This window comes from Rhopilema esculentum, chromosome 16 (genome assembly GCF_057945365.1).
Source record: "Rhopilema esculentum isolate cy_ngs chromosome 16, ASM5794536v1, whole genome shotgun sequence".
NCBI classification, from domain to species: domain Eukaryota; kingdom Metazoa; phylum Cnidaria; class Scyphozoa; order Rhizostomeae; family Rhizostomatidae; genus Rhopilema; species Rhopilema esculentum.
The window spans coordinates 173,769-233,924 of record NC_142830.1 but is presented as its reverse complement, the minus strand read 5'-3'; the positions used below and the strand labels follow the sequence as shown (position 1 = coordinate 233,924).

Genomic DNA, 60,156 nt, shown 5'->3' with positions numbered 1-60,156 from the left:
TTACCCTTACCCTAACCCTAACCCTAAACCTAGCCCTAACCCTTACCCTAACCCTAACCCTAACCCTTACCCTTACCCTTACCCTTACCCTAACCCTAACCCTAACCCTTTACTTGAAATAATTAATCACACTAATTTATGACTATTAATCATCAAGGCCGCGGAGAGAATTTATGGGCCTCGGGTCAGGACAAAAATTAAATTATAAGGCATGCCTAAGGCAGACGTTTCTAGGAGGTATGGGGAATGCTCCCCAGAAATTTTTGAAAATTATGGTTGCTTAAACTGCTAGGGTGGCTATTTTGGTTGCTAAGATTGCCATGGTGGCTAAACTGCACCGGTGGCAATGGTGTAAATAGAGGGGGTCAGAGGGAGCAAAAACACCACCGTAGAGCTAAACTGCCATTTTGTCGGAAAACCTCTGCTCTTTTCAAAAATTTAACATGGTTGTCTATGTTTATCTAAATGCTATGTTTTGTTTGAAAAAATTTGAATCTAAATAAGCATAAGAATATTCAATATATCAAAAGATCTTTTTTTCAGTTCTGATGTCGTTATGTTATGTTGAAATTTATGAGAAAGATATAGAAGCTTGTTAGATTTTTGTCGGAAAATCCATGGTTCTCGCCCCTTCTGTGAATTAGAAAGAAAAAGAAAATAACAGTTACAAGATGATACGTTTAAATAACTGAGAATAAAAAACAAGTGGGTTAGGCACAAGATTTAGGGATATTCAATGGAAGAGATATAATCACAAGTACATTTAATACTTTAGGCAACTGTTTATTCTGTTTCCTTCCCTATCGCACTGCTTCATTCAACCTCGCACTTCTTAAAGGAGAACTGACACGCAAAAATAAGTTTGGCTAAAACGGTAGTTTGTGACAAGCAAATTCCAGGATCGAAAAAATTTTTTAAATCACAGTTACCGTTTTTGAAATACAGGCGTTTTAAGTTGAGAAACGACAATTGTTCCGACAACTTGAGACTCGAGGCGAAAATCGTCACGAGTGGACGATCATCTTTGACGTCACAAGTGACATGTTCTCAGCACGTATTGTGTTTCTCTATAGAAACCTGTAACAAAATGCTGCGGACAAATGTTTATTTTGTGCATGTGAAAGGAGCTAATTTTGCATTTTTGACACATAATTGACTTTTTCAATGGTTTGGGACTCTGAATCGGAGTTTTATTACACTGATTTCGAAACAAATGGAGAGTTTCAGCCGTCTGAGTTTTTGCTACCAACCAGCGCTGCCGCTTGGGCAGACAGTCGTCCCATGGCTCAACAGTGACGATATTATAAACAATGAACAGACTGGAAGTACAAACTGATATGGAATTTCTATTAAAAACAATGCTATTGCTACAATCTAAATGAGATCAGGTATCGTAAAACTAGAATTTCATTTCAGATTGAGGCGTCTTTGTCCAGACTGCTTTGTCTGTATGGCCTAATTCGCTGAAATACCTATGATGCTCTAAACGGAACTGCAAGTTATCAATTGTTAATATAACATTCTATGATTGTTTTTCAATGTTTTAAACGCGTTAACTGTATAGTGATATTGAATAGTAAAGGCGGGTTAAAAGTCGATTTGCGCGGATTTTATGCCATTTTCACCGGGCGTGAAGGGTTTCGGGAACTGATAAGTTACCTGGCAGTCGAAAAATCTGGATTTACGAAATAGGCTCTTAGCTCTTAGTCAAAGAACTTGATTTCTTAGTCGAAGAAAATGCTGTTTAGCTTTCATAGAAAAATCAACTGGCGCATTATCTTCTTTTGCAAACAATTTTGACTTGGGTGGGGGATGGTCTTTTTGCAAGACTAGGTTATTCCCTAGTATCTCAACCTCTGTTAAAATACAATAATCAAGTTCAGTGAAATTATTATTTAGTCACACTCGCAGCTCCCATCAACCAAGGTTTTTTCTTGAATTCATATTTCTGCACCCAAAGCAGGTTGCAGGATCGCTTTTACCGCTGTCTCCACTAGATTTCGTTTGTCTTTTGGCTACTGCTTCAACCACCTCCCCCACCCCACATGTTGTGATTTTTTTTGTAATTGTAAAAATAAAAACTTTGAAAAAACGGTATCAGTTTTCAAACAAAGTCGACTCCTTTTTTCACAAGCTTAGAGGTTCTTTCAATGTTTCAAAGCATGCTGGTTCGAAGATATCATGGCATGAAAATAAATTTTATGTGGATATAAGCGTCTTAGCAGGCATGTAGCTAGGATTTTCTAGCTACTATATACTTATAAATGAAATGCCTGACAATTTTTTGTCTTTTCACCGCGGACTATTTTCAATAAAACACGAAACTTCACTTGTACTTTCACCGTTGCGGTGAAAGCCTTTACAACGGCATTGTTAACATGTCACTTGTGACGTCAACCGAGAATTTTAACAACTCCTGGCGATAATCTTGTTTCCGCTTCGGGAAATTCCCGAGTCCTGGCTGTGACGTATTTGACGGATAAAAGTGCAAATATCAGAAAAACGGCGAATCTAAGAAGAAAACTTTTTCCAGATTTGAAGTCAGCGACAAATTTTGCATCGAATAAGCCAAAGTTGTTTTTGCGTGTCAGTTCTCCTTTAAAGGACAAGTGTCACGCTTTTGGCGCCAAATTTTTTTTTCTTTTAACTTAAAGTAAAATGCTGTATGAGAGTGTTGTTGAAATATTTTTCCTTTCTGATTTTATTTTCCTACTTAAAAACCCTTTTAAAATTATCGCGGGAAATGAATCACGTGACACCGTGACGTAGATTGTGATAATCTGTTATTGCTGCTACTGGTATACAGTGCAATATTAATGTTTACAACACGCTTCTAAACGAATTTAGTTCGTCTGGACCTGTCGCATCGTGTTTCGAAAACTCTCTATCAATGATAGGAAAATTATCACAATGTACGTCATAGGGTCACGTGATAAAAAGCAAAATCGCGCCTCCTGCGCCCCCTGATTAGAATTTTTTGTTCTAAACCAGGAAAAACTTACTTCTAAACGATGATCTATAAGTTAATGAAAAGAAAAGATAGGGTGAAAAGTGTGTCACTTGTCCTTTAAATACAATCGAAATACAATGTACGCATCAAATATCATACTTACCATACCTGATAACTGATATCTGATACCTGATAATTTGAGCATAACTGATATCTTAGCACCATAATGCATGAAAATGAAATTTTCTTAGAAATTCTTAAATTTTAGAAAATGAAACACCGACACATTGTTACAAATAGATTCGAATGCCATAGTGTAAATCTGTATGACATACATATTGCCCTGTATGTTGCCCTGCAATCAAATTTTGGTAACATTCAGAAGCTGTTGAACTTCTTTAGCCCTAGCCAACAAAGATGAGAAATTTTTAACAAAATTATATTTAACAGTGAGGCAGGCAACGACTTCATGGACCTTTGTCATTATTGTCTCTAATATTATTTTATGCTAATTATTACTTAGAATTTTTTTCAATTGAGTTATTATTTATGGGCCCCTAAAGCCAAGGGCCCCCGGGTCAGTGACCCCCCCCCTCCCCCCTTTCCTCAGCACTGTTAATCATGCTTATTGATTACTATCAGGTCGAGCAGCATGGAAATCACTGATCAGTTTCAGCATACTGTCTTCCAAGCCTCTTTCTCAAGCACAGTTTGATTCTGGTGATGTGATGTAGTGATGTTGTTGTTGGTATTTTCCACGTGGATTATGTGCCAAACAATAACACAAACAATGCTCAATACATAAATGATGGTAAATTCGACCAAATGTTGGAAATGTAGCTCCTTTTTCATCATCTTTTGGCATCTGGCAAGCTAATAAACGGCTGTGTCACGGGATATGCCAGTGTTGCATAACAACTTGTGGCAACTTTCTTGTCCTCACGTGAATTGTATGCAGGTCTCCAATGAAAGCATTTGTCATATGTTTTCTGGTACTGGAAAGAGCTATTCTCTTGATCTTATCGTATACTAGCGTATTCTTGACGCCCTTTCTGTAGGTGTTATGGATGCCTTTGGTAACGTGTACCCGACTTTACTGGGATGTTTTCTTATTATACTCATTGGCTATGTCTGCGGCCGAGCAAGTTTGATATCAGCAAGCCAAGGAAAAGGAGTTGAGCTGTACATCACCCGTGTCGCCTTACCAGCTTTGCTGTTCAAGTCACTTGTGGAATTAGACTTTTCTAAAGTGGACTGGAATTTTTGGTTTGGGATTCTCGCAGCGAAAGCCATTTTGTTTGTGATAGTTGCCTCGCTAACTCTTCTCGTTAGCCAACCAATGTCAGGGAATCTTGGAAGAGCAGGGTTGTTTGCGATTTTCGTCACGCAATCAAACGACCTAGCACTTGGCTTGCCCCTATGTAAGTCAGAAGCCCCTCTTTATAAATATTTATTTCTTACAAAGAATTTTACTATGGGCTGGAGTCAACGGCGGCGCCAGCCACTAAGCTCTGGGGGAGGGGGGACAAACCAAAGAAATTTAAGCCACACCCTTTTAACCTCCAGAAAATGCCCTTCTACCAACAGAGAACGCCAATTTTATCCGAAGGGAACGCCTATGACTAACTTTTGTTTCAATATTGGCAGTTTGAAAATCATAGGATTACATCACAAAAAGTATGGGGTCAATATATTACCCCTCCCCCGAAATTTTCTCATCGACTTTAGACGAAATACAAAATCGATTCTGCTGAGAACTGGGGGGGGGGCGTAAAGCACAATCCTTGAAATGCTAAGTGTCACGACCCCCTTTCTTTCGAAGACCATACAATGCATGGGAAAACTTTGTTTCCAGCATGTGAGGAAAGCCCAATCAATAATCTAGTATTCTCAAAAAACTCAAAAATCTCAAATAATGTTGAGAGATTTTCTCATAAAACAATAAATCCTTGCCAATCTATAAATTTACAAATATTCCTTGCCAAACAAATATGAGGTTTCCAACAAATTGCCTATGCCACCTGCTCCTGCTTCTAAAGTGCCCCATGCTCTCCACAGACAATAAGAGCATCAATTTGGTTGGAGCTTAGCAAGCTTTCCTTTATAATGATACATATTACAAAAAATTTATCTTGCTGTATTAGTGGTCATTAAAGGCCCACTTGAGCGAAATCTTCAGCAAATTTGTCAGTGATTGGAATGTCCTCTGTTCTTTCTGGGCATGGGCAAATTTGGTAGCAAAATGTGAAGGTTGTAAGGAGTTAACCTTCTACAAAATAGGCCAGTTTCCACTGGAGCGAAATCTTCAGCAAATTTGTCAGTGATTGGAATGTCTTTTGCTCTTTCTGGGCATTAAGCAAATTCACTAGTAAAACTTCTCAGCAAACACAACTTTTTTCTGAAAGGGAAATTTTGTTGAGGAATTTGCTCAAGTGGACACTGGCCTGAAAATAGTTGTATGTTGATAATTCTATAAACTACTTAACTGCTAAAAGGAACAGCATTGCAGAAGTTTCTGACTTTATTCAAGCATTGTAAGATTTTTTAATCCATTGGACTAGAATGTGAATTGATCTTTAAGGACATTACAGTTCTTTATAGTCTTTCTTTTTGCTTTTGTTTTGCAAAAGTTTGTTCCGTTGAAAAATTATTTTCTTTTTGTAGTTGATGCCATCTACAAAGAAACACATCCTGAATATGTGCAATACTTGTACTTGTTGATTCCAGTGTCAGTAGCTCTCTTGAACCCAATTGGATTTTTAATGCTTGAGTTTCATAAGAATGCAAAGGAAAAAGGCAGCAAGCCCCGCAAGTTGAAAATAATTTGGACAGCAGTGAAAGGTGTTATTTCAAATCCGCTGGTGTTTATGGTGATAATGGGTATTGTCTTCAATTTTGTTTTGAATGGGACAAAGTCTTTTACTGGGTTTGACAGACAGCATTGGTTTCTTTCTCCATTCCTCTCGGTTGTGGGAAACTCTTTTGGAGCTACATCTTTGTTTTATTTGGGACTCAATTTGGTTGGCAACATGAAAAGTTTAAATGGATTCACAATTATTGTTCCTTTCCTTCTTGTTTTCTGTAAAAGGTGAGGCTTTTGTTTGTTGTTTTTTCTAAGCTTTGCTCTTCTAAAAACCTGTGTTGTTGATACCTTAACTTTGCATTATATTGATACACTAAGTTGCAAGTGAATCGAATTGTCTGATAAAGACAATAAAAACAATGTTTACACTGAGTAACCTATTAAACACACAAATTGCTTTTGTCAACAAGGGCCCTTTATTAAAAAAACAACAATATATTACACAATATGCATATCGTATATCATCATAAATCCAGTTTTCATCTGATTTTGCCCACTCTAAAGCGAGTGGTCAGATAATGACATATTAAACTAAATTTTGGTTGTCCAATTAATTTTTTTAGTCAAACTTGGCAACAAAAGTTTAAAAGCAAAGATAATGTAAAAAATTGAATTATGATTCATTGAGAAATATAATTTTTAAGCAGATGCTGGTTTTAATTAGCTTTAATATAGCTAGTAGTGTATGTTTACCAACTTAAAACAAAGTAAAGTAAATAATGTGATTGAACAAGAGAAATATGTTTTGCCTTGTTGATTTTGTTATCATGCCAAGGATCACATTATTGCTAATCTTTTCAAGGTCCTCCTCCTCTTCAGTCTTTTTATTTGCTCAAACATGCAATAATCTTCTGATTGGCTCCACACAGCTTGTTTGCACAGTTTTGCTTTGTGGTTAAGGATCCCGTGCTACTACCATGGCATACAAAATTTGTTATGCAACCACAGTGAATGCTAACACTTTGACACAGCAAAAATGTGGACAAAAGTATTGAAGTGGGGGTAAAATAATTTGACCTTAGATTTTCAATGGTAAAATAATATAAAATCAACAAAGTGATCTGGATGATTTTGTTTCTTATTCCTCAAAACCTCTTTTCTGTGTAGCAAATGTTGGTTTTCACCAGATGAAAGATTTGATACAAATGTTATCAGAGTGTTACTAAATCATATCTTAAATAACATGTGTAAGCTTAGCACATATTGCATTAATGTAGCACTTTTTTCATTGTATTTTTGGGGTGGTAAGAGTAGGAGCACAGTTTCTAGCATTTCAGTTCAAGTTTTTATTGCTTGTTTTTTCTTATCTGTAGCCTCATATTCCCTGTGATAGCAAGACAGGCTGTATTCTGGCTGCACAATAATTCATCTGTAAATGATACAAGCTTGACAAGTTTTGCATTCATTTATGGGACGCTTCCAACTGCACCACCTGTTGCTGTCTATTCCTCAATGTATGGAATTCATGTGGATACTGTAAGTTTGATTTTGTTTTAACTTAGCAGCATAAGTTCTGCACTGTCTAATGAAATATGATACCACTGCTACAAATATTTTATCTAACCAAAATTCAAAAAGCCATATAGCAATAGATATAAGAGTTGTTGGATAACTTTGGGAAGTGCATTGAGGTGAAATAATGAAAATGATAGATACACATGTATTTTCAGCCAAAGCCAAAAAACTGAGCTATGGTGATAGGACTAACTTTAAAGTTTTTGGTATCAAAACCCTTTCTTTTGCATAAACTTGTGAGATATATGGTTCTGAAATGAACTCAGAAATACTTAATGTTTGCTTGGGTTTCTAAGAATGCCCATTTTCATTGCAAGGATATTGCTGTCTATTTCCAAGAAGTGCACCGGCTTGCACTGCCTTTTTGGTAGAGTGGGCAAACAAAACCCACCCTTGCTTCTTTGGTTACAGGCAGTTTTTGTTATTTTGCGATAACTTTTCTGCCTAAGTCTCTGATGCATTTGAAAAGCTGTCTCAAAATAAAAAAGGTCTTTTGGTGTGAATCTTCCCAACTGAATTTCTTTTGCCTGCAATTTGCACTAGCCACTTCTGATTACCGTTACAATTCAATCAAGCCCTTTTCTTGAATAAGCCCCTCTCTCCAACAGCAAGTTTTGAATAAGCCTCTGACAGAGACTTAACTGAATTATAGCGGTACCCTGCATTAAAGGAATAGACAGATCCTGGTGATCAGTTTATCTTGAGGAGTTTATCCTGATGAAGAAGACATCAAGGAGATTATGGATAATGTCAAATATTGCCTATGAGCTGATCTAGAGAAAGTTAAGGCTACGCGAAGGGACATTATGTTCGTTGGTAACATTAAGTGTTGTTATAATACCCAATTAGCCAAATTCGAAATAGATATTAAAAGAGGGACATCTGACTTTATGCAAGTTGAAGACACTGATGACATAGAAGTAATTTTGCTGTAAAAATTCTATTGTACCTAATTTGTTAAAAATTAATTGTATCTTAAATGTGACAACCTCCATCATAGTTTCCAGCAATTGTCTTGAAGGGTTTATTTACATTTCAGATTGGTACAAGCATGGTACTGGGAACATTCCTCTCAGCTCCGATCATGTTTGTTTCTTCCAAAATGATAATGGTGATGAGCTCTGAGAGTGATGAGATCAGTCGTGGTTTTAATAAAGCACTTTTTGACACTGGCATCCTTAGCACTGTTTGCTGCGTATGTTTGCTCTTTTTTTGCATTTGTCTTCTATTCAACTTTTGAATCAGTTTTTTTATATTTTACAAATATAAGGGCATACTATATGACAATGGCTCATAGATTTTAGTGGAGCCATCAATTGTACTCAATGTAATTAGTGGCGTTGCTTGACCTTCCAGACTAGAGGGGTGGAGGGTCATCTATTGTATAGAAAAATGTACAGATGAAAACATAGTGGAGAAGAATTTAGGTACTTTTTCACCTACTGTTAGATGATTTTACCATCAAGCTAAGGATTTTGAAGACAAATTGAAGATTTACTGACGAATTACTGAAGTATTGGGTGGGGGTGTAAACCCCCCCCTCCCCCCCCATCTCCCCTAGCTACGCCCCCGGGTGTAATTATACTACATACATTACAATTTATTCTTCTATATTTGTCAAAAAACAAAATTCGAGTCTTCCGATACTTTTTGCTCGAACAAACATTATCATGTCTTACCTTCCCTTTACTTGAGTCTTGCATGGACGCTTGTAAATAAATGAAAAAATTGTTTTTGTGGCAGGTCTGGGTGATGATTGTTTTATTCACAACCAAGTATTACAGGCGGCTTCTGCATCAATGCACATTAACCCTCATCGGGTTTCAGGTCTCTTTTAATTAATTCTGCTGTTTGTTGCTATCATTTTGGTAATTGTGTGCTGATTAAATCATTCTTTACTCCGTTTGTCTGCAATCAAGCATTAAATCAAATGTGAATACATTGTTGTTGAAAGGGGTGTAATATTTAAGATTATAACAACTTTTTTGCTTACTCTTTATTATTTGTTTGCATATTATCGGGCATGTTTACGCAACAAAGAACAATCTGATTATAATGGCCACAATTAATTTCATTGTTATTTTATTCTAGTTGTTACCATGTTTTGTACAAGTTTTCAAGTTAGTAATTGTGAACCTTTTCAGCTCCTGTTATCCCTTGCAATGTCATTGTCAATAAACGTATCTATTAAAGATGGGTATCACGTGCTTCTAGCCGTTTTTCTTATTGGCTTGTTTGGAACTACTGTCTGGACAACCTTGGTGTGCTATGCGTTGACAGCAGTGAGGTGCCAAGGGGAGAGCGTTGCTTCACGAAAAAAACCAATTATCTTTATCTGCGGCATTTGGTAAGAATTACCCTTCAAAAGTTTGGAATTTTTTATAAGTTCTCTTGACATTTTTGCAGAGGTAGTAATGTGAGGTATGCAACATTGAAAAATAAAATAGAGATTTAATTCGACAAGTACATGAGAGTTCAAAAATTTTGATTGAGGTTTGAAATGACGAAGTGACTTTACCCAGCATTTCCAATCTGCAGCAAATGTCAGCAAGCATCAGAAATTTGAATTCAGGGCGATGCACTATAATATTCACATGGCTCAAAGTTTCACCAAATGTCGGCTTTAGATAATTTTTCGGTAAAAAATCAGATCATTCTTGAAACGTTGCTTTATATGCTAGAGGGTTGGGTTCTATTTTATATTGAATTATTTCGGCCTTTTTTATTTAATTTGATGACTTTTGATGATATATCTTTGTCATGAATAAAGTTCTAAGAAAAAGAAATCAAAGCAACTGAGTTGTACTACTATGAAACATTACAGGGGAACTGTCTAGACATTTGAGGAACGTGTTTTCAAACTGGCTCAGGATCGTTCTCCTCAAAAAAGTTTTCAGTACCTTCGCAATACTCTAAAAAACCGCTGCAATGTTTTACCTAGTAGCAACAAATCATAATTCGTTATTCGCCAACTTTGTTGGTATCAAACCAAATTTGAAGACTGTGATTTAATTAGAGATTTCATCTTAATTGTGTTTGTACTTTTCTTTTAGTTTTCCTTTAGCCATTGGCATCAGTCTAGCATTTACCAAGGCTGGATCTGACCTCGAAATATCTGGGTTGCAGAACAATGCTTCTAAAGTGCTCAATCCCTTTTTAGAATATATCAATGGAAACGTAGGTTTTTTCCTTAAAACCTTCATTCTTCATATTCATTACCTTTGATTAAGTTTAAGGATGCATCATAGTTACTCTATGACGTCGTAAGCATGGAATATAAGTAATGCCCCCCCCCCCTCAGAGTAAAGTGTAATGGCAAATTAACGCTTGATAATTTTGAATTTGTTCTGTCGTAATAAAGTGTAAAGTGTGAATCATATTTTGGTCTTATGCTTGCTGCATTTGATAGGAAAATTGAACTGAATGCATTTGTTTTGAAAGATAAGACTTTGCCTCAGACATAATGTCTGAAGCTAAAGATGAAAGCAGCATATGATTTTGTTATTTTCTGATTTCTGCATGTTGTCATTAATTGATTACCTTCTGCTCATTTCAGAAAGTCTACAATTGGTTTCATGGTGTAACGCAAGTGATTTCTCTTCTTTCTTGTGTGGTTTTTTTAATCATCCTGCAGAGGTATGACAAATACTGTCGGTGCAGAGAAATGAGCGGAAGTGACATGGAGCAATTAGCCATCAGCGAAACGGCTGCGGAGGAAGGTTTTAGGAAATCGTGAGCATTCACTGTTTTATGTGTAATGCATAGATTGGGGCTTGACATCTAAGTTTGGTTAAGGTAGATAGCCACGGCATGTAAAAAATAAACTGAATTTGTTGAGCTGAGTTCAGTTGAGAACATTTAGTCGCAAAAAGAACGTAGTTGAGTTAAAGCATTGTAGTAAAGTATGCCAAAAACAATTTTGTCGAGCAATTGCAAGCAACTTTTAACGCGCTTTACTATATCACACCCACTCGTTTTTTATTATCACAGAAGAATTAAACCATAATTAAAAAGGCACATACACGATCAAAAATCTAAGAACAAATTTTGATCGTGTATGTATGTTTTTGATTATGGTTTATAAACACATTAAAGATACCAAGTTATCTAAATGTTATTTGTCATGCAACACACGGGATCTCATAAAACCCTTGGCCCAAAAAGCCAGTGACCGAGAAGAACATGATATTAGCATCGTTTTTGTCTTTTTCATTCAGTTGCAGTCGGTGTCAGACCCTATGCGAAAAAATGAAGGATATAGAAGATTATTCCGAGGGTAGCAGCTGTTGCCATCAATATGACGAAGAACAGACACAAAAAGAACTCTACTCGCATGAAAGAGATGAATCACAAAACCCCGATAGCAGGAAAAGAGTTTTCGCTAAGAAGAAAATGTATGGAGCAGTGCCTACCTCTGATACCGGTGATATTCAATACGAGGCTCTGAAGGATATCGAAAAGATCACCTTTGAAGAATATCTGCAAGGAGATCGCCACCAGCTTAGTCGCCACGTCATTCTCGTTCTATTTCTGTGTTTCTTCTCAGTTTTGGTAAGTCCTGTTTCTTTCAATCTAAGACCTCGAAAAAAGATTTGCTGGCAATCTTTTATCCAAAAATAAACAAGATCTGTATTAAATTCTCTTTTAAGCTAATTTGTCTTCCAGCACATCCTTCTCTAAAGTCATCCTATTTAATATCATTTTAAGAAATGGCAAACGTCTGCCATGATTATGTTGTGGATTTTCAGTAGGCCTTTAAATGTTTTAGAACTTTGAAACATTTAAAAGTTTTAGAACTTTGGAACATTTTGTCTGTTTTAGAACGTGTTTCTTTGCTTCGAGCGTTTGAAACAAAACTGCCAGGCGCACAGAGCGGGCATATTCTTGGAAATAGAATTCCTTGCAGTCACATGCACAATTGGCCAGGTAAAGCTCCCTTTCATTCAATATTAGACTAGTATCATGCTTTCCTCGACTGTATCTCAATCTTTACACTTGAGGTTTCAAACCGTTAGCAAAGTATCCTCTTAGTTATTTTTGATCTTACAACCTAGCATTCAGAAGATCATCATAATTTTCATCTTGCATCAAAAGCTACTTTCTCGAATGTGTACTTATTTCTGGTCGTTTATTTTCATTTTCGTACTTTTCATGAAGAAGGCCTGTAAAACTTTACTTGCAATTTGATATTCACCCATTTGGTATCGATCTTTTTTGAAGCTATTTAACTTTGTACCCTATAGCAATAACTACCTGAAAGATTTTACGACTTTAGATTAAGAAGTCTATATGTGGCAATTACAATTTCTTTCTTTCGCGCAGGGTCTCCTGTCCTTTGCTATTTTCGGTTTCAACAAGATATTTTTCAACTTGTTGTCCTTTGAACGGTAGGTATTTTTTTTATTACTATCAACTCCTTTCCTAAAATTCACTTTTTATGTATATGATATCGTTAAACATTGTTTGCGGGAAATAACCTTGAGACTGGATAAATAGATTAAAGGGAGGAAAAACTGACATCCTTTGATAAGATTATTATAGAAGTGATGCGAGAATTTAGGCCATCTGAAGTACCTCGTTCCTCTCTCGTACGAAACCTGAATTAATCTGTATAATTTTGGTCTATATGGCATGCATGTCATGCATGCATAATTGCAGTTTTGGCCCAAAAGATGCTATTCTACGATGTCTGAGTTTTTTGACACAGTACCTTATGTTTATCAAATTGGAATTTATCATTATGACACACAGCCATATTTAATCGATGCTTGTGGTACTTTTATTTAACTTAATCAGAGAACGAATATTTCAATTATATACCACCAAATATCACTTTACAGTTGAAGCACACGTAGCACTCCTGAACAGTGACTGTTGGCCTTGCCATTGCTATTTATATGAAAGGAATTAGTGCCTATCTTTCATTTAGCGAGCAGGACATTTTAAGCATCAAATAGTGATTAAAGGTCTATTCACATCAAATTAAGAATGGTTGTAGAGACTAGCAGAAAGTGCCAACTGACAACGACAGCTCACCCTGTCGTTAAAGTTTTTAAGCAAACTTACTCAAATTTTTTAATTTCAGTCTCGGCTGTATACAACCAGGATGCATTGCCAAGAAGATACAACTGGAACCATTAGAATATCTTGACCAAACAGTCAAAGATATTTGCTTGAGGTTTCGAGCCCATCATCTCGAAAACTGCAGAAAAGATCTAGTTAGCGACCTCAGGTTTGTCTCAAACAGTGTTCTATTTTGCGCCTAATTTCAATGCGGTAGATCAAGTGCAAAATTCTTGAGAAGTATTTCTGACGTCGTTTACTTTTTACTTTTTTCAATTCATTTTTGTATTTTCGATATTTATGTGTTCTGTAGGTTTCACTTCCGATCATACAAGAACGTATTTCGTGGCGATCAAATGGTTGACTGGATCATCGAATTCGGTCTCGCGAATACAAGGGCCGATGCCGTGTACTACGGCAATTGCTTACTTAAAGGGAGGATAATTCAACATTGCGTTAACGAACATTATTTTTATGATTTGCCCTATTTCTATAAATTCTGTTAGGTACACAAAATACTTAACTCGATATTAATTCGCATATTACCACAAGATGCGAAAATTTCCTAATAAAAAGTTGATGCTTTTCTAAAGCGATATTTCCAGTATTTGACAATGCTGTGTCCATGTGTTACCTACTTTGCAGTACATTTAATGTACTATAAACCAGTGAAGTAGCCGTAAATTCAGAGTAGCAGCCATTCATTCAGTACTCCGCCATCGGCTTCTATGCTCTTCCTTATCACGTGTGACAATCACATGGATTTTGCCTTTATTAGTTTCAATTCATTATGAAATGAAATATTTCTCGCTTGTAAGGTAAATTAAATTGTAAGTAAATAATGGAAGTATATTGGATTTTGTATGCTTATTGCGTTAAACGCGTCTGCTTCTGCAGTTTTTTAGCCGTGGTTATTCTTCCGGCACCGGGTCTTATCACATTTTGGCTATTCATACGGTAGGCAAGTATTTGCGCACGAAACATACATAAAAGGCCCTGGAATAATAGCCTGATAACTAGCCCATTTACGTTGTTCACAGTGTTTTCTATGCAGCCCATTTGCTTGAATTTTTCAGATTTCAAAAAAGCGCACACAGAGCAAGCTCTGCCATAAACTCAAGTGGCAACCCGACACGATTGTGGTGATCCCCACCCCCACTTTGGAAAAATTCATAGTTTCTATTTGATTTTTCAATCATCTAAGGTTGCTTTTTGGCAAATTTTCATATTTGTAGGCAAATAATGGATGGTTCACCAACTTTGTCGGCAAGTTGGATCGGCCCTGTGGTTCACGAAATCGATTAAGCAATATTTCTAGTTTCAGATATCGTTAGCAACGATAAATCACACAGGCAGCCAACATTTACTTCGTTTGTATGAGCCTTGCAGCACCGGCCTAACATCGCTTACAAGGTCTGTCAACGAATCTCGAATGAAATTTTTCAAGACAAAATTATTAGGTGTGCGCAGGCGTCAGACTGTTTTCGTGCGCAAGTAGTTGATGCGCATGCATGCCGGATGAATAGCTGAAATGTGATGAGTTCCGGTGCAGGAACAATAACCACGGCATTTTAAATTATCTTCTAAGTAGCGTTGTCTATTGAAGATCAGGACACATTAAAGCATTAATAACCATATGAAATTAAGCACCCCCTCCACCACATTTACAATGAAAGCATATCACAAGTCTTCAAACAAGTTATTCATCTACACGTCTGGTCTTTTGTCGCCACAATTAATTTTTGAAGTTAATTTTTTAGCTCAAAACTGCCAATATTCAAATATCAACGCAGGGTAATAGCGAGACCCCTACGTAAACAATCACTTTAGAAAACTTTAAAGGCACTATGTCCCATCAATCAACCTTTTATAAATAGAGGTATGTTTACAATAGAGTAATTATGTGGACAATTTTTGTCCGAAATCTTTGTCAATTTTTTGTTGTGAATGAGCAATATTGATAAAAGTTTAAAACATCGTAGGTCTTGGCATGGCCATCAATGTAATAATTATTTTAATAATCATTGCACATAAGTTTAAACATCAATGTAATAATTATTTCCCTGTTATCAGTTCCACGGTCTTCCTTGTACAAAAGACCACGATATATGTATTTTCGTACCTATTGTTGTTTTTAAAACACGTTAAATTGTCACTGCTATGTTTATTTTGTGGGCAGCCTAATTTTATTTTGTGGGCATGTAATTAGTATAAAAATAACTTGCCTTGGGTGAGTTGAATTTGCATTGTTTAACTGTGTATTTTTTCATAAATTTTCGCAGTCTAACCATGAGAGTTAATATCAATTATTTGTTGTTCGATCTTTTGTGAATAGGAACTGATTGATATGTTGAATATCACCACAATTAAGCTGGTGAACATCGATCGATGTTTTTAAAAACATCAGCAGATATGTTCATTGATTTTGTTGGAAATCTTTGTTTAAATAAAATTCTGACATTATATGCTCTGAAGAGTGTCAGACAAAAAGCTGTCGTATTTTCCAAAATGTTTGCTTTTTAAAAGTCATTTTCGATGCCATCTTCAAAGAGTACTCGTCGTTTCAACCTAATCAAAGTATTAACCTCAGTTTTAACCTCATCATATGCAGTTTTTAGAAGGAACCACTTTAAAAGGAAACTACATGCAGAAAGCAGAAAAACTAAAGAACGGTTTGTACTAAAGCAAAATCCCTAGGCAACTTTTCTATTCTTGTATATTTTTATCATTGCAAACAATCAAGAATTAGAAAGCCAGTTCCACTCATTTGAACATCAATTGTGTTTTACGAAGGTAGCTATCGAGTGTCTCTGTGTAATTTCGTTTTTTTTTTCATTTTCCTTCTTGATTGAATTTTCACTTATTCATACATCAAACATTCTTTAAATTTGTTATTCAACTTGCTTTCTAGCTACATTTAAGAATTTAGCGAAACTAACATAGAAAGTAAAATATATCATGTGCAATTTTCATTGCACCAAATGTGCAAAAGAGGTCCAAAATAAGGAGCTTCAAAAACTAGGTCTTGGGCAAGGTTCCTTATAAAGTAAAAAGTGTGTACTTAGCTTAAGCCCAGGCGAAATTAGTGCAACATTTCGTGCATTCAGTGCAACATTGACGCCAGTTCCTGGCTAGAGACAATCCCTGCCAATAGTCCTAAACTGTGCCTGGTCGCAAAGACCGATACCGCACCCCTCCCCCTCAAAACACTTTTTATTGTAGCGGGTCATCCATAAAGTACGTACGCAGTTTGAGAGCAACTTTTTGACCCCCTCCCCCCTTGTACGCACGCGTACGCTTTTCATATACCCCCTTTTTGCGTACACTGCGTACGCTTATATCTTTTTAACCAAATTTCAAGGTATAATGAAAATAATTGAGAGTTTCCAGGGAAATTCAGGTATTTGTACATATTGACCATTCCTTGTTATAATATATGTTAATGCAGTTGTCTAATTTATGCAATCGTGTGAAGCACATCGATGGATGGAAAATACGCAATAAACTTCCCATTAAAATCTCTGCCATATGAACAATGAATGAACAAGCTTGCAAGGCTCAAATTTCCGGTTTAGGAATTTCTTAAGGTACGTACTAAATACCAACTACACCCCCTCCCTTGTACGCAAGCGTACGATTTTTGGTCGACACCCCCTAAGTGCGTACGTACTTTATGGATGACCCCTTTTTTATTTTATTAAATTCTTATTTCAACACAATATCCCATCAGAAACCTAAATACAAGTTATGATAAGCTAAAAAACTAATAATGGAAGGCAAAATTTTAAAAAAGTATTTAATAATGTGTGAATTGAATTTGACGTCTGATCTTCCTGGGAGTCGTGTTTTAATTTGGGCTTTCTGAGCTCTTCAAAAGAGCTTTTAGTTTTCATTTGAATTGATAGAGCGAGGGGATCTCCCTTAGTTCTATGGGTATTTCGTTCCAAGCTTCAAGACCAGAGAAGTGGAATCCTTTTTTTCTGTATTCTCGAGCTTAAACTTTGGGATGTCAAGATTTATCGAGATCTTCTGTTTCTTTTGCTATAACTGTAAATTTCAATCCTCTGATTATATTTGTTCCAGAGGCTCTCAGGGCACTGTTTATTAACTCTTTTGTGTGTCATGATAGATCTTTCAAAAGAGATAATCTGATCAACGCTTAGCCAATCACTGTTCCAGGGGTCATTTTGTTTGGCATTTTCAATAATTGAGAATGCCCTATCCTGTAGACGCTGAAGCATTTGTAGCTTCGTGTTTGGCAGGCTACCCCAGACAACATTTTCGTATCGGAGGTGACTTTCAGCCAGCGCATAATAAATCTCACATAGTTTCTATCGTGGAAGAATGTGCTTCAGTTCTTTCAACGCAGACAGACCACTTGCTACTTTTCCTTTCAAAGATTTAAAGTGTTCCTTCCAGTTGAGATTCTCGTCCACAATAATATCTAGAGGTTTACTTTTTTAACTCGCTTTATTTCTGTGCCATTAAGTTTCAGAGGAGCTAGAGTTTCAATTTTATTTATTCTACGTGGATAGCCGACAAGCATAAACTCATTTTTTTTAAGGATTTGCACTAAATTTATTGATCCTCATCCACTCAGAAATATTTTCTAGTTCCTCATTCATCATTTGAGTAAGCCTGTTAATGTCTTCAGGGACTACTGTCGTGTGTGTACCATCAGCATACATGCTTGCCGATGAAAACTTTAAACATTTTTCAAAGTCATTAAGGTATATGATGAAGAGAAGTAGGTCTAGGCATGAACCTTGGGGAATGCCACATGCTACCCCTAAGGGCTTGGAACATTCACCATTGATTCTGCAAAATTGTTTACGTTGGGTTATGTAGGATCGAAACCAGTTAATCACATTGCCCTGTACACCATATCTAGAAAGTTTTTCGAGCAATATTTTGTGATCCACTGTATCGAAAGCCTTTTTTAGATCCAAGAACATGGTCATATGGATCTTTTGAGAATCAATATTGTTAAGCCATTCATTAGTACTTTTTATTAAAGACGTGATAGTTGAGTGTAGCTTACGAAACGCATGCTGATTCCTTTTTAGCAGTTGTTTCTCTTTGAAATAATCAATCAGCTGATCGTGAAGTATTTTTTCAAGAATCCTTGAAAATATTGAAAGCACGGATATAGGCCTGTAGTTATTTATGTCCCCCCTTACACCTGATTTAAAAAATTGGAGTCACCCTTGCAAACATACCAGATATCTAGAATATTACCTGCGGTGAGTGATGAGTTGTATATTAGTGTAAGGGGGAGGGCAATAAATTCGGATGCATCTTTAGCTAATCTGACAGGGATTTTACCTGGCCCGCTGGCTTTGCCGTTTTTCAGCCCCGTCAGTGCTTCTAAGATCTGCTGAGTATCAACTGTTTTGAAATCAGTAATCATAGAGTTATTGTCACTTATTTTGGCAAGAGGGTCATCAGTCGATTTTGTTTTCATTTCGTCCGCTAGTTTCGGACCAACCGATTTCGCTATTATTAGTTAAATATTTGCCTTCGTAGTTTAAGCTAGTAACTGATATTTTCGATGAATTTCTGTCCAGCACTTTGTCAATAGTTTGCCACATTTGTTTAGGATTGTTTTTGTTTAGTTAGACCTGAAAAATGGTCCTGTATCTTGTTTCTTAATTTCTTTATGTTACATATACACATCATAGTGTTAAATATCATTGTTATCTGAAATGAATTCATTCGAATGACCATCGAACTTATCGAACTTCTTAACATTGCATAAAGCAACATTGTTCGGAGGGGAAAAGGGGCATCAGTATTAAAATCTTCAAAAACTTATTGTAGTGTTCCAAGAGGTTTGGCAGGCATAGTAGTTGACACCCGGATGTTCTTCGGGCGTAAAGCAGAATTTGCTTTCAAAGTTTCGAAACATCTATTATTTCGAATATCCTTTGGCTTCTCTGTTTCGTAGCGAAATATTAATGACCATGTTAATTGATGATAGGGATGTTTTCTAAATTCGAAATGAAAACCTTGTCTTCGGCAGGTTTCAATAAATATACATAGATAAATATTTGCGCAGGTGAAGATTGGAAGATGATCGTTCTAATGAACTCGTACATTGCCACGATATTTGTTTGTTAAGTGTGTATATATGAATACACTCGTGATTCAAACTACTTATAGGAAACTTTTTGTAAAATTTGAAATCTGAAATTAAAGCTTCAATTGATTTCAAGCTACTACAGTAAAAACCCGCATAAAGAACCTGTTTTTATAAGAACCTAGAGGCTGAAATTTAATCTGTTTTAACCCCATAATTAAGAACCCCCAAGAAGCTGAAATTTGGAAAGGTTCTTATATATACATATATATATATATATACATATACAGTCGTTGCTTTATTGATGAACCTTGATTACTCTGATTTAGAAATAGGTTCTGATTTTGTAGAATAAATAGTTCAGTCTAAAAGGTTATATAGTGGGCTGGCATCACTTTGCATAATAAATGCTTCAATATTTTGACAAATGAATTATTTAATCTAATTAGCCTGATATACAACATCGTTCTTTCCATCCAAATTCTTGTGAATTATTTCTTCAAATCTGGCAAAACAATGTACCAGCAAGCACAAAGAGATCCTAATGGCAAACAGAGTTAGGAGCGGCATGGAGGGAAAATTAAGAATTTTTTCGAAACTTTTGGAGAAAACTGTTTGCCTGATTACCACAAAAGGAACTCAAGCAGAGGCACCTACCCTCGAGGGGCTGCAGAATCAGCTGACCCTCCTACCATCTTCCAAGAGGGGCAGAGGGGGCAAGAAGTGCCTTAAAATATAAACTCCTAAGAAAACATTATAGAATCTCATTTGATGGCTAGTTTAGCAACTCTCATTACGTTAATTTAAATTAGAAATTTTTCGTCAGAAGACGATAAAATTCTTCAAAAACCAACGGCGTCTTATAAGATATTGGATACTGACAATTTTGCCCATCGTCAGAATGAGGGTGTTTTGCTTAATGCCTTAATACAAAAACACGCTACATGAAAACAATTACTTGATGTAAACTTTATTCTTGTGATTATTATTTTCTTTTTTACACTCAAAGCAGACAATCAACGCCAGCCAATTTATAATTGCCATGATTTCGTACTTGCATGGAAAAAAATTTGTCAACACTTTGCCTAGGTTTAGAGCCTTTCATTGCAAAAATTCCAGTTTTTTAGTTGGAACAGACCCATGCAAATATTCTATTTTGCATCCTAACAAATAATCGATTATAGTAGTGGAAAAAATCTACTATTTACCCTCAATACCAGCACTGCTCCTGCTGCCTTAATCGTGTGCAGGCACCCTTGGACAAAGGATAAGAAAATTGCACCTCCAAGACGCAACTACATATTTTGAAGAATTAATAAGCAATGATTTATTTTGCCGAATGAAATTTGCCAAAAAAACCAAAAGCCATACACAAGAATCTTTCAGCCTGATTTTATTAATCTCTCTTCATGTAGGAACCAAAACAGGCAGGTTTCAAAAAGGAAGGTTTTTGTAACATGTTGGTTTTTACTGTACCAAACATGGTAATACACGATAGTAGGGTACAGTAATAGTGGTCGGATGTGGTTGAACCGAGAGTGTGATAATACCATGGCATTCACAACGGGTCAATACCTAGTTGCAAATTGCAAATCGCTACATTTCTTGGACTTCCAATAAACCATGTCGTATCGTTGGTAGCAATTGCATGTTTACATTGCCATCGACATGCTAGTCCTCGAAGTTTCAGAAACTATTGTTCGACTGTATGCAAATAACCTGCTCATGTAAAGACAGCTGGAATAATGGTGTTGGCCACCATACTAAAATGAATTACTCATTGGTCAATAACTGGCTAGGCAGATTACACTCTGACCAAAGTCGCTTCTAGAACGGCATCATCGGCACATTTTTGCATCATTAGAATACGTAGACAAAATCGTAGTCTCGCTATAAACCAGGTAGAGATGCATTCTCCTTTACACATTTGTAGCCAGAAACAGCAGGTTTAACTCAATTTAAGTGCATGAAAAAATATTTGTATCGTACTGAACTGTGACCAAAGGGTGAGGAGAAACAACAACGGTATAGGCTTGCAATCACGTCAAGATGCTCAGCAGCAACAGTTCACGATCAGATCTGCAATATTTCCATACAGATGACCCAGGCCACCGAATAGCCGAGACTATTGTTATGGCCATCATATTCATTATTGGGGCGGTAGGTAACCCGGTCACTGCATACACTGTTGTAAAAAATAAAAAGTTACATAACCTACATAATTCGCTGACGATGAACATCATAATCGTTGATTCATTGGCAACTTTCACGATTGTACCAACTCAGATTGCGACTCTTGCATACGGCAGATGGCCTCTTAACAACGTTGCATGCCAGGTAAATGCATTTTGCATCATTGTGCTTTCCACTTGTGCCTTGTGGACCATTCTGTGGCTTAGCATCCTTCGCATTCTCTTAATTTCAAAGCCTACAAAATACGCAATACTGGTTTTGCCAAAGTACATGGTACCAATTGTGGCATCAACATGGATCGTTGCACTTGGCCTTGGCTGCATGCTCTTTGCGACAGACAAGCTAGCATTCAAACCCAAGTTCGCTGCGTGCTTCTTTTTCTTTACGTCAGTTGGCGAAATGTCTGCCTTTATGATACCGTTCATAATTGTTCCTACTGTCATTTTGTCTTCGCTGAGCATCGCAATATTTAGAAAATTAAAAAAGAACGGTAATTCAACCTCTGCACAGCTGCAGAAACATTCAGAAGAAAAGGAAATTGCCAATAACTACCTAATGCTGGTTTTCGTTTATGTTATATGTTATTTTCCTGTATATATCATTGAAGCTGAGTCTGTGATTCTCCAAGACGTGCCTTTGCCTCACTTTGTCTACATGTCTGTCACATTCCTTGGATATTTGCCATTTAGTGTAAAAACTCTTGCATATATGTTAACGAAGAAGGAATCCAGAGATAAGCTGCGAAGATTTTTCAGGAAAACAAACAAAGTCACATTTCACGAGGAAAACGAAAGTGGTGTGCAAAATGATCAGGGATGTCCAGCAAACAAAAGAAAGATAATGGATTCAAGCCAGCTATAGCGTCTTTGAACAGCAATTTTACAAAGTTTGCTGTCCATTGCGGACAAACATTGTCGGATAAAGCAAGGATTTAACTCGATATCTTGCAATGTAAAAGAAATCGTATTATTAGTTTAAAAAAGCAGAATAAAGAAAGGTGATAAGACCTATCCATTGATCTAAACAGAAATATATTACAATAGATTTTGCAGAAATCTATCGGTTTGCTTAAGATCAACCAAAGCTCCGTTTTACGCCACCACCTTACCCTTCTCTTAGTATTCAGTCTATGTAGTATTTTCTTTGAAACCGTTCCTTCTTTATTTGGTCTAATGGCCCTGGAATAGCTCTTGCTCTTCTAAAGATTTTTCCCCATAAGTATTGTAGTTCGTAATATGTGTTTGTAGATTTTTACTGGATTGCAACATAAAGAAAAAAAGAGTTTAACATAGCAAGTACGGCTTTTTTTCCAAAAATGCAGCTCTTTTCCATTTAGATTAATTCTAGAAAATACTTAAGATAATTTAAAATACGTTTATTCTACCTTACTCAATAATAGCAATATCTTTATAGAAATGCTGCTACGTAATTCAGAAACATTAACATTTTTCGCTGGGCAATCCGTCATTGACGCCCTGGCTCACCATTTTGAATCTGCCAACAAATCTAATAAACAATCAAGCAGAATCATATCAACCGCTATTTCTCTAAACAACTGATTCAAAGCTGAAAGTTTTATATCCTTACATTGTGAGCGTGTTGTAATTACTTGGTACCCTGTTTATTCTCATCAACCGTGCTGCCCCTGTGCTTTTTGCTGAAAGCTGAGAACAACAATTTCTCACAACATATTAGCAAGTAGGGGAGTTGAACAAAACTTAAAATCAAGATCTCGAACAAAACCATTTCCAACTTAAATCATTCTAAAAACTAAGATTTGTAGTTGCTTTTTACAAATTCTGACAGCCAGTTAAAATCAAAGTTTTTTCGTTTGTGTGCGAGATTCGAGTTCCATTTTGGTTCCTTGGGAAGAGAATCGCCTTCCAAAGGCAACTGTACTTTCACGTTATCTACGGCTCGGCTTTCATCCTCTTCGTCGCTTTCACCTGGAAAAAAAGCATAGCCAATTCATTCTAATACAATCAAGGACAATACAGCGCAGTATCAAGTATTTTATTATAAATATTTTAACAAAACATTTGTTTAAGGTTGACCTGAAACGTCGACTCAATTAATGAATTTATGAGTTAGAATCAATACTCACTTTCGTGATCAAGTGAATCTGCATCTTCGTCTTGCTCTCTGAAAAAATTAGAGTCAAGAATGACCAACTTATATTCAATACAAAAGCCGAACACATTCAAACAGTATAAAATCAGAGTTGGTTTTCCTTAGCTCTCAGTGATTCTTAACTGTAGATAACGTAATAAAAACAGTAGTAACACATAACAGGACAAGATTTATAGTTAAAGAATCAATAAACAACGTGATGTTAACATAAATGGAGGCCTGGTAGGCAACTGACGAGAGCATTACTATCAAAGGAGACAGAAAACAAGGCTATAATGAGCTAAAAGAATGCACTTTTATGTTAGGCAATTTCTCGATCAAAATATCTCTATATAAATCAATTTCATATTCAGAAAATATCTCACAACTTAAAAACTACGTCACGAAGCAACGGTTGCGGAAAAAAGGAAAAGCTTACATATTCGATTCTGCACTTTTCGAAAGGACGGCATTAAATAACGCAGAGCACAAGGAAGAAACTGAAGGCAGCACGTGCGACGGTGTACTGATCACCTGGAAAGATAGTCAAGGAAGCTTACAATAAAACCCCAATCACATAATATCAATACAAAATGGTACGGTTCAAAAGATATTTATCAAACCACTGGGCAATTATAAATGTACTACTTCGATTACAGCTGTGCTACTAATTTCCAGACATCCTTCTGTTGTTTTCAGTAGTCAGTCGAGGTGGGTGGTTGTCGCAATTCGCCTCTTTGCAGTTGATTTTGGTTAAATTGTGGAATACAGTCCTTCATAATTCAACTCTAAGAAATAAAGGTACAAGCAAACAGGAATGGGACAGTTTCTACTTCAGTTGGCTTTGATTAAATGAAGGATCGAATGACACAACAAGCTTTATCTTTGGGCACAATTTGTCCCCAAAAGGCTCAATTTGTAGTCTGGGGGCTTGATTGATACAGCCCAAACCCAAAGGGTACCGAATGATACAGCAACATGGTTCTTATCCACATTTTCATAGAACAGAATAGATTAAGATTATGATACAATAGATTTGAATAATAACTACCTTTCTTATGAAAGGAGCAGAAGGAAGGCCAGGAGGAAGTTTGGCAACGTCTTCCACTTCTTTTCCTTCAGCTTCTGAAGAAAAAACTAAGTATCTTGAACTGAACAATAATAACTTAAAAAGATATTAAGTCAACAATGAATTCCTGTTGCTGTGTGCAGCATACTTACGTTACTTTTGTCGCATAATTAACCAAGATATAAATTGTTGGAGGGGGTGGAGTGGGGAGAAACAGGGCAGTTTTCAAAGAGAGAACTTTGGAAATACAGAATATATTCTAACAGAAGTGTCATTTAATTTAACAGAAATTTTCTTCCTCTAAGGATACCGCATCAATTTATGTATAGTTTAAGTATTTTCACTTTCGAAAGGTATCACGAAAATATATATTCTTGACCTGCTGTAAGTAAAATTCGACGCATTGCGAATGAAAACCATTATGCTACGTCCCACAGTCAGATTTAATAACTTCAATCAATTCACTTCAATCAACTGTAAACTGTAAAGTAGTTCAGTCTATTTGTCGGGCAGTAGCTAACTGAATTTGGCCTAAGCCCAGGCTATTCCCACAATTATTTCGGCTTGAGCTGAAACATGCTTTTGCTCGCCATGTTGGAAAGCAACTAGGAGCTTCAAAGTCATAGTCACAGTCTTAAACCTATACCCGAATGGAACAGAACTGCAACTACTATCACTGAATTTTCCCAAAAGCCAATTAGACCAGAGGTGAGAGGGGGAGCATTATCACCTAAGCTGGCAATCACAGGGACAGGCATACAAAGGCGCGAGTAAATACAGCAACTCCCTTCCTCCTTTCCCGAAACCGAAATCGACACTCGTCAAAATTTGAGCGCTTACAACTGAAAATTATAAAATAATTACATTTTAAAACAATTAACACACGCGTCATTAGCAGGTCCCAGTTTATCAGATCGAAAAGGAGGAAATGGCACTCTTTGATAAACCAATATTAAACATTGCAAAATAAGTAAAAAACTGAAAAAAAATTAATTTAAATTTTATATAAAACATTTGCGGTTACCTTTTGTCGCAAGTGAAGATCGAAATATACTCTGAAACTCGTTGTTGACTTTTTCTTTTGTCACCTCCTATAAACCAAAAGACAGATGATCACAAACAGTGATTGATGATGGCATAAAATGATCGGTGATGACTGACCATTAACCGATCAAATCATCAGCATTAACAGTTCATCAGGACAGATCAATCAATCAATCAATCAATCAATCAATCAATCAATCAATCAATCATTTGATCATCAATCTACACCATATACAATACTACACAATTACATTACAGATAATACAGTGCCAAATTGATAACATCTAATAGTAGCAAAGGGAATGACATTACATGATTATATATGATATAAATTGATTAAGGAGGAGCTCTCTAAGTAGGTAAACTAATCGAGAGAGAGCCCCCCCCCCAATAAAAACAAAGAAACTAAAGGAAAAAAATATTAATTATATAAAAAATGAAAAACCAGAAGAAATGACGCCCCAAAAGAAATGACGGTGACAGATGATCGATGATGACATAAAATGATCGAATCAATTCAGTGGAAGAAAAAAACTTGTCCTGATTTAAATATAAGCATACTTCAGTCTCAAGAACTTCGTCACTTTTCATTACGCTGTCAAAGCTGTAGATTTCCTAAAAAAGAAATTATGAGCTGTTAAACTATAGAAAATGATAGACGTGAAATGTGAAATGCAGCTGCCTTAAATTATGACTATAATGACAATAATAATGACAATAATAATGACAATCCGTTCCATATTCAAACTTCTGCTCAAAACAATTACATTCATTACTCTCCATTGTGACTATTCCGTTTATTACATTTCCACTACCTGGAACAAGCAAACAGAGGAGAAAAAATCAAAGAACTGGGGGAATCATGAAAGCCTCTGGCTACCACTAGATGAATCACTTTGCAACAAATGAAAGATGAAGCAAAATGGGCGCTGCATTGACACTGAAAAATTGAATAACCTGCATGTTTAGAAAATTTTAATCTCTTTTAAAATTTGCTAAGAAGCAAGATTTTAACAGAAATATAGGATTTCTGTAATTAGAAATAATAAAAGTTTCAAGAAAGCACCAGTAAGCCAAGGTAAGATCAAATCAGTTGATTTTACCACCAAATATATCTTGATACTACAATCTGAAAACTTTTTCAAGCTTGCCCCAAATGGCGTGTAGTTAAAACGTTTGTTATCTGGTCCCCAGTGCAGGCTTCATCGATCCCAAAAAATAAAAACATATTCAAACTGGGTACCTTGTCGGCCGTGAGAATACAGAGCCTTCCGATTGTGCAAAATCTTTTACCTATTGCCACATCAACGTTGTCGACGGAGGAGAAAATCATCGACCTGACTTTTGAAGGGACTTTGCCAAGACTGGCTGCAATCTTCGAAGTGGATGCATCGAGCAGAAACACTGTTAAAACGTGCAGAGTAATTAAAAGATCAACTGGATTTACTTAATAAATGCAATGTTTCGAGCTTCTAGCTTGGTTTGAAGGAATGAAACTGTTATCGCTAGACACTTCAAATTGTCTTGATAATTATGAACAATCTTTTATTCTTTAGATTTGGTTGCCTCAACCAGAGTAGTACAGGCAATTTTCCCTTAAATTAGAAAAAAGTTTCCTTCACGAGATAATTCATGCAAGAAATATGGTCAGTTGGAGAAAATTTACTCCATAGGATTTCAAATTTTCTTAAGCTTTTGACGGGCAGTGGAAAACAACGAAAAAAATACTAACAGGCTGCATTCAGCAAACATGAAATCTTGACAAATTTTTTTTATGCAATTTGAAACCAAATCGACAACAGCTTGGATATAAAAGGCCAACATAAAAAAGTTGAAAAACACACAGGGAAACAAACAAACAAACAAACAAGATTGCAAACAAATGCTGACTCCTTTATCACTCCTTTAACCATTCTGAATAAAAATAATGATGGTCCTGAAAGAATGAGAAAAAAGCTTCGTTTACCTCTGCTTTTTGAGCCCGACTTCATTGCAGATACTGCCACATAGCCAGAGAAGGGGTCCACGGTAAGGCAGGTCACTTGCAGATCCAAACTCCAGCACATGGAACACGAAAGCAGGTTCCAGCATATGAGATAGTGCGTGGTTCTTGCAAGCAAATAGGGCGCAGATGTGCCAGCTCCAAAGATAACATTGCTAACAACAAATAGAATAACTGATTGAGCCCAGGATTTTGTCTCAAGATCATTTCGATTTTCTAAATTTTCATTATAGAAACCACTGAGGGCAATTGTGGGCAAAGATTTATTTGCAGTTAAGGTCTTAGAAGATATTTGCAGTTAAGGTTGCATTATATTAAGCAAAATCGGTAGTTAAACCATCCACTGATAGTCTGTAGGTTATTCTTTTATCTTCTTAGAGTTAAGGGAATTCTTTTAGCAAGACATACCTGAAACGCTGATCTTGCACTGGACAGTAAAAGCGCGTTCTAAGAGATCCAAGCTCAGAATCCCAAAGAGTTATCACCTGGCCGAGGAAAATTTCAAATGTTAACTTCTAGACAAAAGAAGGCATCAATCTGTTAAGTAAATGTTTCATGCTACAAGGATGAATGCAGTGCATTATAGCAAAGATTTAACAAGCTACAGTCAGAGAAAATAAATGCAAAGTTGTCAACGTAATTAAAACATTTTGCAAATAAAACTATTAATGTGATACAATTGCCAAATAAGTATTGCAGTGTAATTATTTTCTTGTGATTATGGCAAAGAACAATGTTACCCAGAACTAGAGGCAAGTGAAACGAGTTCAGCTGCCTCCAAAGCTAGTTGCGGGAGTTTATATTGCATTCTTCCCTTGCTGTTCATGCAACAATATTACATGTTCAGTTACACTGAATGCACAATTCAAACCATGCATTAACGGAGTACAGAACAAAAATGGTAGTTAAAAGAAAAACGATTAAATCTAAAAAGTGATTTGTGACTATTTTACATAAACTGATCATTTACCTTGCTATAAATGACTGCCAGCAGGGAACCATCTTCTGAAAAGGCTGCTTTTCCACACGGCCAGCTTCCAAAAGTGCAGGAGTACTGGCATTTCCAGGAATTCATCTTGTTGTATCCCATCATGTCTTGATTGGAATAAGAACAGAGAATACAATGTAAAAACCCTATAAATCCAACAAGCAAATAGTGCTTTTCTGCTCAAGTCAAAGAATGTTGAAAGAATTCAAAACATCTTCAATGGAAATAAACTGTTTTGGTACATAACTATCATGGACAACTGTAAAGCACAAGAAAGACGTTTACCAATCTCTGAAGTGCCATTGGTCAAGACTAAATTAAATTGCCTCAAAGAGGAACTTGTTATTCATAACTTAAAGCAGAAACTCTACAAAAGAGAAATTTCTGCAAAAAAAGTTACGAATTTTGAATTTTGCATTCAACCCTTACTGAACATAGGATGAGATCACAATGGCCAGTTACACGGAATGCAATGTTTTTTCCTGGTAAGACCAACTGGCTTTACTGGTATTAACTGGTCAAAAACCAACGTTTCTGGCTATGACAAGTGTCGCAAGGAAAGGCTTCTTCCTTCCCGCATGAGTTATCACAGCTTTTCCATCTTAAAGCATAAACCACAATAACAAAATAAACTAAAAAGAAATTAAATATATTAAATTCGCTCTTAAACTTTTTAAAATTGTCATGATAAACATAAATTAATTCAGTCTGCAATAATCAATCTAAACTTACCATTAGAATCTGGAACTTCGAAAGTCCAGATTTTGAATTTTCCATCAGCAGAGGTAGTGACGGCCATTTGATTAAACCTAGATACTTCTGCTTCTGGTCTCACCCTCAGCGAAGTGATCTTACTTTCATGAGGACCATCAGCAACTGTAATTAGGTCATACCTTAAAATTAGACAAAATAGAAAATATGAGATTCCTGAAAGCATATTCATGTTCAGAACTCTCAAAGCCAAACCCCGAAGTCGGGTGGGTGTTATACAACGGATATATAAACACAGAACTAAGCGCAGAGAGAACTGAACAAAAGCTTTTTCAAAGCTGTGAAGCGTCAACTACCGAAAAAATTAAAAGTTGATAACAGAATAAAACGTGTGTTTAGAGATATCATCTTAACAGTCATCTAACTGCCAAATCATACACCTAGGGCTTTCATGGAATGCTAAGAGAATGTTGCTCCCTTGGGTAATCCCGACCAGCAATTTTATTGTGCTAATCAGGGACCAAAGGAAGTATTTTATCTTGGCAACTATTTGACTCATTCAGAGATTTTCTACTTTAAATGAGCTTCGAAAGTGCCGATTATCTTCACGTGTTAAACAAATTCAGTGTTTTTGAAAATGGTCTTTTTATAAAGTTTGAAACCTATTGGGGACATTTTTTTAAGCGGAACAGACCCAAATAACAAAGAATAAATTTGCAATGAACCTTTGGTCTTCTAGCTGGTAATGCCAAAATTTTAGTTTGACTTCATCTGGGATCAGTTGATAACTTCCTCTTTCAATCTGAAACATAAATTAAAGGCGCATGAAACATTGAATATTGATGGAGGCAACCTGCATACCAAAACTTTTATACTAATATAAAATCTTTGCACAGAATGCAAAGAAATTGACGTTGACAGCAGCTACCATTTTTTTCATCAATAAGCAGGACTACTTGGATAGCTCTGAACAACAATATCAACGGTTTGTCAAATTTTCAGCTTAGATGTCGGTTTAAGCTGTCTAGTTTATAATAATGTATGTTTGACACGACCCCTGAAAAAAGTTCTATGGACTGATGGGGCTATCGATTTAAATTGAAATGAATTGAATGAAAATGAAACCCTTATCAATACTATCGCCTTTAACATGCAATTCATTTTAATTCTCACTAAAAGTGCAAAATAATGTGATGTTGAATGCTAAGAAACCCTCTTAATTCTCAGTCACAGCAACTGGAGATCCTAGAAAGAATGTTGCTCCCTTGGGTAATCCCGACCAGCAATTTCATTGTGCTAATCAGGGACCAAAGGAAGTATTTTATCTTGGCAACTATTTGACTCATTCAGAGATTTTCTACTTTAAATGAGCTTCGAAAGTGCCGATATCCGGATCGAACTGTAAACGAAATACACAATGGATAACAGAAACATGCCACTTGGCAGAAGCAAAAAATAGTCGTACCGTTACTAGCCAAGAGCCATCGTAATTAAATTCGAAGCGCTCTACAACAGACATGTAGCCAGCATTGCCAACGGGTCCAACGACGTAATTTTGACAAGTAATATCAACCTGTGTACAAAAAGGAAAAGGTGCCTTAACAAGCAATATCATCCCTTGCATATCAGGAACAAATGTGCGTTCTAGTATAATTGTGTACTTTTGTATCACTCGTGAAGGGGAGATGATGCAGGCTCGACAAAGCAATCAAATCTCTCTCACACCAGATAACAGTTGTAAACCATGTTACATCGATCGAGGTACACCCGAGCGAGTGAGTCACTGCTAAAGGATACTTTGAAAAAACTCACAGTCGTTAAAATTGAATCTTCTTGTGCGTCATAAAACTGCAAATGACCGGGCGGAAAAGACGGAAGCACTAAACAACCAGTGCGAGGATCATGCTTTATGCCAGCATTTATGTTGGTAACTGCAAATGAATGTTGAATATGCAGTCAAAAGACTGATTACAAAAAGCTTGATAATTTGTAGGTGTCTCTGATCGAAGCACCTGTCAAAATGGGCACTATTACAATAGGCAGATATTGAAATGGGCACATATAGCAATGTGCAACTATCAACATAGGGAACTAGCAAAATTGTAAAATGGGAAACCTAAGAAAATGGTCACTTGGCAAGAAAAGTATCAAGCAAATGGGCTAAACTGGTACCTAGTAGACTGAATTTCTAGCAAAATGAACAAGGCATTCAGCAAAATGGGCACCTACTAAAATGGGCACCTACTAAAATGGGCACCTACTAAAATGGGCATCTACTAAAATGAGCACCTACTAAAATGGACACCTACTAAAATGGGCAGGAGGCAAAAGGCATCTAGCAAAATGGACAACTAGCAAAATGGGCAACTAGCAAAATGGGCAACTAGCAAAATGGGCAACTAGCAAAATTGTAAAATGGGAAACCTAAGAAAATGGTCACTTGGCAAGAAAAGTATCAAGCAAATGGGCTAAACTGGTACCTAGTAGACTGAATTTCTAGCAAAATGAACTCCTAGCAAACTGAACAAGGCATTCAGCAAAATGGGCACCTACTAAAATGGCACCTACTGAAATGGCACCTACTAAAATGGGCACCTACTAAAATGGGCAGGAGGCAAAAGGCATCTAGCAAAATGGACAACTAGCAAAATGGGCAACTAGCAAAATGGGCAACTAGCAAAATGGGCAACTAGCAAAATTGTAAAATGGGAAACCTAAGAAAATGGTCACTTGGCAAGAAAAGTATCAAGCAAATGGGCATCTGGCTAAACTGGTACCTAGTAGACTGAATTTCTAGCAAAATGAACTCCTAGCAAACTGAACAAGGCATTCAGCAAAATGGGCACCTACTAAAATGGCACCTACTGAAATGGCACCTACTAAAATGGGCACCTACTAAAATGGGCAGGAGGCAAAAGGCATCTAGCAAAATGGACAACTAGCAAAATGGGCAACTAGCAAAATGGGCAACTAGCAAAATGGGCAACTAGCAAAATTGTAAAATGGGAAACCTAAGAAAATGGTCACTTGGCAAGAAAAGTATCAAGCAAATGGGCATCTGGCTAAACTGGTACCTAGTAGACTGAATTTCTAGCAAAATGAACTCCTAGCAAACTGAACAAGGCATTCAGCAAAATGGGCACCTACTAAAATGGCACCTACTGAAATGGCACCTACTAAAATGGGCACCTACTAAAATGGGCAGGAGGGAAAAGGCATCTAGCAAAATGGACAACTAGCAAAATGGGCAACTAGCAAAATGGGCAACTAGCATGATGGGCACTTATATCAGTGTCAAATCAGAGAAACCAGTCAAACGAAAATTTCAGTCTAAAATAGGAAGATCCAGAAAATTCACAAGAAACCTAACGAAAAAAAAGCTAACGACAAGAAACGTGGTAGGGGATCAATAAGGAAGAACCAAAAGATGCTTCAAGGCTAAAAAGCCAACATTGGGTAAAGCCACGCATAAAAATCAGCTACCAAAAGGTCAAATTATTTTGGTATTAAATATTTTTCTTGATAACACGCTTTTCTGCTGGGAAGTCATAAATATATGTATATATATATGTTCACTGTCTTTTTTAATATTACTGTGGAACACACATAAATTACACATAAATTATACATTTATAATACACATAAAAAGAACAAAGTACCTTCTGCAGAGCCTTGAAGTACGCATATACACAATTTCTCTACCAATGAGAATATTTTTACTTCTGCAGAGAAGAAGATTTCTATAGTTAATCATCTTATAAACATTGATAGAGAATGTGTTTGAGAATGTGTTTGCACCTCACAGATTTAAAAAGCTAGACAGACCTTAGACAAACTGAATACATTGTAAACTACCCAAAAACATTGGGCAACCTCAACAGTCATGTGCTCACGTTTCTGGTTGACCTATTTCGATATGCCACAACTGGATATATATATTTTCTAGCATAGAGTTTTGGGTCTTTGCTCTGACATTTTATACTCTGAAGAGTGTTAGACGAAAAGCACAAGTATATGCAAATGTTTGCTCTTTTCAAAGCCATTCCCCAAGAACATATTACCGAGGATGCAAATTTTAAGCTAAATTAGTATGCATCTATAAAAGTTATATAAAACAAATGAAATACAATGAAATACACAAGCCTAATATAACCAAAAAAAAAAGGCAACTCACTATTGTTGCTTAGCGTAACAGCAACTAGTGTGTCATCATCAGACAATGTAATGTGTGTAATTGTTGCACCTAATCTTGGCAAGAAGTCATTTTGCATTGATGACAGTTGCCAGGTAACCATTACAGCCTCTGGACCACCAGAAAGTAAATAAAGGCCTGCAATAAAACTGACATACATTAGAAGCAGCAACAGAAATCACAACCACAATATGTGATATCTTCAGATGTAAGAGAAAACATTTCCTTATTGTTGTGCTAAACGACTCTGTTGGGCTCTGCTTCACTGATACACCACCAATCATTATTACTTGTCCAGTCCCCGAACATTTTCACAGTTAACTGGCAAACATCCGGCTAAGTCTTTGCAAACATAAAAAATGTTTGAAATTATCTTTTAAAGTGTTGACGTTGCTTAAAACATGATTTTTAGTTGCTGAAGCTCGAAACTCAAGCAGATTGAAAGCTTTAAGGTAATGATTTGTGAATACTGACTCAATACTCACCATCATGAGAGAATGATAAGCTACGAAGAGGATGTGGGTGCCAATGTAAGACTGTTGTAATTGGTGATTTGGCGGTAAACAGCTCACTCCTGCAAATAAATTGACAACCACAATGAATTATCGTATAACAATTATACACTTCATGAAAAGGAGAACCAATCATTGTTACCAGATCAAATGGTTAGCAAATTGAACAGGTATTTTCAGAAAAATTGGCTTTTTGAGCCTCAAGACATCTGTCCAGCACACAATTATTATTATCAGCTAATTAATGTCCTTGGTTTTCCTTTCTCCTTTTGCTTTTTAAGGTATCATAATATCTTTTTCAAGGCACCTAGACCTTGAAACTTTGTCAAAGTATTATTGATTTTTCCTGAAATAGAATTTGATTTATAACATTGTGTGCATTAAAGTTTTAAATTATTCTAATCCGTTTAAATTTTCTGTTTAATGTATATAAGCTCTTTTATTCTAAGGACATCATCAATCAGCCATGGGCCACAATCAACCAATGGTAAGCAAGAGCACAGAAAAATTTAGGCCATTTGAAATGCTTTTTTCCTGCCAATGTGAGGCTAGTGTCATGAATTGCATATATACAATCAAAACCAATTTTAATAAACCAATTTTGAAAATTGCAACACGAGAAGCAAAGATGTTCATCATGAAAAAGGTTTTTTTTCGTTTATCACTTGGACACATTTTATTTTCACCATCTTTATGACAGCACTCTTTCTTCACACCTCTAAAGAGAAGGAGTCTTGATAGATAGGGTTGATAGGGTAAGTGTCATTTCCAGCAATCAAACTCAATAAGCTTGGTAAAACATGACAAAGAAGACTAAAATATGACAAACCACAAAACAATTCTGCCCAAGGAATCACCAGTGGCGAATATCAACTTAGAAGGATGGCTTGTGATTCGCAGAAGCTTTTCTCCATCTAAGCTAAATCTGAAATAAAAACCAAATAGGGAAATGACTTGTTTTGCAATTGGAACTTCAAATACTAAATATGTAAATCAAGCAAAAATACTCATTCACAGGATTTAAATTAACTAACAAATAATGCATTAACATAGTAAGATTCTTCCACATATGAAATTCTTCAGTTTCTGATGCTCATCAAACACCAGCCTTGTTAAATATTTTAACATCTCCTTTCCATGCCACAAAATAGAAGCACAGTTAGAGAGCTAAATATATGAATATATGAAAAGCAAATGGCTGTGATTTGTTGATATACCCAAATGATTATTCAATCCTAATAAATAAAACTCCTTAATTTTATCGTGTTAACATTCCCATCATTTGCTAATTAACACAATACGGTTTTTTTGTTCTACATGTTGAACAAGTCTACCAATTACAGTTCCATCCAAAGTCTATTCACCATTTCAGGTTTCCGACCGTATTAAATTTGATAGTAATAATGCTGGTACTCACTGTCTTTTCTCTTTATCCACAGATGAGTAAACTTTTAACATATTCTTTTTCAAATAACCAATGACATTGCCCTGCAAGATTTTTTGTTAAATGACACTTTAGATTTAACAAAAATCACAGAGAAAGTCATTATACGAAGGTGAGTGGCATTTAAACTAAGAACAACAAATCACAAATCTATTCTGCATCCTGTCAAAACAGACAAAGTTTGATTGCTTCGAGAAGCAATCTAAATATATTTGCAACTAACAAAACAAATGAAAAACTCAAATAAATACATTTGGTCGACAAAGTGTACAGACTTTTGCCGGTCAGTACAAACACTGGAATTCATTTTGCCCTAAACAACGCAAAATCAACCTCGTCAAAACCTTAGTACATAGGGCACTGATGTTCAACTTACGTCATAACTGATAGCTATCTTCTTAGAACTTGATGCCACTGAACATAAACTCGTACAAATAAGATTTTTCTTTGCCTTTTCTTTTTCAGCTAAACGTAACTCTACTTTCAGCAGTGAGTGCTTGACTGCATGTTTTTCTGATGAAGGAGGAGAGCTTTTCATTACAGAACTCTTACAATAATCATGCCACTGAAATATTATCAATGAAAAATATATCTCTACATGGCAACATACTGTTTCATGGGCTCCGACGCAGGTTGGAAAGTGGAGGGGCCAAGAGAAAATATAACAATCACAACAAAGGTTTTTAAAAAAAGCTCTATTGTTTTGCAAAAAAGTGAGGCCCCCCTCTTCGTCAGAGGCCCTGTGTTTGCAAAGAAATCTAATGATCACTAGGTGTCCTGAACAAATCTAAGCTATATTTGGTTGCTTTTTAGTGCCATTTGTTCACCTTTCATCCCACTAGATATCATATCAAATTTGCATGTCTTTATAGCACAGCAAAAAATAACATAGTGCTTGGGACTATCTCAACAATCTAGGACACAATCTCCTTAATAGATGTTTGGAGGCCTGAATGTTTAATCCAACGTGACCCTTCAAAAATACAAAATTAGAGACTATATAATTTAAAAGCCAAAACATCTACATTTAATAACTGGAATGCAGGAGGTTTACAGCTTTTTTACAATCTTAGAAAACACAGGTTTGTCTTTGATTGAAATTGATAAAGACTTATTTCCTCACCACTTTTAGAGTTCAGCTCCTTCTTGCTAATAAAGATGATATCATCATCCATTGGATGCTGCATCATGCTCTTTATTGATTGCTTTAACTTAAGAGTCTAAAAAACAATACTTCATGATGCATAAATTTGGATAAGTTCTCCCCAGCTTGCCTATTTTTTTTTCTTCTGCTAAAACATGTTTATTTCAGTTTAGTTAATTTTAGCTTAACTTATTTTGGTAGAGACTTTCAAATATTCAAGAAATGTGATAAATAATCAAGGGGTTCCGTCATAGTGTGTTTGGAAATATTCTCTGGACAAAATTGACTAATTGATCCAGATAATACTCAATCTGAACCTCACCTGCTCTCTTTTTAACTATTGTTATGCATGCATTCTTTTACCCTTCACAAGTTCATCATAAATTGCATTTTTGCACTTTGGATTTCAAACTGTAATTTTGAGACTTGGAAAAAGAATTAATGGCTAAGAGCAAAGGCTTCTTAGATCAGAAACTCAGAAAATTCATTGCACATGCCCTACCAATCTAAAAAGGTTCCATTTCTGCACCTGATAGATAATTACTTGCAAAAAACCTTTTCCTGAAAAAACTCTTAGTAACATTTCCTGATACAATGGCATAAATCTTTGACCACTCTTACCTTTACAACTGTGCCTTGCAAATAGTCCCATATGAATACCGAGCCACCTTCATCAGCAGAAAGTACCTTGTTACGAAATTTTAAAAAACTACTTTTATTGTTTTGAAAAACCACTTTTATTTATTTAACCATTTGAAGATGACAAGTTTTATGTGGAAAGACAGGGGGCATAGTTTGGTATGGTATTTACTTATGGTGCACTTGAATTGTTTGAATTTCAAGGCTTTTATCAAACTATTTTTCCATAGTTAGAGTTGGCCAATTAACAATATATATATATATATATAATTGTATAATATAATTATATATTTATTGACTCTATCCAGCTCATCTTCAATTTGAAAATAAGGATGTATGAGGCCATATGATAAGCTAGATATGAAGATGTTTCTAAGGATAAAAAGCCCCTCTTAGGGGCCATTGAAAATTGATGATAACAATATGATTGTTACAATTTTTTCCAAAAGCAAGTTCTTTAACAAAATTTTTGATCCTTCGTCCCCTCTTAAACACATAGTTCTGTCAACTAAAACAACAAATTTCTATCAACGAACCCTTTTTAACTAATGAATTATTGTCGAATAAGACTATAGAGTAAAATATGAAATATACTATAAAAAATGAATGAAGAAATACATTTCCCTTTTTGGACATTCGTTTTAAAGACGGTTTCTAGCCCCTTTTCCTGTGCTAACTTTCATGTTTGTATGCCCTTTACTGAGGCAAAGTGAAAACTTGATCTATTCATGATCTATCTTGGTTCTTTGTTTTATCTTGGTGCAATTCAATGAAGAATTAAACACATATATGATATAAAGTAAAATGATTTATGTAAATAAACATATATATATATGAAGAAAATTAAAAAATTGTACCTGTGTTGGATATTTCTTTCTTAAGTAGAAATTGACTATTTTTCCATCATGCCCTTTCAACTTTCTCAGACATTTTTCAGTTTTTATGCTGTAGACAAGTAGCACTTTTCCACAGGCACATATTGCATATCTAAGGGCAATGAAAATTTTCATCTAAATTAAAAACATTTAAATTCCTTGTTTGACTGTTGCAGGAAATTTTACACGTATTTGCAAATTATAAGTGTGGCTTTTTTTATTATGTGACTTGGAAGATTGACAATACAATATGGTATTTAAATACAAGTAAAAGCACAAGTCAAAGGTCAGAAATATGCACTTGCTCGTAGACTATTCATAGAGCAGTGCCTGCTGCCCTGCCTTAAAAGATGTTCATCTGTAGCCCTTTCGGCACCAGAAAATGCCCTTTTACCAACAAGGAATGCCAATTTTACCTGAAGAGAATACCCATGACTAATTTTTGATTAAGCAAGAGCAGTTTGAAGATCATAAGATTACAACACAAAAAGTATGTTGCCAAATATTATCCCTCTCCAACATTTTCTCATCAAATTTAGACAAAATACAAAATTGATCCTGCCAAAATTGATGTTGAATAAGCTTGTCTATAACAAAAAATCAGATATGGTGTATCTTCTTGTTTTGAGATAGTGAGATTTCAACATGTAATACTGCTATTTGTCTCGCCCCGCAAATCTTGTGTTAAGACTTTCACCTATTCCATTCATTCTATTTCCTCGTTTTAGTCACAGTTGTTCATTTGTATTTCCCTCTAATTTTGCCCCACACATGTAATTGCATCTTTGTTAATATACACATTAAGGAAGTAACGCTTTTGAATAATTAGACACACCCTGTATTTATGTTAAGATTCAAATACACCCTGTTAAGATTCAAACACTGCCATTGACGTAACCTTATGTATTTGTATCACCCTTATGTGCATTAACATATTAGCTTACTACCTGTTATCATATAGACAGAAGATAATAATGCATTACCATATATGTAAGTTGGCAAGTTAGATTTAAGAAAACGTATATATGTAAGTTGGCAAGTGAGATTTAAGAAAACGTATATATGTAAGTTGGCAAGTGAGATTTAAGAAAACGTATATATGTAAGTTGGCAAGTGAGATTTAAGAAATACATAGAGGCACGAGCCGGTACAGATACAGAGAGAGATGTGAAGATGCACTGGAACAAACTAAGGCTATGAAAATTTAAACTGCGCTGGGCCTCGTCGCTGTAAATTTTGGACAGACTGTACTTGATAAAAACTGTGCTGTGCCATGTTGATAATTTGGGTTTGCGGAGAACTGAGGATATGTATTACTGTTTTAGCTGAAAAGTAAATGTTTAGCCTGGAAAGACTGCATAGATGATAACTGAAAGAAGATGGTTAGCTGCTCGCCACATGTTGTCATTCCTCATAATTTTCTTTGCGGAGGATAGGTGGAGAGGAGGGTGCAAATACTCACAAAGGCAACCCTGAACACTATAAATTAAATTAGGCCATCAGGTCATTATCACTAAAAGAAACATTTTGTTCTCCTTCAAATTGATGAAAAGAAGCTAGACGAATGATTGATACTTGCAATTCAAACTACATATTTTTGCACATGAGCGGTTTCTTTATTCTAATCATGCCTCTCATACTAATTTCACCCTGATTCACTGGTGCTGACGAGAGATTGATGGCCTGCTCCATGCCAGTCTCCAGCTCGCTTCGGCCAATGAATATCATACCTCTTGTAAGTGGCCTTACCTCTTGTCTTTGGTTAGTATTGTTTGAATTGAGTTCAAGAAAGTTTCATTGCATCTTTTCTTTCGGAGACCTGGATCTTGGTTTGATGAAGATTCAGGCTTGCCACCGTCTTCTGTCGCCATATTGTTGAAGGGGCACATGTGCTGTTCTGTTGAGCTCGTAATGCTTTATGGGATAGTTCAGAAATATCGCTGATTCCTCCCTGTCAGGAGAAATTTATCCAGTTGGGAAGAAGATGTTTAATTTTTTTGGTTAATTTTATTTTACAAAAAATCACCAATGAGCTAATGACGGCATTTTAAAATATAATTTTTCAAATCTGCACCATAAAAAACATGTAACACCATCGGGGCCGCCGAAAGGTTTTTGAGACCCTGAGAAGTTTTTGAGAGGTTTCCGACCACGCTCTTTAGATTAGCTTTAATTCATTCATTCGTCTAAAATGTTTTGCTATTTCAAGGCTTAATTTTGTTTCTTTTAATCAACTTCTTATTGAAGCAGAATTGATAACTTCATGAGGTCTCCTAGAGCTCGAGGCCCTTGGGCAATCTGGCCCTCTCCCAATTCGTCGGCCTTGAAAGCTATGAAAAAATGGTAAGTCTCTGCTGGCAATCTCTCAGAATTTGCATTTGAAGCTTCAGTGAAGTCGTATGCTACTGTTTTAGCAGGAATCGAGAGAAGTGTAGTGACTCTTAGGGGGGGGGGGGGGTTGGAGCACAGCTTGCAAATTTTCCGACAACGAGTTTCAATTAAAATTATGACTTCATCAAGCGCATGCGCAGTTTTTTATAAATGTAGAAAGACATGCTAAATTATATGTATCTTTCACATTATCACTTTTGATGATTTCAATAAGTCGGTAACTATTCCCAAAATGGCCCTCGGCCCGTATGTTGGACACCCCTGATATATCTTTCTTGGCCCATTGTTGATCGCAGCCTTTAAACCGGTGCACTCGCATTTTGCCATTTCTTGTATAAATGTACAGATTTTGATAGGCCCGACTGTAAAATAAATAATCATGAGTTTTACTGTCTTCAGAAAACTTTTTCTGTTTATATCTACCTCCTTGTTCTGAATAGCATCTTTAAACTTTCTTCGGTGATAGGGGAATGGTCGATGATAGGGGGCATGTGTCTCTCTGCCCCCTCCCCAGGCCACGACGCCCTGTGCTTTAGGCATTGTTCTACCGAAGAAAAGATGATATAAACTAGGAGGCACTTAAGGACCTCCTTTTAGCTATAGAGCCAGAATGAGGCGGAAAAAACTGATCTATAAAAAAACTTCTATTCATATCAGAAGCAAAAATTCGAAACAAAGATTTTTAGCATGATCCATAGTTCCTATAGCCTGTGCTCCAGAACCCTACCTCCAGAACCCTAACCCTAATTTAATGTGCAGTGAAATGAGGGCAGGAACTGATTAAAAAAGAGCTAGGGTATGCAGTTCGGCGGCCGCATGCCCCAGATGTATCTCGACGCAATTCGTTAAAATGTAGATTAGAGTAAATCCACTGTGTAGATTATAGAGAAGCAAAAGATGGAGTTATAAATGCCATTTATCATTTTTTCAGTCTGAGTACCAATAGTGGAGGGAGGGAGGGAGGGACTGCCTTGCAGGCTCCACGGAGCGGGCTAAAGCCCCCCTCCTCCCCAGCCCCCCTGCTCCGCGGTGCCTGCCTTGTCAGGATACCAATTTGGCCTTGATGTGGTTTATCAAATATTCATATATTCGACAACATTAAATCGTTATAAAGGATCTGGGATTGTTTCTTGTTTCAGAAATTGTGCTCTAATATGAACATGACATGGGCGACAGGATCGATTATAGAAGAGGCGCTTTTTATAGTGCAGTTATTGTATCTTAAGTAAAAAAAGACGCCTTGAGCTGCAATACAAGTAGATAATAGGTACGGCCATTAAATTTTATGAATTTATATGCGCACCATAGGCAGAGTGGTTGCCACCAATAATTTATTGCGGGGACTCACAGCATAATTTCTGACGTCAGCACTTTCTAACAACAAAGTCAAAACAACATAAAACGAGGCCCGACTCCAGTCTGCTCTTTTGCCCTCAACCTTAACTAAAGGTATTAAAAATAATGTATATATTTCATCTATTTGATATCGTTCTTAAAATGATGACTGGGAAAAAAGTAATACTTTCATTGGTATAAACTTGATTTAAGTATGTGTTTTAGATGTTCTATTTAGAAATGGTAGAAAATCCTGTTCAAATATCATGATTTCACCTATCAGATTTCATTAAAAGGCTACGCTTTCGGGGGCTTCTCCCCTGGTCTCTCACAGGACCGGTCTGTTGACCCCACTAAGCGCCGCATACCTACTTCAACAATTCATGCTACGCCAATAGATCCATCACGCATCAACCTGTGCTTAAAATAAGTTTAAGTCTAACTAGTTATCTTGTTGATAAATAAATCAGTCCATAATACATTCTTGAGTTATTTCTCCGTTTGTTTTTCAATTCCAACGTAGTAGACTAGATTTTGTGATATAGTGCTAGAATAGGTTTCATGTAGCTGCCTAGTTCTTGCCTTAAATACCAAATCATATTTAGTAAGAGAATACATGGTGACAAATAAACGCTTAAGTGAAAATGAGGATTATGTGTGTAGTACGAGAACGAGGCTCGAAACATTTAAGTAGTTAGAAAAGAACAATTTTTATCACTCTTAGTGCTTTCTTTTCTGTTATAGAGAAGCATTCGAAGTTCCTATTCCAAGATTCACGCTTCATACCGACATTATTAGGTGCATGCTAACTAAGAGCTGCCCTGCTACAAATCAAAACATAATGGAATAAAGCATGGACAATTTTTCAGAGAGAAGAGGCTTTATCATTTTCCATCGCTTGTAACATCTTCGATGCAAAAATTCAGTTAAAGAAAGCAAATTTTGTCTTGCAAGTATAATTTTCTGGCTTTAGTACAAAGACCATTTTGAATCTGCAAATTCACTGAATCTTTATGCATGACGAACGCTTGCTACCTATTATGTCATCAAGTTCTAACTAATACGATGGACAATTTCTGCAACAAAATAATGACACAAAAATCTGTTTGTACGCCTTTCGGTAATCCGAGCTGATTGTGGCGTAGGCTAGAATATTCACGGCGGGATTCATGTACGAAAGACAAACAGCAAACAGCACAAAACTCTCTGGTGCACATGGGTATCCACAGGCAATCTCAGTAATGTCCACGATAACAATCGGAGTAACACAGACGGTGAAGAAGCCAATCACCATTGCAATCATCTTTGCTGCTTTCAGTTCCTTCTTGAAAAGAAAGGAGCGATAGCTTGATCTGTTGCTCTTTGCACGAGGTCCTGATGTAGCGCAACTGTTTGTAGAAATACCTGGTAAAACCCAAAATATGTAAATTTAGAAATTATAGATACTTGCAGAAGTACTTGCAGGAGTACACACATATACTGTGATGACAACAAAGCTTGTTCACGAATCCAAAAGCGCGGACCAAATGACGGACTGGGCATAAGAGGCTAAACAATGTTCAATATGCGAAGATCTTAAAACAGAGAATTCAGTTAAAAGTTTCTGTATTGGTATTCACTGGAAAAGGATGCCATAGCTTTTAATGATTGACGGTTTTTAGCAATTAAAGCGAATCATAAGAGTGAACGGGCAAAGTGATGCATTGCTTCGGGAAATGCCGGGGTTCGTGGAAAAAGTCAGAAATATCATATGGAAATTATCAAGTGCCATGGAGTTTATGTAGGGTAAGGTTTTAGCAGTTAAGGCCTAAGATGGTTTATACCAAATACTATTGTACTTACTTTGGGTATTTCCACCTATTTTGTTATTGTTCAAGGCAATCGTTTCTACAGCAGCTATCCTCTTCAAATGATGAAGGGCAGTTTTGAAAATGTATGCATAGCAAGTCATCATTACTAGCAGTGGGAAAAAAACTGCCACAGAGAAAACAAACAGTACGTAATCCACGTCTAGTATTGTCAAATATCTACACATTTCAATAGTCTTTCCACCACTTTTGTGCTCATTTTCTATTTTCCAACCAAATCCAAAGAACGGTAGCAGCGATATCAGTACAGACGTCATCCACGAAGCAATGATTTGCAGGGCAAACTTTTTACTTGCGTACGAATGATTGTATGTTAATGGTGCAGCAATGCTAGCCGCACGGTCAATGCTTATCAGTGTTAAATTAAGAACTGAGGCATTACAAAAAAACAAAGTCAATGCTATTACTATCCTGCAGTTGTCTAGCCTCAGTGACCAGGCATGTCCATCTGTTTGCAACATTCTCAGGGGTGCAGCAAGCATTGAAATTAGAATATCTGATATTGCAAGGTTGACAATTAAGATGTTGGTTCTTGTTCGCAACTTTGAGATTCTGCATGTTGCAATAGCCGTCAGTAAATTTCCAACAACTGATATGAAGCAAAGAAGGAGCATTCCAGTTGTCAGTAGAGTAGTTTCAGTTTTGCTAAGCGGCATCTTCTCAGACTTCTCTGACTCAGTTTATCAACTGGCGGCAAGCAGAACTTTATGCGTGATATGAGGCACAATTAACACTGCAAAACTAATGATTAATCTTTAAATATCCTGAACAAGCGCTGCCACCGTTCTAATCAACATTTGTATGGGTACCTGCAAAATTAAGGAAAAACTATAAGATTGCAATCATTAAGAATTTGTGGTATATGTCTTGCAAATTAATTGTTTTCTACAAGTCGGAAATGACTTCAAAGTTTTTAAAGAAAATTTTAATCGACATGTTTTGATAACTAATCTAGATTCCTAAAGAAAACCATTTATGTTGTTTGACAACTTCGAAAGCTATGAGCGATTTAGATCCAGACTCATGTCTACAACAGTGCACTCTGCAAATACACACAACTAGAAACAAAATTATTTACTATATCTTCAAATAGTTACGAAGGGTAGCTCTTTAGAACTGCCAATCTACAAAGGGCTCTCTATTTAAATAAGAACAAAATTGTTCCACTATTAATAATGAATAGAACAAATTGATTACAATCGAAAGCTGGAACACTTCTCTAGTGACAGTTAGATGCATAGTGATACGATGCAATACTCTGAGTAACGGCAAATTTTTCATTGCATGTTTGAGAAAGGGTGGAGAGCATTCACGCATACAAATAGGACCATGTACAGCATTGAAATATGACAATACATGATTTGATAGAGATTTTCTTGATGCTTATAATATCAGACATTTTTTCGTTCCAGGCATGAACTTGCCAAAGCGATTGTATATCAACATTACAGTTTATCTGACATATTACGAATGTTGCAGTTCTAATTTTACTTAACTAAATTTTCAGAGAGCATTAACCCAGCAATCTTTATGCTTATCTGCCTCTCCTTGCAGCATCTGATTTGTGATTTTTCTAGGTTTTGCTACCGCTCATCAACTAAGTTCAGCATCTGCAGCGTCACGATTTTGTCAAAATTTAAGTTTTAAAATGCAAAAAAAGTAATTAGCGATGATTTTCCTTTGTCATTCAGGATTTAGCTTGAAGAAATGAAATATTAAAGATTCCAAAAACTGAGCAAAGTAAGAAATGTATGCGTGTATAGATACATACACCACTTTGGAGCACCTTCCAGTTGTTGCCATGACTTTTTCAATACTGCAGGGGTAAATATTCTTTCTTAAATGTCGAACCAATGATTTCGGCAATGGATGTTTGCACAGTAGTTTTCAAAAGACATCTGCAGCAGGTAGTTGTTTGGACAAGTCGTTAAAAAGAAATTCCCTAAAAGGCCGTTTGATCAGGTATGGTACAATAATTCTGAATATATTTTCTAAAGCGCTGTAGAGCTTTTAGTACACTATATATGTGTGGTTTGCATTGCATCTATTGATATCAGGCTCTGATAGATCTTATTAAGTGCTGCATAATTTTTACTTTGTTCAATTCAGAACAGACTTGGCAATTTTGCTTTCTTGCCTGTGGCAAGCCCCTTTACGTATAGTTGCAAGGTGGAAAGGGTGCAAACTTAATTTGTGATCAAACTTGAGTGACCTCTGGCACAGAAGTCTTTGGTAGAAAATAGCATCTTTGTTCAATTTCTTTATCTTAGGGAATAAAGGAAGCACAAAGTTACTCTTAGCATTTTATACCATTTTAATTGGTGTTGGGCTGGCCCGTGTCCAAGCTACATACATTTCGATTGAAGGTTTATCAAAGATTTTGCAGAAGGAAAAAGAAATGATATCCCTGCCTGAAAAAGATGAAGTATCCGCAGCTATTTGCAAAGGATTCACAAAGGATTGTATTATTGGGAATTCCAGCTTCTTCCAGCCATTTAATAAAATATGGTGTTCAAAACTGTTTGTAGGCTATTTTTGAGAAGCTTTCTTATTCATACAGCAAAACTGATCAATTCTTAAATTTCATTTTTAGTCAGTGTTGGCCCCAGGATTCAGATGTTATCATGCAAATTTTTTCATGCAGACAATCGTACAGAGAATCTGTTGCCGTTGAATAAAAGAATCTTGAATAAAATTATTCCTTAAAAAATTATTCCTTAAATTTAATATGATCAGCGCTTTCTGTATAAATTTGCTTGACTTACCGTTTTCCTGCAGTTCCAACAGATTATTGTTTTAAAATGTCCAGATGCTTGCTATTCTATCAATATGAAACTTTTTAAAATTCATTCCCATTTTTTTCGAGTTTTAAAATTTAGACACATCTGTCACAAATAATAGCGTAAACTTCTATAGATTAACCAAAATTGATTTCAGACTGTCAGAAAATGCATTATGGGATGCTTGCGCAGCGCAATGGCTTATTGTTAGCAATGAGTCTTTAAGATAAACATTCTCATAGGAAACAGAATATAAGGCCTGAACGCTTGACCATCGGTCATTTTTTCAGTCTTAATTCTAAGCATTTTTTCATTAGCTGCTTCATATTTTTAAAATAATTTTCAAACAAAATTTAAAATATAAAAGAGAAAATACTAAGTGACCTAAAAATAATGGCCAGCAGTATTCTTTGCAAGTTTCAATAAAGAGCCTAGAAAAGCCTTAATGGTACCTAACATAAAATACATGAATTTTTTAAAACAGCTAATTATTGTGTGCCATTTTTATAACTGTACTGAAATCAAAAGAAGGGGGCGATCATAAATGACAAAATAAAAGCCTTTTGACACCTAAATGCCCTTGAAGAATGTACAATCAATGCAAAGGCATAGGCTTAGCTGATGTCTCAGATTAGCTTCATTAAGCCAGATTTCTTTAGTTTGTCTGAGATATTGTTCACAACAACACATTTGTCCGTTTAATACCGGCCAACGACTTTGCTAATATCTGCTTTCAACCAATTTTAATTGTTTGTTTGTATGTACAGAAACCGACAAAAGTGTACCGCAAGGCTCAGTCTTGGGACTTCAATTAATTATCAATGATATCTTCTATTCTACACTGAGGTATAGAACGATAAGATCATTCTTTTCTGTGTTTCTGATGTAAACAATGTTGAAGATAAACAGAGGTAGATGCCAGTCAACTTTGCTGTTTACGACCAAACGAAGCAAAATGATGCAAATTGCCATTATATGTTATTCGGAAATTAATCCCCTTATACTTCAGTGAAGTTAGCATATCCTGTATACAACAATCTGAAAAAAAGAAGTTCCCTGGAGTAGCACCTGATAAGAAATTAGACTTCAAGTGTCATGTTGAAAATACATGCAAAAACTGGGTGAATACTCTATGCACTTACATGCGATGCAAAACTCGTGGATCAAAAAAGTTATAAAGTTCGTAACGAGAGCGCATTAAAAATCATTTTCAATATATGTGGTCAAAATTTGAAGAATTATGGACAAGTTAGACTTGATCAAATTTCGCTAAAAAATCTACCGTTTGTAACTAAAGAAATTGTTAAAAGTTGATCCGAATTCCAAAATTCGTACCTGGAATCTTCATTAAGAAAAACATCATAAAGTTTGAGAAGCAATGACCGCATGTTGATAGTATTTTCTCACTTTCACATGCCAATGGTTAAGGATTTAAAACAATCATGTGCCTTGGACATCAACTATGGCATTCGTTGCCACTAGAAACAAAAGAATCTCCGTATCTTTACAGAATTTAAGTATATAGTAAAAAGTCATCGCTATAAAAACCTCAACAATAGACTGTGCAAGAAATTTATAAATAATTTAGGGCTTTTATTGATGATTACTTATTTGTATCATTGTTTGTTTAGACAAGATGCAAATTAGAGCCTTCGTTTTATTTTGATCTTTTCTTTATTTTCACCTGAGTATTTCAGTTTTTTGCAAAAGAGAAAAGTAGAGTAAACTTGGCGTAGGTTTTTCCATGAAATGTTCTACAGATCCATTAACTTCTTCAAGATTGTAAGGCAGTTTGAAGACTTGCTATCAAATATATTAGGAACTAAAAAGTTGTCGAAGACTTGATTTAAAACTTGTTCTTGGCAAATCTTGATACTTAATGTAAATCCTTTAGATACTCACCTCATTCAACCTAAAGCCAGAAAATGACAAGAATGGATCATGGTTTGAGTTTTACTAAAATTCTGATATTTTGTACTCCTTTAAAGCCTAGTGTAATAATATTCGTGAATAGTTCCTGCTTATTTACCCCCCCCCTTATTTTTCTTAAAACATCATTCCTTTTTTGGAAAATGTATTGCCCATCACTACTAGCCAATGATACTATGCGATGAAAAAAAGCATAAAACTGTTAATAATTGCTTAATTGCTTGAGAAGGCCTTTTGCAGTCACGTATTCTATTAAACTTTGCTTCATCGCTCACAAAATTGCTCTTCCCTCTGCCTATTTTGTGGTTTGCCTTAAAAATGTTTTTGTGAGATAGATCGGTATGTAAAAACATAATAAATTGATACTTTTCATAACAATGTACTAAATAACTCTTTCTATGCGAGCTTGATGAATTCTCTTCGCTTCTGCAAATAGGAACTAAAGTATGTTGCCCTAAAAATGTTTTTTTTACCTGTAACGCTTGTATGCAGAACATGGGATAAAATGGCTGCATTTAAACGAGTTTGTTTTCAGACAAGATTTCGTGTCTGTTACTCTTGCCAAAGCTTCTGCAAAAAATTGTCAAGTTTTTACTAACACGTTTTAATGCAATTTGTTGGGTTTGTTTCTATAACATTTTTTAAGCCTTCGGAATTTCCTATTCAGCAATTTCAAACTTTTCTGCATTTTGTTTCATTTTCAAACTTTTGTATGGGAAACTTGCGATGAAAGTAGATTTTTCGTTTCATGAAACATTTAAAAGGTATGCTTCATTAAAAATTCTAACTGATTTTAAAATCCTGCTTTCCTATCGAGTTAAGGGCTATGATTGAATCATGGATATCATCAAAATAGTAAAATTTTAGTGGCTGAAACAAGAAATACTTGAAATAAAATCAAAATAAATAAATTAGATAATTTCAAGAGTGGTCGAAAAGCAGAAGGCAATTCATTGACAAAAATAAAAGGCTGCAAATAAAGCGGTTATCGAAGACCATTTTTCAAGGGTCGTCTTTGAAATCGTTGATTTTATCCGCTGCTATTCGTGTCGACATTTCGGGTCTGGATATCCAATCAGAGCCTCGTCAATACTTGTCCTCTCTATTGTTGACATGCTTGATGGTGTTATAATTTGAAAATGGATTTCTAATAAAAGCAGCCGGTTTGTTTGCTATGTAAATTAGGTTTTCAACTTCCTATAAACGACCATTTTCTTCTCATATTTGCAACCAAAGGCCCGAGCTAAAACGCCTGAGTCCTTTAAGGATTGTGAAAAGTGAAAGAAAATTAGCAAATGATGCAATACTTGACTTATAGCTTAAGAAACATTTACAGCTAGGAATACTGAGAAAGTTCCTCAATCTTTCTTCAATTGGTGCGCTAAAAACTTTAAATGGTAGTTTTTAATGTGCGTTAAAGGCTTCCTTGGGCTGTAGGTAGTACTGTCAGGCTTTTAGAATGTCAGGCTTTTTTGAAATGTAGCATCGATGGGGCTCAATAGTATTGTCTATATGATTTGTTCTTGTCTGTAAAGTGTTGTCTGAAAATGTCAAGCCAGAGCTCCAAATGCTTGCTAAATCTTTAACTTTGGCAGTAAAGTGAAAATGCCATCCGCTTCTCTGTTAACCATAAAGGTTGGAAAGTTTTATGCCATAAACATTTATCACATTTAAAGTATCATACTATTTTAGAATTTCAGCATGCACGGGACATAAACACCACTATTGAAACCGATTTCACATTCAAGATATAAACTTAGACCTATAGAAAAGCTTCAAATGGGAATATTTGGCTAAGTTGAAAATCAGGCAAAATTAGAATGATCATTAACGACCACTCTGATATTGTGACATCATTTATAATTTTACCCATAATACTCCGAAAAAATTAAAGCGTGGAGGGTTTTATATTTGACTTAACAGGGAATCGATAAAGGGAATCGACATTGGAAGGACATGTAAGTTTATCATAGAAGGGATGATAAGCCAGCTAATTGGAACTCGCTTTCGAAATGCAACCTTTTTTGACCGATAAAAATCGATGCAGAACAAGATCAATTTGACTTTGTCGAATTCCTTAAATATTTTTTTCTATCGCGAAAATAATATTACCTACAAAAATAAATTTAAGTCTCCTGTGACCTCCATAGTTGGAAAGGGCATCTTGTCGGCGAGTTCAATCTACGACAGCCACCTACAATAATCATACCATACAACTTCAACGATATGGTTCAAACAATTTGACGTACCCTTTTATCCTGAATTGCAGAGCCACATAAATTCAATGAGTTAAATTCGATCGTAGAAATAGAGGACAATAGCGGGAAACGGAGGAGCGCAGCTTGTAACCTTTCTGCTCAGAGAATCGTTTTTTTCATCTCACAATGATATCTCTTCTGGGAAACGTAAAAATGCTAGATTCTTTATCATGAAACGTGAAATGCAAATCTTGGCCTTGTGATTTGTTAACCTGACCCCTCGCTACCACCCTCTCTTTTGCGCAGCGCCAGATTAAGGGGTGGGGCCCAAAGGTCTCGGGCACTAGGCTTCCTACCAAGAGTAGGGCCCCCACCAATATAGGCAATAAAGTTTTATAGAAAACTAGTCATTGCAAGACAAACGTCACTAAAACACAGTCAAGTGACGTAACGCGATTTGGGCACAAAACTTTTGAAGCCTTAAAATTTAGGGGTATAATTGTGTCAAAACGCAGAAAATCTCAAAATTTATACTTAACTGACCGTTGCACTACAACTCAAGAAGTGCATGACTCATTCAGTCATTGAAATCAAACTTGCTCAATAAATATTAAATAATTTCAACTGAATTTCTCTGTAAAAATAAATTTAATGAGTACAACTTGTATTTATTTCGTTTCATCTTTATGCATTACATATTAGTAAGGAAAAGACCCTCGTTTAGATTTTTTCAGGCTAAAAGTTTTATATATTAGGTTACAAAAATTTTCGGTGGGATTTTTTTCAGTGAAGCAGGGCGACCTAAAAACTTTTCCATCATATTTTCTTGGAACGGAAATTTTCAAACGCTAGAAAAACTTCATTTTTATTTTACACCAATGGACTTCCAAAATGACAAAAAATTGTTTCTTTAATATTGTTTGAGTATTATTGTACATCCAATACAAATCAATGTTCAGCTTCTGGTTCTTTTTCAACAAATATGATATCCAGCTTCGCATTCTGCTCTTTCGCCATCCAAGAAATCTGACTTCTCTATGGGCTGAACTGATGCTTCTACTGGTTTCTTGCTATCAAATGTGCACATTTTGCCGCTGCATATTCTGCTGTCAATTTCAGTAAACTTGCTCAATAAATATTAAATAATTTCAACTGAATTTCTCTGTAAAAAGAAATTTAATGAGTACAACTTGTATTTATTTCGTTTCATCTTTATGCATTACATATTAGTAAGGAAAAGACCCTCGTTTAGATTTTTTCAGGCTAAAAGTTTTATATATTAGGTTACTACATTAAGGACAAAAATTTTCGGTGGGATTTTTTTTCAGTGAAGCAGGGCGACCTAAAAACTTTTCTATCATATTTTCTTGGAACGGAAATTTTCAAACGCTAGAAAAACTTCATTTTTATTATACACCAATGGACTTCCAAAATGACAAAAAATTGTTTCTTTAATATTGTTTGAGTATTATTGTACATCCAATACAAATCAATGTTCAGCTTCTGGTTCTCCTTCAACAAATATGATATCCAGCTTCACATTCTGCTCTTTCGCCATCCAAGAAATCTGACTTCTCTATGGGCTGAACTGATGCTTCTACTGGTTTCTTGCTATCAAATGTGCACATCTTGCCGCTGCATATTCTGCTGTCAATTTCAGTATTTTTGATGTATATCTTAAGCCACGATGCCGTCTGAATCTACCTATTTTTCAAACATGGGATATTGGAAAGTTTTCTTTGAAAACTGACAAAAATAAAATCTTTTTAATTCAGACCAACATTCACAGGCCATCAAAAATTTAGGAATGAGAAAAAGGATTGATAGCCAACCGACAGCTACATTATATTCTAAGGTGGTAATAAACTGACTTAACTTGACATCAATACAACAAATCTGTTCAATATGACGGAAAAGATAGAGGACTGGATACAAATATCTGATTAGAGGCATCGGCATTTTTTATGGAAGTAAAACGCTTGACTTGTGCACCTTTTAAAAGCGCAATGAAATTTGAATGTTATAAAATTAAAAATAAGTAGAAAATATTTCTTTACTAAAAACAATTGTAGTATTGACTTGCACTTTTTGAATTTGAAAGAAGTGAAATCAACTTGAAGTTTTTTTATCTTTTTTTGCCCAATTTCGTCACGAAAATTTTTTTTTTTCTCCAGATAGTTAATGCAGCCATTGATGAGACCATTCTCAGTTACTGATAAATTCTACAGCTGGTTTTTGTTTCGTTTTCTTATGTGATATACCCAGTGTTCGAAATTCGTGAAACTAATTGAATGAGCAACACCCAAGACCAATTTATTCGGGTTGCACGAGAGTAGAAAGCATATAAGTCACTTTTGATCATAGAAACACGTCATTCAAGATAAAATCACAATATAGATACAATCTTGCATGACGTATCTATATCTGCCATTCGTGCATTGAACTCCTTATATTACAATGCTTACAAATTATTTAAAGTTTTGGCAATCTGTGCCTTGGATTCTATGGTAGGTTGATCGCTGATTCCCTTTCAGATTTGATTAGATTCTGATTCCCTCGTCAAAATTTGTCTTGAAGCTGCACAGCTACTAAGTAATTTTTGCTATGTGTTCTTACTTCAAAGTTCTGGTACGTGTTTTTTATTGTAAAAACAGCTTTTTAGAAACTAAGACCTAAGATGATAAAAAATAAAGAAGCAATTTCGTTAGCAATTAGAAACTTGGATGAATGGAGATGATTTCTTTTAGAAGATCAGGTATCTGTTTATCAATCAACTGACATTAGTTGATGGAAAGAAGAACTCCCTACGACAGATAAGGTGTCCTGTTGCATGTTATCATATGTTAAAGTTTGGCCAAACGACTAGATTTTTAGCTCTACTTTTTGCTATACATTTGCAAATCTCGTGGTCTACAGTGTTGTAGCAAACATCTAAACTTTTCATTTTTACATTAAATTTTGCTAAATGTTTGTTAAAGCGTTTAATTACTTCTTCTTCACCTTCACTTTAATTGTAAAAGTATATAAACATCCTAGAAAAAAATTCTAGCACAGATATATAAACTTTCTAGAAGTGACATTGACAGCAGGAAATGAAGGCATGCCCAAGCTCTACAAAAGTCCAGAAACCGGACAATTGAAATACAACACTATACAACTTTAAAATCATCTAGATCTTTTTTAAAATGTTAAGAAACAATATACAGAACAAGTATACTATGCTATTTTATACCAGGTGGCCAAACGACAAGAATTTTTACTAGATTTTTGTATAGTGAAAAGTCTAGAGCTTTTGTTTGGCCAAGAAAAGAAAAATCTAATTGTTTGGCCAAAGCTTGATATTCTTGTGCTTCTAAAATGTAGCTCTTGAGCACTTGGTCACCGAACAAAGAGACACTATCCGTCATTTGGTTCTAAGGAAACCTATGAGAAATATTTTGTACAAGAAGACATTAAGTACTTTTCCCGAGCATTGTTTGTTTTAAAAGATACTTGTACTGAAATATTTGTTTTTTTAGTACTTGAATGACTAACAAACCTTTTATTTAAATGAAAATCTTCGTTTCTCATAAAATATATCGAATGATTCAAAACATTGATCAGGCAACGCAACATTGATCACTTGTTGCGTTGAATGAATTCACTAAAATCTGGAATTCACTCCCGGAATCAATAAAGACAGCACAAAATACTAGACATTTTAATAATTTGATCAAAACTTGGTTTCTTGAAAACAAGTGCGCATGCTCATTTTGCAGTAAATGAATTAACTCATGCTATCCTTGAAATTGCTTCATGTTAGTCTTAACTAGTGTATATTCACTATTGTAAAAACAAACATCAAATAATCAATAATACAATAAAATACAATACAACACAAGACAATGCGAGTTTGCAGGCCCTTTGTGACAAATCATCAAATTATCCAAAACGGAGAACCCCTTAACTAACCAGTTTAAACCCAGATGCACGGCTCCCTTTAAACCGGTTTTTCTCTAACTGAGAGGCTGTCGTGCCTAAACTATTGAAAATCAAATGAAATGAAAAGTTATTTTTATTCACGATAACGTTTTTAACGATTTTCCGCCTCCTACGTTGCATCGCATCTTTGGTAAATCCCCCTTGTCCCCTTGTCGGCGGTTCCCTTCTTGCAAGTTAGTAAGCCATAAAGATAAGAAGTCAACAACAAAAGAAATTTAATGTTGTTAAATGTTGAAAAGGGCTATCAAGATATATAATATCATCAAGAAATTATGTTTCTAGATTCATTAGACTCTGGTGTCTATTTTAACATTCAAATCAAACATAGCTTTCCTTGGATACACCGGATCCCCCTAGCCATTGTGTCCTGTAGTAATTATATTGAATTTTTAGTTATTCATTCCCTTTCTTTACTTTTTCATCTTCTTTATTATTCTTGGTCAGTGATATTTTTGGTCCTTGACATTCATTGGAAGAAATTGCGCTGCACTTTTCCAGATTTTTGATTAAAAAGTTTGTGTCTGTGAGAAAGTCATTTTCTCTAATCCATTCTCCCGAGTCTATTTTCCCTGCAACCTTTCTACACCAGCCAACATTTAGAACAACATCGATGGAATATTGTTTATCTGATGAAAATTTTTCATCTCCTAATAATATTTGGTAGAAAAGTGTGCGATCCTTCTTGTAGTTCCCGGCAATAGCCCTATCAGTTACCGATGCGACCTCCTTCGACTTCGCTGTGAGATCTGTTGTATCTTGTATATCCACATTCAAACAAGATCCTTTACTCAAGTTTTCGGGAGCCTCTGATGCCTCTTGGAACTCAACAATGCCTTTTATTACCTTGCCCTTAAGGTTAAATTCCTCTCCATGAGTTGTAACTAGCAGCGCTAGTAGGCAGATCAGACAGCAAAGCATTTTCTGTCGCGTTCCACGTAGCAATTATGAGAATAGTTGCAGTTTACTCTAGTTTTTTCGTAGCCCAAAGGACATGTTTATCTTGAATATATTTACCCACTGCTCATCAATTACTTTCATCATCAAGGGGTTTCACGCGTGATTTGATCGTAATGGTGAAGGTACCTGTGTAATTCTGTTTACATGTTGAAAACTACACAATCGGATCAAAGATTACTTATTTAAAGGGAAAACAATTAACATGAGTGGGTGTGGGACGAATGCTATGAATGGTCTACCATATTTCGTTTAAGAGATGTTTAAACACAAGCAGGAGTTGCAGCTCATTCAATTCTGTTAAAGTTTCACTGAGTTCTTGCTGGTTGAAGTTTGATTATTTGTAAAAATGAGACAGTGTGTTTATGAAAATTATAGTCTAGAGCCACTTCAGTTTGAGCGTGATATCGGATTGTGTGCAATGAACTTTACTCACTGAGTCTAGCTAGCTTAATTCGAGGGACAAATCACTCCTCAAAATAGTGTGCGAGGTTAATAATCGCTCGTGATAATTTGTGACTAATTTTATTTTTAGTGATTACAGTGATTAAGCAAAACAATGTATTAGTTCAGATACATAAGCAGACCAAAAATACATTGCCCTAAATCAAGTAATAATTCAAATTAAACTACAGTATTTCATAAATCAAATGAAGCACTATCATTGTATTTTTGTAGATTATTTAATGCTAGTTTTTACAATAGTGAATATACATTAATTAAGACTAGCATGAAGCAATTTCAAGGATTGCATTAGTTAGTTCATTTACTGCAAAACGAGCATGCGCACTTGTTATCAAGGAACCAAGTTTTGATCAAATTCTTAAAGTGTCTAGTATTTTGTGCTGTCTTTATTGATTCTGGGAGTGAATTCCAGATTTTAGGCCCTCGAAAACTTAATGATCTGATACCATCATTTGTAGTTCTGGCTTTTGGAATGTCAAGGGGGCTTTTGAATCAAAGGTTATGACCTGTTGTTTTTGGTACAAAATAGTCTTTCATGAAAACAGGATTAAGGTTGTTAAGTGTTTTATAAACTTCGAGCGCTAAAATTCTAACTGATTGGACATGTATGGCAGTTTCTTTTGAGTTAGCAAGTAAATCTTTGTACGAAAATGAATAGTCCGAATAGGCTAGTCTTAATGCCCTCTTGTTAATTTTCTCTAGCTTATCTTGACTTCCTTTACCACATAATTGAAATGAAATATTATAAGTAAATTCATAATTATCTTTTTTTCTGTCGCCCATAAGTCTTGCCAATCTTTTTAAAGAATTTAACTGTTCAGCTGTTTTTTAATAGATCTCATCGATATGAACATCAAACTTTAAATTTTCATCAATCTGAATACCAAGCAAAGTAACGTTTTTCTCTATTTCTATTGCAAATTCTTGGTCAATTTCAAACGCATTTATGCATTTATCTTTGCTGCCGATTGTGATAGCTTGAAATTTAGAGGGATTTGCAATCATTTCATTTGATTTAAACCAAGCAAGACATTTTTGGTGTTAATTTTTACAAGTTGCAATAGTTCATCAGTATTTGTTGTAGTGACAGATATCGTGTTGTCATCAGCAAAACTACATAAAGACCCTTCAGTAAGGCTGTAAAAATATCATTTAGGAAAATATTGAATAGTAGAGTCTGGTTTGGCTCGTGCTCATTAAAAGTTTGGGAAAGCGTAAAAAGGGTTTTCATTGTTTTTTCCATATCATAGGTGAATAAACGTGGTCAAAGATTCAAATATTTGTGATTGACGTGACTGCTGATTTTTGTGTGATTAATTTATGATTAAAATGTAGCTTTTTTAGGGCGTTCGTGAGTTTAGTCAGCAAACTCCGGCGAACACCATAAACAAATGCAAAGCAACTTGCAACATTATTAATCACTATAAAATATTAATCGTGACGAGCCCTTAACACTGTTTGCTGTCTTAATTAGTACCTCAAAATTGTTGATCAAGATAAGATGGCCTTCAATATTATCGAGGTTTTGAGGAAAATAGCTGCAAGTATTTTTTTGTTGCATAACAGGCAGTGATCCAATTCCTGCTTTGACAATCAGTCATAAAATGAACCCTGATCAAATGACACTATCACCAGTGGCGAAGCCAAAGGTCCTGCTGGTCCTGCTGAGCAGGACCAAGAATTTCCAAAGATAAGATTTACTGTAAACAATAAACAATTTCTTCCTTGCAAAAAAGAAGTTTCAAATTCTATTTGATAAACAGTCCCCAGTTCCGCCAGCTGATACAGGCATCCCGTGCTAATCTCAAGGTCCTGTTCTCTCCTACGGCAACCCTGTATTTTGGTCCTGCTCATAACTATGATACCCTATGTTTGGTCCTGCTTCACAATGGGCTTTTGTGAATTTAGTCCTGCTTCACAATAGTCTAGAACAAAGAGCAGTCCTGCTCAATCTCGGGAGCAGGACCTCGTCGAAATGATCATCATAACATTTCGTAAGCAGTTGTGATTTGATTGGTCGAGGGTTCACCTACGTAGGTCAAAGAGCATTGTTTTGAAAACCTTTGGTCCTGCTATTTCTGAGAGCAGGACTGCAAGAATTGCCCTGTGCATTCTCGTTCTGCTATGAGATACTAGCAAGGAGGCCAGTTCAAGTATTATGGCGAGGCGATGTGAATGCGGATTTTCTGCTTGCTTTGGCAATACCAATGATATTATTATTGACAGCAAAACTTGCCTCAGTTGAGCTGCATAAATGTTATTTGTAACAAGAAAGAGTCCAAAGTTCGCAAGAAAGAAATGTAAACAACAAGAATTGGCTGTATGAGGCACTCTGATTTCGGCCTTCGTACGATCGTTTGAGGCACGGTATATCATGGTGGCCTAAATAAGATTTTCTTAGACTTGGACAAGGACGATGAAAGCATAATTGAATTTACTGTTGTGTGATTGAAAGTTTGGAGTTGGAGAATAAACCAATTTCAGCGGAATTTGCATTTTTCTACCTGATTTGTTTTCTCGTCTAATGGTTTGGCTAATAAAGTTGTTTTCATTGATAATGCGACACATTATTCAATTGTACCTCTCTTTATCAGCTGCAGAATAATTGTTCTGCAGAATATGTGAACTTGCCACTACAGACTTTAAACTCTGTTGTTTATTAAAATTATTTTAATAGAGTATCTAGATGGTCAGGTTTATAAGACCAAAATCTGGAATACCACAAATATATGATATGCAACTTCAAATGCCACCCCTACCCCCTTTTATCGTCAAATTTAGTTATCACCAATTTGAACTTTTACTTCAGCTGTAGAGGCTTACTACAATTTAACATAGATTTGTTTGAAAAGTAAGCACCCTAAAGGTCGTCTTTAAGTATGGGTTTATTTTTCAAAAGATAGACATCGATTTAAAATTTGCTTTTTACTGAATTTAAGAAAAAATTCATCTGCAAAAAGGAATTTTTGTCTATGGGCTTTTCCTATTGAATAAGGGCGTGGCCCTGTCCATATAGCAGGACCAACAATTTTTGGCTAGCTTCGCCACTGACTATCACTATCATTCTAGCTGTGATGCTGCAACGTCTAAATATCAACAACGCAAAAAAAGAACTTTCCGAATCTTGCTGTAAAAGAAAATTCAAACTAGGAGAACATATTGTGGTATGCATAGGATAGCATCACTTCAAATTCTTTCGAATCCATTATTTTTGTACGCAAAATTTTTGTTCTTCGGGCTGTGCTATTTGCCCATCCGCCCCGTTTGAGTATCTGCATTCATAAAACCTAGGGCACACAACATATTTTTGTCGCAAAGATCAAAGGCAAATATCAAACATCTTTTATCCCAAAAATTATCGCAAAATCAAAAAATGTTCGATGTTGACCCCACCCACTACAGAATTTTATCGTAAAAGACAAAAGATTTCTCTTTTGCGACAAAAATCTGCTGTGTGCGCTAGGCTTGACCCCAACTTGCTCATCCTTTGTCTTTTGCGTTGTTGACATTTAGACGTTGCAGCATCACAACTAGAATGCAGGCCAACATATGCAGCATCACAACTAGAATGCAGGCCATGTTTGCTTTTACTGCCAATATAAATGCTTCATCTTCACTCTTAGGAAACGCTGCTTGTTAAGTTTATTTGTTCTAAGTTAAGTTGTAAAGTTGAAATTTTTTATCTTATCCTTTCTTTTGAAGTTCAGTGGCCCAAAAATATTAAATCACTTCAAAATGTAGATTTAAGACTCTAAATAAGAAAAAAATTCACTAAATGTCAGGAAAACTGAAATATTGGTACAGCCGAAAGAAAACTTTCGCAAAATTTCTTCAGAGAGATTTTTTTTAAGATTTAAGATAGA

General features: G+C 35.7%; 4 protein-coding genes across 6 annotated transcripts; 2 read left to right on the top strand and 2 right to left on the bottom strand.

Moving 5' to 3' along the window:
- The first annotated feature begins 3,647 nt into the window (after positions 1 to 3,647).
- LOC135682139 (lysosomal cholesterol signaling protein) lies at positions 3,648 to 15,814 on the top strand. Its single transcript, XM_065196884.2, has 13 exons — positions 3,648 to 4,371; positions 5,615 to 6,038; positions 7,127 to 7,289; positions 8,368 to 8,523; positions 9,072 to 9,155; positions 9,473 to 9,675; positions 10,382 to 10,505; positions 10,885 to 11,060; positions 11,546 to 11,879; positions 12,150 to 12,254; positions 12,651 to 12,715; positions 13,414 to 13,560; positions 13,705 to 15,814. Exons 1-13 carry the CDS (start codon positions 4,014 to 4,016, stop codon positions 13,895 to 13,897), a joined length of 2,532 nt encoding a protein of 843 aa, XP_065052956.1. The 5' UTR covers positions 3,648 to 4,013; the 3' UTR covers positions 13,898 to 15,814.
- Positions 15,815 to 21,519: 5,705 nt separating this feature from the next.
- On the top strand, positions 21,520 to 22,524 carry LOC135682140 (G protein-coupled receptor 183-like). The gene has a single exon (XM_089112902.1). The coding sequence runs from the start codon at positions 21,520 to 21,522 to the stop codon at positions 22,522 to 22,524; it is 1,005 nt and encodes a 334-aa protein (XP_088969028.1).
- An 871-nt stretch (positions 22,525 to 23,395) lies between these two features.
- LOC135682138 (WD repeat-containing protein 75) lies at positions 23,396 to 40,301 on the bottom strand. 2 transcript variants are annotated; one of them, XM_065196881.2, is made up of 24 exons: positions 40,142 to 40,301; positions 38,375 to 38,504; positions 37,500 to 37,565; positions 36,858 to 36,954; positions 36,111 to 36,247; positions 35,708 to 35,778; positions 35,120 to 35,215; positions 34,264 to 34,352; positions 33,761 to 33,916; positions 33,246 to 33,308; positions 31,399 to 31,517; positions 31,052 to 31,159; positions 30,312 to 30,388; positions 29,608 to 29,768; positions 28,858 to 28,982; positions 28,296 to 28,372; positions 27,852 to 28,042; positions 27,129 to 27,289; positions 26,447 to 26,500; positions 25,866 to 25,932; positions 24,824 to 24,897; positions 24,212 to 24,306; positions 23,768 to 23,805; positions 23,396 to 23,609 (listed from the first exon to the last, which is right to left on the bottom strand). In XM_065196881.2, the coding sequence occupies exons 1-24, from the start codon at positions 40,279 to 40,281 to the stop codon at positions 23,434 to 23,436; spliced, it is 2,568 nt and encodes an 855-aa protein (XP_065052953.2). In that variant the 5' UTR covers positions 40,282 to 40,301; the 3' UTR covers positions 23,396 to 23,433. The 2 variants fall into 2 exon arrangements, with proteins under 2 accessions (XP_065052953.2, XP_065052954.2); XM_065196882.2 differs by having other exon boundaries at positions 24,824 to 24,894.
- Positions 40,302 to 41,257: 956 nt separating this feature from the next.
- On the bottom strand, positions 41,258 to 46,357 carry LOC135682141 (histamine H2 receptor-like). 2 transcript variants are annotated; one of them, XM_089113222.1, is made up of 3 exons: positions 45,754 to 46,357; positions 43,961 to 44,795; positions 41,258 to 43,522 (listed from the first exon to the last, which is right to left on the bottom strand). In XM_089113222.1, the coding sequence occupies exons 2-3, from the start codon at positions 44,640 to 44,642 to the stop codon at positions 43,176 to 43,178; spliced, it is 1,029 nt and encodes a 342-aa protein (XP_088969348.1). In that variant the 5' UTR covers positions 44,643 to 44,795; positions 45,754 to 46,357; the 3' UTR covers positions 41,258 to 43,175. The 2 variants fall into 2 exon arrangements, with proteins under 2 accessions (XP_088969348.1, XP_088969349.1); XM_089113223.1 differs by having other exon boundaries at positions 45,758 to 46,357.
- Positions 46,358 to 60,156: the final 13,799 nt, after the last annotated feature.

What these genes read in the sequence shown, in the direction of transcription:
- LOC135682140 (XM_089112902.1), top strand. Translation starts at nt 21,520, where the DNA reads ATGCTCAGCAGCAACAGTTCACGATCAGATCTGCAATATTTCCATACA.
- LOC135682139 (XM_065196884.2), top strand. Translation starts at nt 4,014, where the DNA reads ATGGATGCCTTTGGTAACGTGTACCCGACTTTACTGGGATGTTTTCTT. An exon ending in ATCTTTATCTGCGGCATTTG is followed by an intron (nt 9,676 to 10,381) that starts GTAAGAATTACC and finishes CTTTTCTTTTAG; the next exon opens with TTTTCCTTTAGCCATTGGCA. An exon ending in TGTGTTTCTTCTCAGTTTTG is followed by an intron (nt 11,880 to 12,149) that starts GTAAGTCCTGTT and finishes TGTCTGTTTTAG; the next exon opens with AACGTGTTTCTTTGCTTCGA.
- LOC135682138 (XM_065196881.2), bottom strand. Translation starts at nt 40,281, where the DNA reads ATGTGCCCCTTCAACAATATGGCGACAGAAGACGGTGGCAAGCCTGAA. An exon ending in GTCGGGCTCAAAAAGCAGAG is followed by an intron (nt 27,290 to 27,851) that starts GTAAACGAAGCT and finishes ACGTTTTAACAG; the next exon opens with TGTTTCTGCTCGATGCATCC. An exon ending in GTATTCTCACGGCCGACAAG is followed by an intron (nt 26,501 to 27,128) that starts GTACCCAGTTTG and finishes TTTCTTTTTTAG; the next exon opens with GAAATCTACAGCTTTGACAG.
- LOC135682141 (XM_089113222.1), bottom strand. Translation starts at nt 44,642, where the DNA reads ATGCCGCTTAGCAAAACTGAAACTACTCTACTGACAACTGGAATGCTC. An exon ending in AATAGGTGGAAATACCCAAA is followed by an intron (nt 43,523 to 43,960) that starts GTAAGTACAATA and finishes GGGTTTTACCAG; the next exon opens with GTATTTCTACAAACAGTTGC.